The sequence below is a fragment of the Somniosus microcephalus genome, chromosome 11, assembly GCF_052327205.1.
Source record: "Somniosus microcephalus isolate GS21.2 chromosome 11, FLI_Smic_1.0, whole genome shotgun sequence".
Lineage (NCBI taxonomy): Eukaryota > Metazoa > Chordata > Chondrichthyes > Squaliformes > Somniosidae > Somniosus > Somniosus microcephalus.
Genome location: NC_140997.1, coordinates 25,909,276 through 25,981,364, shown reverse-complemented (window position 1 = coordinate 25,981,364; position 72,089 = coordinate 25,909,276). Strand labels below are relative to the sequence as shown.

The 72,089-nt window shown below is 46.6% G+C and overlaps 1 pseudogene; it reads right to left on the bottom strand.

Moving 5' to 3' along the window:
• Positions 1 to 26,865: 26,865 nt before the first annotated feature.
• Positions 26,866 to 69,437, bottom strand: LOC147110409 (ATP synthase F(0) complex subunit C3, mitochondrial-like; annotated as a pseudogene).
• Between the last annotated feature and the right edge of the window lie 2,652 nt (positions 69,438 to 72,089).

The following is a 72,089-nucleotide window of genomic DNA, read 5'->3' as shown; positions in this document are numbered from 1 at the left end:
TCGTCTCTGTAATGGCTATTAGATCAAATCTATTAATTTCTAATTGCGTTATTAATTCATCTATTTTGTTGCGATCGCTTCGCGCATTCAGATATAATGCCTTTAGCTTTGACTTTTTTCTATTTTTACATGATGTCCCCTTAGTCACTGATGCCCTACCTTTGTTACTCTCTCTGTCCCTTCCTGACCCACACTGCTTATGTTTGCTCAAAACTCTGCTCTGCTCTAGAGCCTTGACATTGCTCTCGCTGCTTTTAAATTTGCTCTTTCCTGAATCCTCCCACCACCCCCCCTTCATTAGTATAAAGCCCTGTCTACTGCCCTAGTTATTCGATTCGCCAGGACACTGGTGGAGCCCGTCCCAACGGAACAGCTCCCTCTTTCACCAGTACTGGCGCCAGTGCCCCATGAAGCGAAACCCCTTCCTCCCACACCACTCTTTCAGTCATGCATTTAACCTTCTAATCTGTTTGTCCCTATGCTAATTGGCGCGTGGCTCAGGTAACAATCCAGAGATTATTACCTTTGAGGTACTGCTTTTTAATTTGGACCCCAACTCCTCGAACTCTCTCAGCAGAACCTCATTCCTAGCTCTACCTATGTCGTTGGTTCATATGTGGACCATGACAATTGGATCCTCCCCCCTCCCACTCCAAGTTCTTCTCCAGTCGCAAGGAGATGTCTTTGACCCTGGCACCAGGCAGGCAACACAACCTTCAGAAATCCCGGTCGCGGCTACAGAGAACAGTATCTATCCCTCTGACTATACTGTCCCCTACCACAACTACATTCCCTTTCACTCCCCCCACTTGAATGGCCTCCTGCACCATGGTGCCATGGTCAGCTCGCTAATCCATCCTGCAGGCTTTTCCCTCATCCACACAGGCAGCAAGAACCTCATACCTGTTGGACAAGGGCAAAGGCCGAGGCTCCTCCAGCACTGCACCTGGGGTCCCCTTACCTACCTGTCCCTGACCACTAACCAGACCTGTACCATGACCTAACCTAAGGGGTGTTACTGCCTCCTGGATCAAAGTGTCCAGGTAACTCTCCCCCTCCCTGGTGCCCCGCAATGTCTGCATCACAGACTCCAGCTCAACAACTCTGAGCTGAAGTTCCTCAAGATGCAGGCACTTACTGCAAACGTGCTTGTTTGGGATCACAATGCTCTCCACAAACTCTCACATGCTGCAGTTGCAGCACACCACCTGCACTGCCATCCCAATATGGCCTTGCTTATTTAATTAAATTTGCATTTAAGTAACTTACTTTACAGTTTTGTTTCTTGACTTCTTATTTGATCTAGATTAAGTTATGGGTAAATGAAATTAAATATCTCGCTGTAACACAAAGCACTACAAGTAGTGGAGGCAAAAAGCAGCAACTCCTCCCACTCTTCTCCGAATTCCCACTCTCTTCAAATTCCCAAATAAAACACTCTGTTTAAGTGCACTCCATTTAATGCCACTCAGTATCAGAACATTGAGGGATTGGCCCTCTGATCTCCACTTTACCTGCCATCTACTACATCAGCATGAGTGCTGCTTATACTGTCTCACCTTGGTCCTCAGAATCGGACCAAGATGAGCCCCACCAGCAGCAGGAGCAACCACAACAGCAGTCTTCTCCTCAATAACCTGATGCTCCACAGGAGAGAGGGGGGCACCACAGGGCTGCAGCGTACCCCAAACACAGGGTATACAGGCAGAGGATGAGCTTCCTGGACATGACTGAATGACAGTGCTTTAGGAGACTCAGGCTATCGCGCCAGGTCGTTGCAGACATTTGTAACTTGCTGGAAGATGACCTGCTGCCCAGAGGGCCTGGTAGACATGCCTTACCAGTGGCTGTCCAAGTCACCACCACCCTCAACTTCTTCGCCTCAGGCTCCTTCCAGGGATCTGCAGCAGACATTTGCAGGATCCCGCAGTCGGCCGCCCACAGAAGCATCACCCAGGTGACCGATGCCATGTTCTGTTTTTTTAAATTATTTAAAAATTCGTTTTATGTGATGTGGGCGTCGCTGACAAGGCCAGCATTTATTGTCCATTCCTAATTGCCCTTGAGAAGGTGGTGGTGAGCCGCCTTCTTGAACCGCTGCAGTCCATGTAGTGAAAGTACTCCCACATTGCTGTTAGGGAGGGAGTTCCAGGATTTTGACCCAGCGACGATGAAGGATCGGCGATATATTTCTAAGTCAGGATGGTGTGTGACTTGGAGGGGAACTTGGAGGTGTTGGTGTTCCCATGCACCTGCTGCCCTTGTCCTTCTAGGTGGAAGAGGTCGCAGGTTTGGGAGGTGCTGCCGAAGAAGCCTTGGCGAGTTGCTGTTGTGTATCTTGTAGATGGTACATACTGCAGCCACGGTACGCCAGTGGTGGAGGGAGTGAATGTTTAAGGTAGTGGATGGGGTGCCAATCAAGCAGGTTGCTTTGTCCTGGATGGTGTCAAGCTTCTTGAGTGTTGTTGGAGCTGCACTCATCCAGGCAAGTGGAGACTATTCCATCACACTCCTGACTTGTGCCTTGTAGATGGTGGAAAGGCTTTGGGGAGTCGGAAGGTGAGACACTCGCCGTTTCACAAGTCAGACAATTATGTCAACTTTGTCACTGATGAAGCCCGTGTTACTGAACAGGCGCTTGGTTTTGTGGTTCTGGCTGGCTTCCCACAGGTGCAAGGCATCATTGACTGCACACATGTGGCCCTGAAGGCACCCCCACATCACCCAGGAGTGTTTGTGAACTGCAAGGGCTTCCACTCCCTCAATGTGCAGCTCGTCTGCAACTATAAAAGATGATCATGCATGTGTGTGGCAGATTCCCTGGCAGCTGTCATAACTCTTTCGTGCTGCGCCAGTCCACCCTCCCTTAGCTCTTTGCTCCTCCAGACAGTCTTACCGGCTAGCTGCTTGGAGACAAGGGCTATCCACTGAAGATGTGGCTCATGACACCCTTGAGGATGTCAAGTACTGAGGCCGAGGAACGTTATAATGAGAGCCACATGTCCACCAGATGTGTCATAGAGCAAGCAATAGGCATGCTGAAGATGCGCTTCAGATGCCTTGACAGAGCTGGAGGAGCCCTTCAGTACGCACCAGCCAGGGTCTCCAGAATCATCGTCGTTTGCTGCGCGCTGCACTACATAGTGCATCAGCGAGGATTGGAGCTGCAGGAGGAGCAAGGTTCAGAGCGCACAGCCTTTTCAGAGGAGGAGCAGTCAGAAGACAAGGAAGAGGAGGAGGAGGCACCTGAGGTGGAGATGACACCAGCAGCGGTGCACATTGCTGCTTGGGAGGCCTGGGATGGCCTCATCATGGCCAGATTTACTTAACTTGGTCCAATGCACCCATATGGCTGCCACATGCTGTACTAACTCCCCCACCCCACACAGCCCAACAACACCATAAAGCATCCCTACAATGACCAAGCCATTCCTTTCACCCAAACACCCATTGCTCGAGGTTAAGTAACGCCTCACCGTTCACTTCAAGTGACAAAGCAACTTCCAAGGTAGCAAGGAAAAATGGACAAGATGGGAAAGTGGTGCAAAGACACACATTTATCTGTGTCATCTAAAATAACAAACTTAATACTAACTTTTTTTCAAACGCCCATGTGCATACCAGTGTGCATCTACTTTTGTGTCTTTTTCTTTTCCGAGAGCTTCTACGAGGTGCAAACCCTGTGGTTTCAGCAGAGGTGGAGGCAGGCTGCTCACTTCCCTGCTGCGACTTGTTAGACACTTTTGGCGGACGTCCTCTGGGTTTTGGAGCCTGTGATGGTCCCGCCAAAGACTGCTCCTCCTGCAATTGTGCAGGGGCAGACTCAGCCATCAGGATCCGAAGCAGCATGTGAGGCTCTGACTGAGGGGGAGTCAACGGGGGAGAAGTGGGAGCGCTTTGAGAAGAGCCCCCACTTCCATATCCCCTCTCACCATCATCCCTCTCATGGGCCACACACACTTCCATGCTGACAAGGAGCTGGAGAGCACCTTGCTGCACATCAGTGGGGTGATGAAGGCCCAAGTCTATGTTGGTATCCCTCCTAGAGATGAAGTCTATGAGCGTCTGCAACCTGTTGTCCACAGCATGTATGTGCCCATGTGACTGGTGCATTTGCTGCTCCATGCAGGTGGCCATCCTTTCCATGGAACAGCACATCGTCACCATCACCTATGAGATGGTGGTGCTCATGTTGGAGATGGACTCCTCCACATCACGGCTGCAAAAGCTGCCAGGGCCTCGTGCAATTGTTGCTGTCCCTCCAGGATCACCCTCTTTCTCGATGGCCCCCGAGGCTCAGCATCTGCAGGCAGCTCATTAGAGCTTGGAGCGCCCTGCACCCTCCGACGTGGAGTCTCCACTGCTGTCCCTGTCAACACCATCTGCTCTTGCTCACTTGTGATGTGAGACACCAGGTGACAACACCACTCTATCTCTCATAGGACCCCACGAGGTGTGCATATCTGCGCTGGTGCTGGGTGTGCTTGGGTCTGCTGACAGTGCACCCTCAGAGACTGGAGATTCCTCTGAGGAGTCGTCTTCCTCCTTTGGCTGGACACTGTGTGGGGTGCTTGATGGACCTGTGGGAGAGTAAAGAGATGAATTTACTGGCTGATGACATCAGTCTCCATATGAGTGACTGCCGTATGCCATATCGCTGTATGAGATGTAATTCTGTCACCAGGTTGCTGGGATGTCCCCCTCTCTCTGCCTCCCACCTCCAGCAGCTCTGCAACTCCCGATATCTCCAGGGCCCCCTTCACTGCTGGAGTAAGTTGCGTGAATACCGAAGGGTCATCTCTGGTTCTCTGCCTCTCCCGCATGTTCTGGGCTTTTTTCTCCTGCAAGGTGTATTGATTTCTTTGTGGGTTCAATGATGAGACATTTATGAAAGAGAATGAGTTTTAATCTAAAGTCTGTTCAACTCTTTATACAGCATTCAGGAGACACCATTATGCTAGTGATGCATCTAGAACGAAACTGAAACTAAAACTAACTGCCTTGCTTCTCTCGGTCACATGCCCTCTGCTGGTCAGGCACAAGCAATCAATACATACAAACATGCTATTAAGGCATCATAATCGAACAGGCAAATACCATCTCTATTTGCTGATATCATTACATCTCCTTTTCTTAAAACAAAAGTATTTTACTTTTAACTAACAACATGTTTTCTTTGTATTAATCTGCATTTTAACTGTAACACTTAATGAACTTACATTATCATTATCATGATCAAGGTTTTTTAACCTTGCTTTGTGTGTTCACATGAAATATGTCAATACACTAGAATTTGAAGAAAGAATAAGATAACATTACTTCCTTCTATAACAATAGTCCTTAAATTTGCTCAATGAGTCTCTCAGGAGGCTTCATGTGTCTTGAGGATTTTCTGATTGATTGTCCTTGAATCTGAGTTGTTGCCTCAGATGATGGTTTCTCAGCTGTGTGATCAGGTTGTTCAACAGTATCAGTCTCTTGACCTGCTGTGGCTGGTCCCATGAGAAGATCTCGATGATTTCTTCTCAGAACAGCACCCTCATCTGTCTGAATGGTGTATGATCTTGGTTGAACTTCACTCAGGACAGTTCCCTTCTGAGTCCATGTGTTTGTTTTGTCTTTGAACCTTACTTGATCACCAGTGTGGAGTTCAGGTAGGTTTTGTGTTCCTCTGTCATAGTAGTACTTTTGCTTTTCTTTCTGTTGTTCTTTGAACTTCCTCACTTTCTCCCCCTCTTTTGTTTTCAGGAGGTTCTCTGGGATGGGTAGGTTTGACCTTAGCCGACGTCCCATAAGGAGTTGGGCTGGTGACTTACCACACTCGAGCGGCGTTGTGCGGTATACAAGCATGCTTTGGTAGAAACCAGTTCCACTGTCTTTTGCCTTGTACTTCAGTCTTTTCACTGTGTTTGCGGGCTCTCCTGGGTCAACAGCTCTGGACAACGTGTCTGCTGTATACATCAGCTTACCCGGTGTGTACGCAACATTCAGTTCATCATAGACTGTCTCTCCTTCGCTTTCCACAACGAGGACTCTCTTTACCAGGTTCAGTCTCTCACAGGCTTTTAAACCTAGTATGGCTTGCACATCCTTTGGCACCACGATTAATGCTAACGTGTGCTCTCTGTCCTTGTGTGTTACTTTGACAATGCATCTTCCTTTCACTGGTATTTCAGTACCTGAGTATCCTGTCACTTTCACTTTGATTCCATGTATCTTTGGTCTGGGTCTAATTTTCTTAAAATCAGTCTCTGATATCACATTAACTTGTGCTCCAGTATCCAATTTAAATGGAATGTGTATGTCATTCACTTTTAGTGTCAACATCCAGTCTCTTTCTTCTTTTTTGTTTTCAGACACAACATCTACATTGAACTCCTCTATCTCGCTTTCATCTACTGTATGGACCTTGCTTTGTTGCGCTTGGTTCTTACAGCAACGGGCATAATGATTGTTCTTGTTGCAACTATTGCATGTTTTACCATATGCTGGACACTTTCTTGGTGGATGCTGTGTACCGCATCGACTACATGACTTTCGATTGTCCCTTTCATTTTCGTTCGCTGGCCATGCCACTTTATTCACATTGGCGCTCTTTTTGTTAAACGGTTTGTATCCGTTCTTACTCACTGCATCCACGTTGCAGCTACTGTCACTGAACAGCTCCTTTGCCTGCAACTTCACAGTCTCTGTAGCCCTACACAGTGCTATGGCTTTTCCCAGGTCTAGATCTTGCTCTCTTAGCAGTCTTTTCCTTAGACCATTATCTGGAATACCACACACCAGTCTGTCTTTTATCAGCGAGTCTGTCAGTCCCCCAAATTCACATGATTTGCTTCTGTTTCTCAGTTCAGTCACATACTGATCAATAGTCTCACCCATTTTCTGTACACATGTGAAAAATCTGTGCCTCTCAAACGTCACGTTATGTTTAGGTATGCAGTAGGCCTCAAACTGTTCCATTATTTTATCTAGCTTCATTTTGTCTCCATTAGCAGCGAATGTGAAGTTATTATACACCTCCAGCGCTTCATTGCCCATGACATGTAAGAACAGTGACGATTTCCTTTCATTACTTTTCTCGTCAGCTCCGATTGCTGATAAATACAACCCCACACATTGTTTGAACCTTCTCCAATTTTCAGCCACATTACCTGTCAACTGAAGCGTTGCCGGTGGGTGTAAACCTTCCATTTTTTCACTTCGTTAGCTATTCTCTAATGGTAAGCAACGATGTTCTCTTTTGGCTTGCTAATCTGTGGGGAGCTGATTTAACTTCGGATTTTTTCTCTTCATCTCTTTCAGCCACTTCTGACACCATGTATTGATTTCTTTGTGGGTTCAATGATGAGACATTTATGAAAGAGAATGAGTTTTAATCTAAAGTCTGTTCAACTCTTTATACAGCATTCAGGAGACACCATTATGCTTGTGATGCATCTAGAACGAAACTGAAACTAAAACTAACTGCCTTGCTTCTCTCAGTCACATGCCCTCTGCTGGTCAGGCACAAGCAATCAATACATACAAACATGCTATTAAGGCATCATAATCGAACAGGCAAATACCATCTCTATTTGCTGATATCATTACACAAGGAGGGAAAGAAGAGGACTTTGAGTGAGAGTGATGGAATGAGTGTAAGGAACGGATGGGTGAAATCTGTAGAGGGGGACTGTGTGGGGTAACAATGCCAAATGGCCTCCTTCTGTGGTGTTACTTGCTATGATTGCATTAGGATGAGGGTGAGTGTCAGGGATGGCTAGTCAGATGGGGATATGAGTAGGTGCATAGAGAGAGGGATGGGTGGACGTGCAAGGTATGTTGGTGTGAGGAATGATGTGCAGGAGTAGGCTTGGGAAGGCAGAGCGATGGGGATGTGGTGACAGTCACATCAGGATGAAGGTGAGTGTGGCATTGCACTCACCTTTCCTGATCTCATCAGATCATTGAACCGTTTCCTGCACTGGATCCAGGTCCTCCTGACCACATCCCTGCTGCTGATCTCCTCAGCTATCTCCAGCCAGGCGCCTTTTGCTGTCTTTGGGAGGTCTCTTGTTCCTATCTGCAGAGAACAGGACCTCCCTGCCGGCTCTCACTGTCTCCACCAGCACATGCAGAGATGCTTCACTAAATCCGGGTGCAGCCCTCTGCCCTTGTGTATCCATCATTTAACGTTTGGGACAGTACTCAGACGTTTGTATCTGACCTTGATCTCTCCTACAGCAACCTTCAAATGAGTTGTGTGCAAGGCTGTTTTAAATATCGGCGCTGGAAATGCGTTGACATGAATCAGTCATTCATGAAAGAAAGACTTATGAAATAATACAGAGCAGCCTGCGGGTGGCGCTGCCCAGGGAGAGTATAAATACTCGGGCACGGGCCCAGCTTGCGCAGGACACTCTTAACAGGAATTAGTGAAGAACACAACTAGACCTCCATGTTGTAAAACAGTTGATTAAAGCTTTGTTTAACGCTTAGACCAAGTGCCTAGTAGTTTTCTTATGTCACGCATCATCAATGATGTCATCAGACCCGCTCCATTTAATTGGGCCGAGAAATGCTCATGACTGCTTTAAGTGGGGCCATTAAGTTAAAGAGGCGCTGAGCAAAACATCGCGTTCCAGACCCGTTACACGGCCTGCACGCACCCGACCCGACCCGACTCTAAGGTAAAAATTCCGGCCATTAACTTTGTTTCTTTCTCTACAGTTGCTGCCTGACCTGCTGAGTATTTCCAGCATTTTCTGTTTTCATTGCACCAAAAGCTGTATGCATTGGATGAGGTACAGGAGGGCCAACCGTGTCCATGGAACTGGCACCGAAACAAAACTGCGCAAAAAAAAAATGTTTTTCTAAAAATCAATTATGCATGTCACATCGATAGAACAACCAGCTCCAGATTTGTTGTTCAGCATGAATTTATTTTGCAAGGTCAGGTCCCTTTCTGCCCAAGATTCTAGGCATAGATGCCTTGATGAATGTCCTGGCAGTGCAGGTCATAATACTGTTTTAAAGTTACTGTCCATACTTTTGGACAAATAGAAAGTACGGGGTATCATCACAAGGCACTGCAGTAGGATACTGGTGTAGATATGTCCTTCACCCCAATATGCTGCACCTGGAGTTGCTGCAATCTGAACTTGCCCACTGCCTGTGTGATGGGTTCATCAGTTCTTACCTGGCTTTGGAAGAATGGCTCTGCATGATGAATGGGAAATGTGACACTTTGGGGCTAATATTAACTGTTGCCGACTGCGTAAAATGGATGATATGCAATTAGCCGCCCATTATACGTCATGCCCGATATTCCCTTCCTTTGACTTCCCTGGGAAAGAAAACCAGCCATGACCTATAATGGGCGTCAATTCGATAGCATCCATCTTACGTCAGCGCCCAAAGTTAAAATTACCCCCATCGCATTTGCTTAGAGCTGAGCTCCCCATTCATTTCAGAACTTTTGACGGATTCTGTTATACTCCCTCCGCTGCCTTCCTGAGAGAACTGGTGTTTGTGGAAGCAAGGGATTTTAGAAAGAAACGGCGTTACAGGTTGTCACTTGCCTATTATTTACAAACTGAAGGCAATTTTATTAATTAAACTTTTGGTCGGAAAGGAACTTGTGCAATGATTATAAATTCTGCAGGGAGATGCTTAGACCAAAATAACCCCCTTTCACTACATTTTAATAGGGAAAACAATCTGTTGTATTTTCACACTTCTTTGCTTTCAAACATTAGTTTTGCTTTCCTCAATGGTCTCCTGATCAAAGTTGCTCGCTGACTGGCACTGCCTATGAATAACTCTCTTCTCAGACTAAATGGGGCCTGCAAAAGAGGAGAGTCCTGGCCGAACAACAGGTTTCCCAGCGTGATCCTTGAAGGTCTGTCAGCTTAAATGATATGGTTGGCTCCGTAATCATTGCTCTTGTGTGCCGTTCTTTTATTCTTCGGGAAACGAGAAGAACGACCAAAGTGAAGTTTTAATACTGTAACTTCCCAGAAGAAAGAGGGAAAAAAAAACGTTTTGAAACAAGAGCTACCAGATGGGGCAGAGAACAAGTGATCACAAGGATGCCATCATGGTTGAAAGAATTTTGTATGTGAGTTTTTGTAAACTCAGGGATTTTAAAGCCATTTTTCAACTGTCTACGGCAATGGAACGTTAACCTTTTAATTCCTGAATTAGTGGGAATGTGGTTATGTTTGGAATGTATCTGTTTTTAAAGCTGTACTATTGCTTGATTTCAAACTCCACTTCAGAAATGCAAAAATCAACTATCGTTGACCTTGGTTTGATTTTGATGGTGGACCATTAGTGCTCAGAGAACAGCAGCTCCCTCCTAGTCCTATTGTTTACATAATGCTGACCAGATACTAAGCAAGCAGTTTTATAAAGTGAGCTTTATGAAATTAAGCACAGAAAAAAAGACCCAGAAGAGATTAAAGGGTTAGCTGTAGTCAGTATGATCCACAGCTAATGATACATGTGGCTAATGACAGGCTCCACATTCAGGCCAGATGTGGAACCTTTCAGCTCAGTTACACTCTGCTCAGTTGCGGTTAGCTGAGGTACTTTAACCCAGAACACTCTTAACATTAAAAGGGTTCTATTGCAAGAAAAAACAAACGGTAAATGACATAAAAGTCAATATTTAATGTTTGTTTCTTTGCTAAGCAGAATATCATTTCAAACGATGGGATATTAAACAGGTTTCACTGCACTACAATGATTCTTTTTTTTTAACAAAGTAAAATCATTAGGAAAGGACCTGGAAGTGTAGTAGTTAAGCCAGTCGTAAACGATTCTATAATAGGTGATCTAAATCCCCAGGCTCCCTGAAACTCATAACTCGCAGTCACAGTATGAATGAATTTTATCAATTCTTAGCTGTGCTGCCATGTAAAACAAATACCCATGTGGCCAAACCCTTTATTTGGGAGACGGGAAGAACTAACAATAGTTCATTTTGCCACGGAGCAGACACTCCTGCTGCCAACTAAGTATGGCATGGCACCAGCACTGCGCTGGAACAAGACTGGGTGGTGGTAACAGAGCGTGTTGAGGGTGTGGTTGGGGGGCAGGGGCGGAGAGATGAAATTCAGTAGAATAAATAAAGAGATATAATTTGAGAACATACAATGGGTACGAGACAAAAGGGACATTTTTTTATGATTCTACAGATGGAAGTAAAAAACCTACAGTACCCTGATGAAACAAAAATACATTGAATTACAAAATCTTACATAGAACTTACAGCACAGAAACAGGCCATTTGGTCCAACTGGTCTATGCCGGTGTTTATGCTCCACAAGAGCTTCCTCCCAACCTACATCATCTAATGCTATCAGCCGAATTGAATAAGAAACCTCTTTTTACCTCTGCTTTAGGTTCAGTGTACGGAGCTTTGAAAGCAATCAACAACAACAAACAGCATTTATATAGCGCCTTTAATGTAGTAAAACATCCCAACCACAGAAAACAGAGAGTCGGAGTAAAGGGTAGCTATTCACAGTGCCAGAAGGTGGGTAGTGGTGTTCCACAAGGATCAGTGCTGGGACCACTGCTGTTCACAATTTACATTAACGATTTAGACTTTGGAATCAAAAACACTATTTCTAAATTTGCAGATGACACCAAATTGAGGGGGATAGTCAATGCTGAGGAGGACTGCAACAAGTTACAGGAGGACATTAAAGCAGCGTCAGGGGGGAAAGGATAAAGAGCGGCCCGAGAGCGGACCTGAATTAAAGCAGTGGCAGCGGCGAGAGGATAAAGAACGGCCCGAGAGCGGACCTGAATTAAAGCAGCGGCAGTGGCGAGAGGATAAAGAGCGACCCGAGAGCAGACCTGAATTAAAGCAGCGTCAGCGGCGAGAGGATCAACAGCGGCCCGAGAGCGGACCTGATTAAAGCAGCAGCAGCGACGAGAGGATAAAGAGCGGCCCGAGAGCGGCCCTGATTAAAGCAGCGGCAGTGGCGAGAGGATAAAGAGTGGCCCGAGAGCGGACCTGAATTAAAGCAGCGGCAGCGGCGAGAGGATAAAGAACGGCCCAAGAGCAGACCTGAATTAAAGCAGCGGCAGTGGCGAGAGGATAAAGAGCGGCCCGAGAGCGGACCTGAATTAAAGCAGCGGGAGCGGCGAGAGGATAAAGAGCGGCCCGAGAGCGGACCTGAATTAAAGCAGCGACAGTGGTGAGAGGATAAAGAGCGGCCCGAAAGAGGACCTGAATTAAAGCAGCGGCAGCGGCGAGAGGATAACGACTGGCCTGAGAGCGGACCTGAATTAAAACAGCGGCAGTGGCGAGAGGATAAAGAGCGGCCCGAGAGCAGACCTGAATTAAAGCAGCGACAGCGGCGAGAGGATAAAGAGCAGCCCGAGAGCGGACCTGAATTAAAGCAGCGACAGCGGTGAGAGGATAAAGAGCGGCCCGAGACCAGACCTGAATTAAAGCAGCGGCAGCGGCGAGAGGATAAAGAGCGACCCGAGAGCGGACCTGAATTAAAGCAGCGGCAGCGGCGAGAGGATAAAGAGCGGCCCGAGAGTGGAGCTGAATTAAAACAGCGGCAGTGGCGAGAGGATAAAGAGCGGCCCGAGAGCAGACCTGAATTAAAGCAGCGGCAGTGGCGAGAGGATAAAGAACGGCCAGAGAGCGGACCTGAATTAAAGCAGCGGCAGTAGCGAGAGGATAAAGAGCGGCCCGAGAGCAGACCTGAATTAAAGCAGCGGGAGTGGCGAGAGGATAAAGAGCGGCCCGAGAGCGGGGCTGAATTAAAGCAGCGGCAGTGGCGAGAGGATAAAGAGCGGCCCAAGAGAGGACCTGAATTAAAGTAGCAGCAGCGGCGAGAGGATAACGAGCGGCCCGAGAGTGGATGTGAATTAAAGCAGCGGCAGCGGCGAGACGATAAAGAGCGGCCCGAGAGCGGACCTGAATTAAAACAGCGGCAGTGGCGAGAGGATAAAGAGCGGCCCGAGAGTGGACCTGAATTAAAACAGCGGCAGTGGCGAGAGGATAAAGAGCGGCCCGAGAGCAGACCTGAATTAAAGCAGCGGCGAGAGGATAAAGAGCGGCCCGAGAGTGGACCTGAATTAAAGCAGCGGCAGCGGCGAGAGGATAAAGAGCGGCCCGAGAGCGGACCTGAATTAAAGCAGCGACAGCGGCGAGAGGATAAAGAACGCCCCGAGAGCGGACCTGAGTTAAAGCAGCGGCAGTAGCGAGAGGATAAAGAATGGCCCGAGAGCAGACCTGAATTAAAGCAGCGGCAGCGGCGAGAGGATAAAGAGCGGCCAGAGAGTGGACCTGAATTAAAGCAGCGGCAGCGGCGAGAGGATAAAGAGCGGCCCGAGAGTGGACCTGAATTAAAGCAGCAGCAGCGGCGAGAGGATAAAGAGCGACCCGAGAGCGGACCTGAATTAAAGCAGCGGCAGTGGTGAGAGGATAAAGAACGGCCCGAGAGTGGACCTGAATTAAAGCAGCAGCAGCGGCGAGAGGATAAAGAGCGGCCCGAGAGCGGATCTGAATTAAAGCAGCGGCAGTGGTGAGAGGATAAAGAGCGGCCAGAGAGCGGACCTGAATTAAAGCAGCGGCAGCGGAGAGAGGATAAAGAGCGGCCCAAGAGCGGACCTGAATTAAAGCAGCGGCAGCGGCGAGAGGATAAAGAGCGGCCCGAGAGCGGATCTGAATTAAAGCAGCGGCAGTGGCGAGAGGATAACGAGCGGCCCGAGAGCGGACCTGAATTAAAGCAGCGGCAGCGGCGAGAGGATAACGAGCGGCCCGAGAGCGGACCTGAATTAAAGCAGCGGCAGCGGCGAGAGGATAAAGAGCGGCCCGAGAGCGGACCTGAATTAAAGCAGCGGCAGCGGCGAGAGGATAAAGAGCGGCCCCGAGAGCGGACCTGAATTAAAGCAGTGGCAGCGGCGAGAGGATAAAGAGCGGCCCCGAGAGCGGACCTGAATTAAAGCAGCGGCAGCGGCGAGAGGATAAAGAGCGGCCCGAGAGCGGATCTGAATTAAAGCAGCGGCAGCGCGAGGCTCCGATTCAAAAACAACATCAAAGAGTGACATCACAGGAGAGCGGGTAGGTGATTGGTTGGTGAGTATTACAGCTCTTTTTGCTCTCTAATTTAGGGAGGGGGTTAAATTAAGAGCTGAGAAACTGTAACTTGCTAGTACTTACTAAATTAATAACTTAAACTAAATAAAATAATCAAACAATAAACCTAAAATATTGATTGAATAAAATCTTTAACTAATTAATTACTAAATGAAACAAGGTTAGAGATGGCAGGGCAGGTGGTGTGTCGTAACTGCAGCACGTGGGAGTCTGTGGAGAGCATCACGATCCAGAGTAACCACATCTGCAGCAAGTGTCTGCAACACGAGGAACTTCGGCTCAGAATTGTTGAGCTGGAGTACAAGCTGCAGACATTGCGATGCGTCAGGGAGGGGGAGAGTTACCTGGACACTTTGTTCCAGGAGGCAGTCACACCCTTTAGGTTAAGTAGTACTTTAGAGTTCGTGAGGGACAGGAGGGTGTGACTGCAAGTCAGTAAAGTATGGGGACCCCCGATGTAGTGATGGAGGAGTCTCAGCCCTGGACCTTGTCCAACATGTACGAGGTACTTTCCACCTGTATGGATGAGGAAAAGGACTGCAGGGAGGATGGGCAAACTGACCATGGCACTGTGAACAGGGGGCCATCCAAGTGGGGGGAGAAGGAAGGAATGTGGCAGTAGTAGGGGACAGTATAGTCAGGGGGATAGATACTGTTCTCTGCAGCCGTGAAAGAGAGTCCCGAAGGCTGTGTTGCCTGCCCAGTGCCAGGGTTAACGATGTCTCCTCGCAGCTGGAGAAGAACTTGGCGTGGGAGGAGGAGGATCCAGTTGTGGTGGTCCATGTAGGAACCAACGACATAAGTAGAACTACGAATGAGGTTCTGCTGAGGGAGTTTGAGGAACTAGGGTCTAAATTAAAAAGCAGAACCACAAGGGTAATAATCTCTGGATTACTACCTGAGCCATGCGCAAATTGGCACAGGGTCAAGCAGATCAGAGATTTAAATGCGTGGCTCAAAGAGTGGTGTGGGAAAATGGGGGTTCAATTCATGGGGCACTGGCACCAGTACTGGAGAAAGAGGGAGCTGTTCCGTCAGAATGGGCTCCATTTAAACCGGGCTGGGACCAGCATCTTAGCGAATTGAATAACTAGGGCTATAGATAGGGCTTTTAATTACAAAAGGGGGAGAGGGGTCAGGTGAGGGAAAATTTAGAAATCTAAAGAGAAAGGTCAAGGCAATAGAGCAGTGCAGCGATTTGGGTAAAAATAAGCAGAGTGTGACAGGAAGGGACAGAGTTTAATGGTAGCAGTGCAGCAGAGAATAAAGTCAAAGCAGGGAATAATGATAAAAATTTAAATTAAAGGCTCTTTATCTGAATGCACGAAGCATTCGTAACAAGATAGATGAACTAATGGCAGAAATAGAGATAAATGGGTTTGATCTAATAGCCATTACAGAGACATGGTTGCAAGGTGGCCATGGTTGGGAACTAAATGTTCGAGGGTACTTGATGTTTCAAAAATACAGGCAGAATGGAAAAGGAGGGGGAGTAGCCCTGATAATAAAGGATGTCATAAGGACAGTAGCGAGAAAGGATCTCGGCTCAGAAGATCAGGAAGTAGAATCAGTATGGGTGGAGATAAGGAATAACAAGTGGCAGAAAACACTGGTAGGAGTAGTATATAGACCCCCTAACAGTAGCTATACTGTTGGGCAGAAAATTAATCAAGAAATAGTAGGAGCTTGCAACAAAGGTAATGCAATAATCTTGGGGGACTTTAATCTTCATATAGATTGGACAAATCAAATTGGCAAAGGTAGTCTGGAGGACGAGTTAATGGAATGCATTCGGGACAGTTTCCTAGAACAATATATCATGGAACCAACCAGGGAACAGGCTGTTTTAGATCTTGTACTGTGTAATGAGACAGGGTTAATTAGCAATCTCATAGTAAAGGATCCTCTGGGGCAGAGTGATCATAATATGATAGAATTTCATGTAAATTTAGAGAGTGACTTGCCTAAGTCCAAAACTAGAGTCTTAAACTTAAATAAAGCCAATTACATAGGTCTTGATTAATATTGGCAGATTGGAAAAATAGATTAAAAGGTATGGTGGTAGATAAGCAGTGGCTAGCATTTAAAGAAATATTTCATAATTCTCAACAAAAATACATTCCATTGGGAAACAAAAACTCCATGGGAAAAGTGATCCAACCGTGGCTAACTAAAGAAGTTAAGGATAGCATTAGATTGAAAGAAGAAGCTTATAATGTTGCAAAGAATAATAGTAAGCCTAAGGATTTGGAGAGTTTCAGAAACCAGCAACGGTTGACCAAAAATAGAATATGAGAGAAAACTAGCAAGAAATATAAAAGCAGATTGTAAGAGTTTCTACAAGTATGTAAAAAGGAAAAGAATAGCAAAAGTAAATATTGGTCCCTTAGAGGCTGAGGCAGGGGAAATTATTTTGGGGAATAAGGAAATGGCAGAAACGTTAAGCAAATATTTTGTATCTGTCTTCACAGTAGGACGCACAAAAAGTATACCAAAAATGGTAGGGAACCAAGGGTCTAATGAGGGTGAGGAACTTAACGTAATTAATATAAATAGAGAAAAAGTACTAGAGAAACTAATGGGACTAAAAGCTGACAAATCCCCTGGACCTGACAGCCTACATCCTAGGGTTCTAAAAGAGGTGGCTAAAGAGATAGTGGATGCATTGGTTTTGATCTTCCAAAATTCCCTAGATTCTGGAATGGTCCCAGCAGATTGGAAGGACGCAAATGAAAGGAGGGAGAGAAAAAACAGGGAACTACAGGCCAGCTAGCCTGACCTCAGTCATCGGGAAAATGCTGGAATCCATTGTTAAGGAAGTGGTATCAGGGCACTTAGAAAATCATAACATGATTAGGCAGTGTCAACATGGTTTTATGAAAGGGAAATCATGTTTGACAAATTTATTAGAGTTTTTTGAGGATGTAACTAGCAGGGTAGATAGAAGGGAACCAGTGGATGTAGTATATTTGGATTGCCAAAAGGCATTCGATAAGGTGCCACATAAAAGGTTATTACACAAGATTAGGGCTCATGGGATTGGGGGTAATATAGTAGCATGGATAGAGGGTTGGTTAACGGACAGAAAATGAGAGTAGGGATAAATGGATCTTTTTCAGTTTGGTGGGGTGCCGCAAGGACCAGTGTTGGGGCCTCAGCTATTTACAATCTATATTAATGACCTAGATGAAGGGACCGAGTGCAATGTATCCAAGTTTGCTGATGATACAAAGCTAGGTGGGACAGTAAGCTGTGAGGAGAACACACAGAGTCTGCAAAGGGATATAGATAGACTAAGTGAGTGGGCAGTAAGGTGGCAGATGGAGTATAATGTAGGGAAATGTGAGGTTATTCAGTTTGGTAGGAAGAATAGAAAAACAATATTTTTTAAATGGTGAGAAACTTTCAAATGTTGGTGTTTAGAGAGATTTGGGTGTCCTCATGCAAGAAACACAGAAAGCTAGCATGCAGGTACAGCAAGCAATAAGAAAGGCAAATGGCATGTTGGCCTTTGTTGCAAGGGGGTTGAACTATAAGAGTAAGGAAGTCTTGCTACAATTGTACCGGGCCTTGGTGAGACCACACCTGGAGTACTGTGCACAGTTTTGGTCTCCTTATTTAAGCAAGGATATACTTGCCTTGGAGGCAGTGCAATGAAGGTTCACTAGATTGATTCCTGGGATAAGAGGGCTGTCCTATGATGAGAGATTGTGTAGAATGGGCCGATACTCTCTGGAGTTTAGAAGAATGAGAGGTGACCTCATTGAAACATACAAGATTCTGAAGGGGATTGACAGGGTAGATGCTGAGAGGTTGTTTCCCCTGGCTGGAGTGTCTAGAACTAGGGGGCATAGTCTCAGGATAAAGGGTAGGCCATTTAAGACTGAGATGAGGAGGAATTTCTTCACTCAGAGGGTTGTGAATCTTTGGAATTCTCTGCCCCAGAGGGCTGTGAATGCTGAGTCTTTGAGTATATTCAAGGCTGAGATCGATAGATTTTTGGACTCCAGGGGAATCAAGGGATATGGAGATATATGGGGATATGGAGATTGGGCGGGAAAGTGGAGTTGAGGTCGATGATCAGCCACGATCTTATTGAATGGCGGAGCAGGCTCAAGAGGCCATATGGCCTACTCCTGCTCTTATTACTTATGTTCTTAATAAACTTGCAGAATGGGCAGATAATTGGCAAATGAAGTTCAACACAGAAAAATATGAGGTATTACATTTTGGTAGGAAGAATAGGGAGGTCACTTATTACTTGGAGGGTGCGAGTCTGGGTGGGGTAGAGGAACAAAGGGATCTCGGAGTACAAATACACAAATCACTAAAAGTAGCGACACAGGTTAGCAAGTCCATAAAAAAAGCAAACCAGGCACTAGGGTTTATTTCTAGAGGGATAGAATTGAAAAGTAGTGAAGTTATGCTAAACCTGTATCGAACCTTGGTTAGACCACACTTGGAGTACTGCATACAGTTCTGGTTGCCATATTATAAAAAGGATATAGAGGCACTGGAGAGGGTACAGAGAAGATTTATAAGGATGATACCAGAAATGTGAGGGTATACATATCAGGAAAGGATGAACAGGCTGGGTCTTTTTTCTCTTGAAAAAAGAAGGCTGAGGGGTGACCTAATAGAGGTCTTTAAAATTATGAAAGGATTTGATAGAGTGGATACAGAGAGAGTGTTTCTACTTGTGGGGAAGAGCATAACTAGAGGCCATCAATATAAGATAGTCACCAAGAAATCCAATAGGGAATTCAGAAGAAACTTCTTTACCCAGAGAGTGGTGAGAATGTGGAACTCGCTACCACAGGGAGTGGTTGAAGCGAATAGTATAGATGCATTTAAGGGGAGGCTAGACAAGCATATGAGGGAGAAGGGAATAGAGGGTTACGCTGCTAGATTTAGATGAGGAAAGACGGGAGGAGGCTCGAGTGGAGCATAAACGCCGGCATGGACTGGTTGGGCCGAATGGCCTGTTTTTGTGCCGTATATCCTATGTAATCCTATGTAATGTGCTTCACAGGAGCCCAATCAGAAAAAAATCATGTTATGTCCTCAATACATACTTCCCAAACGCTAAAGTGCAACATTCAAGCTTAATGTACGGCACAACTCTGGTAACTACAGCTGAATGCTGATAAATATATGCCAAGAAATTTTATGCTTGAATCACGATTTTTATAAACTGCAGATAAATATGGCCAATTTGCAAATCTTTGTATTGTAATAGCTTTTTAATTCAATCTAAACAAAAAACAACAGGAATCATTTAACAAGAAACAAGTATTTGGCACAGAACTGATTTGGATTTCTGGAGTGTGCTGCATGTCTCGAGCAGAAAACTGGCAAGGGACTGGGAGACTGGGAGGATGTGGATAGTGAGCATCGAGAAACAGAGGATCTGGGATGTATTACACGAGGGTTAATATTACTATTTAAATGACGTGGCTGGATCAGGAATGCTACAAAATAAGAATGAGTGGAAAACAAGTTGGTAAATTGGATTAAAATTATTCATATGTTTATCTAGAGTCACTGGACCAAAACATGAAAATCCTATTTGGCACTGTTACCTGAAGTTTGGGTGTCTAGCATTGGAGAGACTGACAGAAGACGTTAACGCTACCCAGAAATCTGTATAAAACTCATGGGGGGAGAAATTCGGTATCGCCCTGTTTGGGGCGCCATTAGCGGCCGTGCGCAAAGTTTAGCGCCTGGCGCTAATTATCGCCTCCGACGGCAAACTTGGCTTTTATCGCCCCTGGAGGTGATTGGAGCGCTAAATCAGGCGCTACACACCTCTCTTAAGGCGCTAAGGCCGAGGTGCGAGGCACTACCTCAGAGGGCGGGCGCAGCGCAGCACAGGTGCTGCCAGTTAGCAATTGAACACAGACACACTGGCGCCGGTCAGTTCTTAAAGGGGAGGGTCGATCTTGCTCTGCAGCCACACCCTGCTCATTGGAGCCTTGAATCTCGGCCTGGGCAGACCTGTGGCTAAATCTTGCAGCCAAACACTATGGAGAGGGCCAGGGAGCAAGCACAGCGCTTCTGCGAGCGAGCCTTGGAGCTCTGGTTGGCGCGGTGGAGCGCAGAAAATCCATTCTGTACCCAGAGAGTGGCAGGAGGCCTTTGCCACGTGAGTACAGAAGAGTGTGGAGGGAGGTGGCTCAGAGAGTGCCTAGGACCCATCTCCAATGTAGGAAAAAGTTCAACGACCTCACTCGGGTCGTCAGGGTGAGTGCCTTTTTTTCAAAACCTCTCCATCCCTCCATCTCAACCTCACTTTATGGCCAGAGGGTCTTAAAAGCCCCAATGCCCAACACTCATCCAACACCTATGGCCCTTTCATCAAACACACACGCACACTCCACACTTTGCATACAGTAAGGGCTATTCAACTATGGGAGGCACATCAGGCAAGACCATGGCTGCATACAGTAAGGGATATTCAACTATGGGAGGCATTTCAGGCAAGACCATGGCTGCACACAGTAAGGGCTATTCATCAATGGGAGGCATTTCAGGCAAGACAATGGCTGCATACAGAAAGGGCTATTCAACTATGGGAGGCACATCAGGCAAGACCATGGCTGCATATTTACTCAGACACCATCCTTTTTCTTGCAGGCCAAGCTGTCTCATAATAGGAGACAGCAGCAACGGACCGGTGGAGGGCGGCCTCAGCTGCAACCCCTCAGCGATCTTGAGGTGCGCGTCCACAGGATTGTGGCAAGCCGGATGATTGGTCCCGTCGCCACTGAAGATGCTGACCCCGTTCTGGACAGCAATGGTAAGGTCATCACCTTTTTGTCCTCTCTCCTTCCACTTGTTCCTCACAACACCAGCCTTTGACACTTTCAATCCAAATCACTAAATCGCTGCACTCATGCCTCCCTTGCTGCCACCCTGTCCTCACGCTAAAGCCACTCTTGTACCTCCCTGCTTTCAGATGGTGATTCACCAGGTGAGGAGACGGGCCCTCAAGCTGCCAGTGGGAGTGAAGCTGAAGGTGAGGAGGAAAAGGAAACCGGAGCATCAGCGCCACCCTCTCCCGAGGAAGCCCATGCCCACACTGGGAACACGCCTTCCCTGGAGGGGAGCAGGGGGGAATGGTCTGATGAGGGTGAAGCTCCAGGACCCAGCGGGCTGCAGCAACGCGATGGGGGTAGGGAAGCTCGGGGGCCTTCTCCCCAGAGGGAGAGTATGCCATCGAGTCCTGCTGCACTGGACGCAGAGGAGGAGCGGGTCCTCGCTGAAATGAGCACCCAGGCGGAACACAGGCACACTGAGCTCATGGCTGCAGTGGCAAGGGTGCCCGAATCCATTGAATCACTGGCAAGGAGTGTGGAGCACTTCGCTGTAGCACAGGCGGCTGCCACACAAATGCTTAGTGCTGCAATGCAGTCACTGGCTGCTCTCATGCAGACGCAGATTGAGGCCACGCGAGCACTGACTGCTGCCATCCTCGCTGGTTCAGACACATTTCCCCGGGGCTCTCACCGCGCCGCAGCAGGCCAGCAATCTGTGCTCCAGCAGATTGCTCCGGATGCTGAAGTGCTGCCCCGTGGGAGTACCAGTGTGTCAGTCGAGCAGGGAGGTGCTGTCCTCTCTCATTCCTGCTGCCACCACTGTCACTTCTCCACTGCACTTGCCACCGCCTGTAGGACAGACTGCTGCTGCCCATGCAGAGTTGATGCAGTCTGCAGCCGGGCCCTCCAGGCCCAGAGCTGGTCGAGGCCGTCCTTCAAGGGCATCTGCAGTCTCAGGTTGTGACAATCAGCAGCCTTCCACCAGCCTTGCTCCAGCCACTGGGGTCCCATTATGGAGGAGCTGCAAGGTGGGAAGGGGGGAATTTCGCAAGGGAAGCAGATCATCCTCGATGGGAAAAAAGTAGGAGGTGTGACAAAACGTCGTTCATTGTTTTATTAAAGGCCGAGGTTTGTGGTCAAATTTTTTAAACTGTTTTGGACATTGTCTCCAGGTTGTGAGAGCCAGTTATGTTAATGACTGTTTTTTTTTGTGTTTCTTTCTATTAGTTTGTCATGCGGAAATGAGACACACAGAGTTTGTAAAATAAATACGTTTCTGTATTCAAAATGTACATGTTTGGTCTTTGCAATCATTGTTGCCTTGACTGGCTTAGGGGTTGCGGGATGGTTTCATTCAGGTTGTTTGAATGGCAGAAGCCATTTCCTCAGAAGGGGCCTAGAAGCGACTTGCTATGAGCCTTTGACGGATGGCCCTTCCACTTTGTACATTGTGTGCTTCCCTCCCGCCTTGGTGCTGCTGATGATCATCCTCCTCATCTTCCTCCTCCTCCTCTGGTGGTGCTCCAATGCCTGGTGGCATTGGCTGGGTCCTGAGGATTGCAAGGTTATGCAGCATGCAGCACACAACAACGAAGTGGGAGACTCGCTCAGGCGAGTACTGAAGGGCTCCTCCAGAATGGTCCAGACAGCGGAACCGTTGCTTGAGCACGCCGATTGTGTGCTCAACGATGTTCCTGGTAGCTGGATGGCTCTCGTTGTATTGCAGCTCAGCAGGGGTGTTGGGCGTACGGAGCGGTGTCATCAGCCAGGTGCACAGAGGATATCCCTTGTCCCCGAGAAACCAACCAACTGGGTGATGCAGTGCCTGGAAAAGGTCTGCCACAGAAGTCTGGCGCAGGATGAAGGCATCGTGGCTGCTGCCAGGAAAGTGGGCATTGACAGCGAGTATCAGCTGTCTGTGGTCACAGACCAACTGAACGTTTAAGGAATGGAAGCCCTTTCGGTTGCGGAAATCCTCGGCATTCTCTTGCGGCGCACGCAAAGCCGCATGCGTGCAGTCAATGGCGCCCTGCACCATGGGGAAGCCCGCTATCATCGCAAAGCCCATTGTGCGTTCATGCTGCTTGTCCGGGGTCATGGGGAAAGAGATGTACTCTCGTATCCTTTTAAAGAGGGCATTTGTGACCTGATGGATGCAGCAATGCACCGCGAACTGGGAGATATTGGCGATGTCCTCAGTAGCTGATTGAAATGAGCCGGTGGCATAAAAGTTGAGAGCCACTGTTATTTTCACTGCCACCGACAGAGACGTCCTGCTCCTCAGTTGAGGCTGCAGATCTGGCTGAAGCAGATGGCAGAGCTCAGTGACCACCTCCTTGCTGAATCGCAGCCTTCGCAAACACTGCTCCTCAGACATATTAATGTAGGAGAACTGTTGGCGAAAAACCCTGGGAGGGTAAGGTCTCCTGTACAGAGGCCTGTTGGCCCTGCTCCATCTGGCCATGATTGCCACTCTCTCTCTGCATCTCTGTGTCCTCCGAATGTGATGGAGAAGGACAACGTCCCCATCCATTGCAGCCCCCATAGTATCTAGGCAATCAAAGTTATGAAGGTCAAAAACCAAAGTACAGGTAGACTACCCTTTATCCGGACTTCCGAAAACCGAAACCCTCTAAAAACCGAAGGTTTTTTCGTTCAGCGTAAGTCGTGCGTACGACTTACGCTGAACGAAAAAACCTTCGGTTTTTAGAGGGTTCCGGTTTCGGAAGTTCGGATAAAGGGTAAGTCGTGCGCACGACCCCCCGCGGACCCCGCCGACCCCCCTGCCGGCCCCGACCCCCGCCGACTCCGACCGACTTACGCTGAGCGTCAGCGTAAGTCATGCGCACGACCCCCCGCCGACCCCCCCGTGGACCCCGCCGGCCCCGACAACCGCTGACCCCCCCGCCGACCCCCCCGCGGACCCCGCTGGCCCCGACAACCGCCGACCCCCCCCCGCCGACCCCCCCGCCGGCCCCGACCCCCGCCGACCCCCCCCGCGGACCCCGCGAACCGCCGACCCCCCCGCGGACCCCCGCCGACCCCCCCGCGGACCCCCGCCGGCCCTGACCCCCGCCGACCCCCCCGCGGACCCCCGCCGACCCACCTTCCGAAATCCGAAATTCTCCGAAAACCGAAACTCGGCTGGTCCCGAGGTTTTCGGATAAAGGATAGTCTACCTGTACCTGCAAAGTTATGGTCAGAAGCCAAAACTACCTCAGACAGCGTTGACTCAATGCAGAAGTCTCTTTTTCTCTCGTGGCTCTCTCAAAATCTCTCTCTTTCTCAGAACGAGTGGTGCAAAAATGGCTACCACACAAAAGCCAGGAAGAGGCCCCCTTTAAATAGCGCCACCCCAGCCTCCACAGCGACTGGGAAGCGTTCCAGTCTACCTGTCGCTGGTTGCGCCGGGCGGAAAGGAGGGGGGCGGCACTCAATTTCCGTCCCGGGGCGTCACAAGGGCGTTGCACTCTCGAATGACGTCAAGATCTGCGTGCGCAGGAGATCAGGCGGTATTGTTTAGCACCGCCGCAAAATGTCCGGTCAATTTCGCGAGAGGCGCAGATATCGCTGCGCCCGGGCGCTAGTTGCTTTGCGCCCCATTAGCGCCCTCTTAAGGCGCTAACGGGAGGCCCAAACCAGCTGAATTTTTCCCCCATGGAGTTACATTTCTCCCTCTTGCTGCAGAGTGAATACAGACAAATTCAAACAGTAATAACAGAAAAGGTTGGAAACACTCAGCAGGCCAGGCAGCATCCGTGGAAAGAGAAACAGAGTTAACGTTTCAGATCTGGGACTCTTCGTCAGAACTGGAAAAAGTTAGAGATGTAACAGATTTTAAGCAGGAGCAGAGAGGGGGAGAGGGGGAGAGGGGAGGAAAGAACAAAAGGGAGGGTCTGTGATAGGGTGGATGACAGGAGTGGTGAAATGTTGCAAATGAGGTGGCACAATCATCAACAGCTGCCGTCTGGAAAATATAGGGGTTATAGTCTGAAATTGTTGAACTCCATGTTGAGTCCAGAAGGCTGTAAAGTGCCTAATAGAAAGATGAGGTGCTGTTCCTCGAGCTTACGTTGAGCTTCATTGGAACAGTGTAAGAGGCCGAGGGTAGAGAGATCAGAGTGGAGTGGAGCGGAGAATTAAAGCGACAAGCGACCGGAAGCTCGGAGTCACCCTTACGAACTGAACGGAGGTGTTCCGCAAATAGTGTTTGCACTCAGAGCTAGTAACATTGATTTAATATTTGAATTCATCTCCCCCCCCCCCCACTGCCCCCAACCCCCCATACAACCTAGTACTGCAGCTGTGAAGGAGAGGCCAGCCAGCTGACCTAGTGGCAGATGAACCTCTGGCGATCATGGGCAATGTAGACATAAAGCGTAGACAGATTTCAAATACTGTAAAATGATTGCTGGAAACACAAGGCAGGTCATCCGAAGAAGAAAAATGAATTTCAGGTTAAAGAAAAACGTAACTGTGTACGGTAAGGAAATCATACAGCAAATAAATACCTTTTGGGGGCTTCTGCCTTCAGCAGGCCTGCCACAGATGGGTTTTTTTTTGAGAAAAGAGTGTTCAGGAGCATTGAGTATGCACTTATTCCGAGTTGCCAATCCAATCCTTCCAAACACGATTGGAGGAACAAGTGTCAAAGTGCAATTCTTAAATGCACAGCCTACACATTCAAATACAGCTTAAACACACCGTTGCTGCACGGACAAAAAGCAATACACTTTTGTCCTGAGGTAAAGCTCAGGCCTATTAGCTCCTATATTTAATTGGCCTCTGCTTGAACTTGGCGACTATTTCATCCTGACCGTGAGAATTTAACCTGCAATAATCTAAGAATGCTATTCCAATAACTGTACTTCAACCTGGCCGAGATTCCATGTGTGATCTGGCTCCTAAATGAATGCAATGCAAGCTCCAGCCACTTCTATTCTGGAAAAGAGCATCTCCGGCTAATTCAAAAGGAAAGCCCTGTGGTTTGGTGAGCTCTGTATTTTTCCTGGCATGGATGGGCCTTGCAGCAGACGACACAGTAATTAAATTCTAACACGCATTGTACCTTTTACTGAACCTCAGTGTCAATGTAGCTCATCAGCAAGCATAGGCTCCCTGCCGCAGGTTCCCCCCGTTAGTTTCTCTACTGTGCACTTTCTTCTATCCTGTAAATGTTAGGGGTGCACCTTATATACTGGTCTGAATTTGACTGAAGTCGCAAGTTTAAAACACAAGAGGAACTTATACAATGAATTTGATAGGCAGCTCTAGGCCAGTGGTTCTCAAACATTTTTAGTTGAAGGACCCCTTTGCAAATGGATTAGTAATCACAGACCCCACCATTGAAATTATTATTGCCCCCTTGTATTGATACTGTACCAGGATCTTCTGACAATGAATTGCAATATAGTTATGATGACTTATATATTATGGGAATCCCTCAAGTATATGTACATATAAAATGATAGAGATTTTAAAGCATTGATTTTTTTTTTAAATTACAAATGCATTGATTATTCAGTGTATTCAAGTGCTGCCCCGATTATTATGTCAGATTTGCCCCTTGACGTGGACCGACAGAGCTAATGTAACGTGTGTCCGACTTACGGGGCCTGTTCTTTTCAGACGTATGCCGGTGCTGCTGCAGCCGCTGGTAGTCGGGACGGGATCTTTGTTGACAGCCGGTCGGTTCCTCTCCGAACGGTCGGCCCTGCGTTTTTCGGCCTCTGCCTCCTGTTGCTGGCGGTGGCATTGCGGCCGCTGCTGGCCCGCAGTCTTATTTTTTTCTTCTTGCATTAGGATTTATTGGAACATTTGACAACAGCCTTGGGAAATGCAGACTTCCATGACACCAACATAAATATTTGTGGGAGCCAGTGAAATACTAAGTACATTTGTGCTTGATTTGGCTATTCTGTTCATCAGCAAATTTTACATAGCAAACAAAATCAGAAAAGCGACCGTTAAACAGAAGAGTCCCATAGGGGTACGGTAGTGGTAAGGTTACTGGGCTAGTAATCCAGCAGGCCTGGACTAATGATCCGGGAGACATGAGTTCAAATCCCACCATGGCAGCTTGGGAATTTAAATTCAGTTAATTAAATAAATCTGGAATTAAAAGCTAGTATCAGTAATGGTGACCATGAAACTAGTGGATTGTCAGTAATGGTGACCATGAGTGTCGTAAAAACCCATCTGTTAACCAATGTCCTTTAGGGAAGGAAATCTGCCATCCTTACCTGGTCTGGCTCGAGACTCCAGACCTACAGCAATGTGGTTGACTCTTAACTGCCCTCTGAAATGGCAGCTCACCACCACCCTCTGAAGGGCAATTAGGGTTGGGCAATAAATGCTGGCCTTGCCAGTGACACCCACAGCCTGTGAATGAATAACAAAATAGCTTCAGATACAGCAAATCCAAGGATTGCACATAACAACTGCTGCTTCAGAGCAGGGTTTCTGGCAAAAACTGTTCCAATACCAGCACCGGAACCAGCCACTCCTACTGTGGCAGCTCCAGCACCAATAAACTGAGCAGTGGTGTCAGTTGTAGCACTCATCTGGAACTTCTTGAGTAAAGGAGTTCTTGCCTGGGGTCCTTCCCAGAAGTGCTGTGTTTCCCCCTCATCGTATTTGTGAACCTCACAGCAGCAACAGTGAGGACTGATAGTCGGTCACCCACTTGCAGATGGTGCAAGGCTCAGTGGAACTGGAGGATAGTTTTGCAGACCGAGCTTCTGGTGTGAACACGACTGACACAGAAAGTGGACTCCAAAGAGCTCCAGCTCCATTGCGAACCGCTGCTGCAAGTGGACATCGCAAGTGGTCAAACGGTCAAAATCCGGACAGTCACCAGCTGAGACCCGGCTACAATCCACAGCAACAGCTGCGGTCTTTTTCCCCTCCCTCCTTCTCCTCTTCTTCCTGCAGCGCACAGCCACCGCCGCTGCCCCCATGGTAGCCAGACAGACACCACCGCGTTCAGCAGCACCCAGCAGCTCTGCACCGGCTCTCTCCCCATCACCGATTAAGGTCTTTTCCCCCGGACCCCCTGGAAAGTCTCGACGAACCTCCCAGGGGTCCGCGGACCCCAATTTGAGAACCACTGCACTACGGGTACGGTAGCATAGTGGTTATGTTACTGGTAATCCAGAGGCCTGGATTAGTGATCCGGAGACTGTAAATTCAAATCCCATCACAGGCAGCCGGGGAATTTAAATTCAGCTAATTAAATAAATCTGGAATTAAAAAGTAGTATCAGTAATGGTGACCATGAAACTAGCGGATAGTCGTAAAAACCCATCTGGTTCATTAATGTGCTTTAGGGAAGGAAATCTGCAGTCCTTACCCGGTCTGGCCTATATGTGACTCCAGACCCACAGCAATGCGGCTGACTCTTAACTGCCCTTTGCGGTTCAAGAAGGCGACCTTCTCGAGGGCAATTAGGAATGGGCAATAAATGCCGGCCTTGCCAGTGATGCCCACATCCCACGAACAAATTTTTTTAAATGGCACCCTAAGGAAGGTTTATCAAGGTTCGCAATACCTATAATGCGGATTGTAATGTCCTGTGTTGACATCTTCCATAAGGGATTGACAGTCACATTTCTAAATAAATAGAACACTTGGCCAATTGCTTTTCTAATTTATGAAAATGGAGTGAAGCTCAGAATCCGTTTATTAAGTAAGACAATTTTAGAAGGAATTCTATGCTTGTGACTTCATGTTTAATATACAGTCAATTCAGCAATCCCCATTCATTTAGCTTTTCATGTATTTCTCTATTATTTCGGCTCTCCTTAATATTTTGTGTGTTATCTCCTCTGGTTCATTTCCTGAAACAAATGTGTGTGTCAGTGTCTGTGTATGTGGGGAGAGCGGGGGGTGGGGGGGAACGGGGGGGGTGGGGGGGGGGGACGGGGGGGAGGGGGACTATTTGACGAAATGAAATGATCCTGTGTTGCTTTTTTTTTAAAATAAAGCGAATTATTTCAGATTTTGTGTTTAAGATACATAGGGCTAAAAATTCGGTATCGCCGCGCCAGGTCTTTAGCGCACGAAATTTAGCGCTCGCCCGGATTCCCGTAACGCCCGCCTGAAATTCAGTTGCGGCGGCCCAAGACGGAGGCGGGCGCTATTGCAGGGTTTGGCCGCCTCGCTTGGGGCGATGAAAGTCAGTTTCAGGCGTCCAGCTGCCGCTGCGGCACCCGATGCGGTGCGACAGGCTGGGGTACTGCAGGCCTCCTCCTTCTCTTAAGGAGGAGCTGCCTGCAGCCGTGAGATCGCCGCTGGATTCCCCCGGCAAATGAGCCCGGCACCACGGAGAAGTGCCGGGCTCGCGGGAGTCAGACACCAATGCCGCGGGGGGGTGGTGCAGGAGTCCAGGGGGGGAGGTGCGGCCAGGCGGCCACCGGGAAAGCGGCCGGCCGCCCCTCCACCTTTATGCGCCGGCCTCTTGGAGCTGCAAGGCACCGTTTTTCAAACGCTGTTTGCGGCCGGCGCGGGCGAGCCGGCCGCAACTGAATTTGGCGGTCGGCACGGAATCGCATTGGAACCGGGGCGCTGCGCACACCGATGACGTCATCGGTGCCGGCGCAGCGCTACCGGCTAACGCCGATGTTAGGGACCAACTGAATTTCGGGCGCTAAAAAACTTCCGGCGCAAACCACTCTATAGCCAATAAGTGGGCGCAAACGCGACTGAATTTCTAGGCCATATTATATCAATCTCTTAGTATCATATTGTGGCACTTGATATCATTCTGTGAAATTCAAGCACGTATAGTCATGATTCAGTGATCGTGCAGTCACATTATGCTGGAAAAATCAATAAATCAGCACCGAAATGGACGCAAATGTGAAAAAATGTGTCAGATTACCCACAGTGATAGATTAACAGAGCTTGCACTGAGATCCCTTTGCTGATTTCTGTGTGAACAAAATAAGCAGCAAGTCTTGTGAAATACATGGAGAATTCTATTTCTTCCCCACATAAATTATAGCTCAAAAACTGTCAAAGTATATTCTAACTCTGCCATTCACTGACTTTGTTTTCAATATGGATGCCCTGGTTCCCAGAATACCAGGACCACCAGGTAAATATAAAGGTGTCCAAAATACTTACTTCCAATTACATTGAAAAAATTTGCATATTGCAATGATATTAAGTTGACATTCTTACATAATGGTTATAAAATCAGAAACTAAAATCAGTGTGGCTACTGGAAGACTATCTGCTGCCATTTGTGACAATAGTGCCATGTTGACTTAAGCTGCTGTAAGTGGGGAAAGTAAGGGTTAACTGATCTGTCATTTACAGAGATGGGGGGAGAAATTCGGTATAGCCCCGTTTGGGGCGCGATTATCGGCCGGGCGCAAAGTTTAGCACCTGGCGCTAATTATCACCTCCGACTGCAAACTTGGCTTCTATCGCCCCTGGAGGTGATTGGAGCGCTAAATCAAGCGCTACACACCTCCCTTTAGGCGCTAACGCTGAGGAGCGAGGCGCTACCTCAGAGAGCTAGCGAAGCTCATGTGTTGTCAGTTAGCAATGGAACACAGACACACTGGCGCTGGCTAGTTCTTAAAGGGGAGGGTCGATCTTGCTCTCCAGCCACACCCTGTTCATTGCAGCGTTGAATCTCGGCCTGGAGAGACCTGTACATCAAATTTGCTGGCAAGAACAATGGAGAGGCCCAGGGAAAGAGCTGAGAGTGCAGCCCCCATAGTCTCTTCTAAATCGATGCAAGGAAGGTCAAATCAAAATGAACCTGCAAAGTGCTGCTCAGTACCCAAAACTCCTTCACACAGCGTTGAATCTCTCAGAAGTCTCTCTCTCTCAGAATGCGTGGTGCAAAAATGTCGCTGACAAAAAAAGGCAGGAAGCGGCCACCTTTAAATAGCGCTCCCCAGTCCCTTCCCGACTGCAAAACGTTCCCCTCTACCTGTGTGGTGATTATTCTCTATGTTTAGTAAGAAGTATTGTGATTGGTTGTTTGTTTCCTGCCTTGGGATATATGCTGTAATCTCATTGGTAGTTGATGTCATGTGATTTGTGGTGGCCATCTTAAATTCAGTTCTTTCCAGCCTTTAGTTGGGACTGGGTGTTGAAGATGTGCTACAGGATTTTTAAGTTAATAAAGCCTAGATTAGAAAGGCAAATCTATTCTTTATTTCAATTTATTAACTTTATGTCAGAATGGAGCGATATCTTCAACCAGAACGATTCAATGCTGACCCTAATTCTGCAGGAGTGGATGATAAATGGAAACATTGGTATTGTACATTTAAAAACTTTTTGGGCGTGTTGGATCAAGAGTCTCTAAATAAGCTGAATATGCTGATCAACTACATTGCTCCGGATGTGTATAAGTATATTTTGGACTGTAAAACTTACGAAGTAGCTATTTCTACATTGGAAAAGATTTTTGTTAAACCAAAGAATGAGGTATTTGCACGTCACCTTCTATCTGCCCGTAGGCAGCAGGTGGGAGAATCTTTGGATACTTATTTACAAGCACTTCGGTGCCTTAGTGTTAACTGTAATTATAAGGCTGTGACGGCTGAAGAATATAAGGAAGAATCGGTACGGGATGCTTTTATTAATGGATTACTGTCTAGATCAATTCGTCAGCGGTTGTTAGAAAATAAGACTTTGGATCTTAAGAGTGCTTTTGAGCAAGCTTCTACATTGGATGTGGCTCAGAGAAGTTCGGATTCTTATGCTCTTTTTAATCGGCCTGTGACTGTGGTTTCGGCAGTTCCGGATGAAAAGGAATTATGTGGACTTAATAGGAGTGGTTTACTAGATTCTGAAACAGTTTCTACTTCAGCGGCTGTTGCCTCTAGGATTCAGAAGTGTTATTTTTGTGGGAACGTCCGGCACCCTCGTCTGAAGTGTCCTGCTCGGGAGGCTGTGTGTAGTAAATGCGGCAAGAGAGGTCATTACGCACGTGTGTGTAAATCATCAGGTTCAATTACCTCCTCTGTGACTATTCAGCCTTTAGATAGGGCGTTTATTGCATCAATTTCTGCTGCATTTGCTCATGGCCTAAACAAAGCTATAGTTACGGCCCAAGTTAATGGGTTGGAAGTGAAGGCCCTTATAGATACGGGCAGTACCGAGAGTTTTATAAGTCTTCAGTTTGCAAAGGAGAAGCATTTGAAAATTTCGCCTGTTTCCTATCAGGTGTGTATGGCTCAGACGACTCTCACTTCACAAGTAGCTGGTTGTTGCCTTGTGAAATTGATTCTTCTAGGTAATACGTATACTGATATACGCCTATCTGTTTTGCCTAATCTCTGTGCGGATATTTTGATTGGTCATGATGTGCTTCAGTTACATGAGTCTCTCAGTCTTTCATTTGGAGGGACTAAGCCACCTTTATCTATTTGTGGATTAACCTCTTTATCCATTTCTCCATTATCACTTTTTTCCAATTTGATGCCGGATTGTAAGCCAATTGCTACCAAGTCAAGAAGGTATAGCAGTCAGGATAGAGAATTTATTAATTCTGAAGTTCAACGCCTCTTATTGGAAGGAATCATTGAACCTAGTTGTTCGCCTTGGCGGGCACAGGTAGTTGTCACGACTAACGAGAGACATAAGAAACGAATGGTGATAGACTATTCCCAAACTATTAATAGGTATACTCAATTAGATGCGTACCCTTTGCCTAAGATTGATGAGCTTATCAATAAAGTATCTCAGTATAAGGTTTTTAGCACTATTGACCTAAAAAGTGCTTATCATCAGATTCCTATTGTTAAGAAGGATCAACCATATATGGCCTTTGAGGCTGGTGGAAAGCTGTATCAGTTTTGCCGAATACCATTTGGTGTTACTAATGGTGTTGCTTGTTTTCAACGGGCAATGGATGCTTTTATAAGTGATAACTCTCTCTCTGACACCTTTTCATACTTAGATGACATCACGGTGTGTGGCAAATCAAGGGTGGAGCATGATTCTAATTTAGAAAGATTCCTTCAAGCTGCGGAAAAAGTTGGTTTAACATTCAATAAAGAGAAGTGTACCTTTTCGACCACTGAGGTAAATCTACTGGAGTACATTATCTTGGGAAACAAGATTAAACCAGACCCAGAATGTCTGCGACCATTGATTGATTTACCTTGTCCTACTAATTCTAAGGCTTTGCAACGAGTTGTTGGACTGTTTTCTTACTATTCTAATTGGATTGCAAATTTTTCACAGAAGATCCGGCCTCTTATTCGGGTTACGACATATCCTCTATCATGGGAGGCCAGGACGTGTTTTGATAATTTTAAAAAGGATATTCTTGGAGCAGTTGTGCATTCTATTGATGAGCAGGTTCCTTTTGTGATTGAGACGGATGCTTCTGATTTTGCAATTGGGGCTACTCTGAACCAAAATGGAAGACCTGTGGCCTTTTTCTCACGTACCTTGAACAATAGTGAAAAAAGGCATTCTTCAATAGAGAAAGAGGCGTATGCAATAGTAGAAGCACTGCGTAAATGGAGACATTATTTATCGGGGCGACATTTTACGTTGGTAACTGATCAAAAGTCTGTGTCCTTTATGTTTGATGTCAAACATTTTGGAAAGATTAAGAATGATAAAATAATGAGGTGGAGGATTGAGTTGGCATGTTACCATTTTGATATAGTTTATCGTCCGGGGAAGGATAACGTTGCTGCTGATGCGCTGTCGAGGGCTTATTGTTCTGTGATTCACGGAGATACGCTTATTAATCTTCACAATGCCTTATGCCATCCTGGGGTTACGAGGATGATACACTTCGTACGCAGTAAGAATTTGCCCTTTTCAGTTGAAGACGTCAAGCGGATGACTTCATCATGTTCTATCTGTGCTCGGTGTAAACCGAATTTCTTTAAGCCTCAACGAGCTCATCTTATAAAGGCTACTTCTCCTTTTGAACGTTTGAGTGTCAATTTCAAGGGGCCTCTTCCTTCAACTACTCAAAACCGATATATATTTACTGTTGTGGATGAGTTTTCAAGGTTCCCTTTTGCTTTTCCTTGCGCAGATGTATCAGCTGCTACAGTTATCAAATGTCTGACTCAACTTTTTGTCATCTTTGGGATGCCTGCGTATATCCATTCGGATCAGGGAAGTTCTTTTATGTCTTCCCAGTTGAAGGAATACCTCCAGAGTCGGGGAATTTCTACTAGCAGAACTACCCCGTATAATCCCCAGGGTAATGGACAGTGCGAACGATACAATGGGGTGATCTGGAAGGCAGTTATGTTGGCTTTGACATCCCGGAACCTTAAGAATACACAGTGGGAAATGGTACTGCCTGATGCCCTGCATTCCATTAGATCATTGCTTTCAACGGTTACTAATGTGACCCCCCATGAAAGGCTCTTTAACTATCCGCGGAGATCTACTACGGGATATTCGGTACCTTCATGGCTTACTATGCAGCGACCTGTGCTGCTTCGACGCCATGTTAGATTGTCAAAATATGATCCTTTAGTGGAGGAGGTGGAGCTGTTGGAGGCAAATTCCCAATATGCTCATATTCGATTCCAAGATGGGAAAGAAAGTACCATTTCAATTAAAGACTTGGCTCCTTGTGGTGGCCAGCCCTCTTCTGAGGATATTAACAATAGTCATGATTCAGATAATGTGGATGCTGTTACAGATACTACGAATATTTCCAATCCGACTGCAGATAATTATACTTCTATTAGTCAGCCCTTGATGGATGTTCATGACCGTTCCAGTTTACCTCCTGATGGGATTTCTAATCCGGAAACCGTTGAAAATCGGGATATGGATAGCCTTCCTGCAGAAGATACTTCTGTGTCTCCTGGTGTGGGAGGGCAAGGAATTTCACCAAGGTTAAGAAGGTCGACACGAACAAGATATCCGGTCGACCGATTGAAAATGGACTTTTAAATTGATGGTAATGTTTTAAAATTGTTGAAATATTATATTATATTGTTTTAGTTGAGAGATACTTAATACTTATGTGCAATGTTACTATTTGTTGTTGCTCACTTAGTATTGTGTCATGTTGAATAGTTTTATTTTGTCTGTGCATAGTTTTAGTTGTAAATAATTAATTATAAATTGTAAAGGTTATTTAGGTTGGAGTATATTTTAAAAGGAGGGGTGAATGTGGTGATTATTCTCTATGTTTAGTAAGAAGTATTGTGATTGGTTGTTTGTTTCCTGCCTTGGGATATATGCTGTAATCTCATTGGTAGTTGATGTCATGTGATTTGTGGTGGCCATCTTAAATTCAGTTCTTTCCAGCCTTTAGTTGGGACTGGGTGTTGAAGATGTGCTACAGGATTTTTAAGTTAATAAAGCCTAGATTAGAAAGGCAAATCTATTCTTTATTTCAACCTGTCATTGCTAGCGGCAGGCGGAAAGGCAGGGGATGCCACTCAATATCCGGTCTGGGGCATTACACACTCGACTGACGTCACGATTTGCGGGCGCAGGAGATCGTGGTGGTAGTGTTTAGCGCCGCTGCAAAATGTCTGGTCAATTTTGCAAGTGGCGCAAACATCGCCGCGCCCAGGCGCTAGTTGCTTTGCCCCAGGCGCTAATGATTCCCAGCTTCTACAAAATTGGGTTTTAGCACTCCAGGAAGGAAGTGGATCGCTAAATCAAGCACTCCACTTCCTTCCTGGAGCGCTAAAGGACGCAGGCGGGGGCGTTGGTTATGCAGCGCTGCCGTGTTCCGAGGCTCCTTCCCTCCCTTAAAGGGAAGGGCCATCGCTGTAGGCTTTGGTTTGGGACCGGTCAGCTGGTCCCCGACGACGGCCGCGATCCGGCCCGATCAGCCCCACGCACTCCAGCAGAGCGCTGGGCTGATCGATCGCAGCTCAGGAGAAGTAAAAAAAATTGAACAAAAACATTTCAGAAATTTAGGTACTTACCTCGGCAACCTCCCCTTTAACTTTCACCCCCGAAGCACCCGGCCTCCTGATCAACGCCTCCTGCAGCTGTCGGCGTCATCGCCCCGGCAATGCTGCAGAATGCAGAACCGAAGTTCAGGTCCGGGGCGCTACCAGGGCGATGCGCACGGCAATGACATCACGATCTCCAGGCGAAGGAGATCGTGGTGCAAAGTCTTACCGTCACCGCAAACCTCTCACCTGGGGGCATTAACTGGAGGCGCTAACCCACTGAATTTCTCCCCCATTTTGTTGAAAACAAAAACTAATTTTGAGTAGCCAATTTTGCCAGTCCTGTTGACCCTCATGGTCAGGGTGCACTGATAGACATAAGAGTCAGCCTATCACATCTGGCACTGTATCAAGCACTGCCATGGAAATAGACCAAGGTGCTTGAGGGTGGCAATGCACAAGTGCAGCTTTCCAGGTCGTGGGTTCAAGTCCCACTCCAGAGAATTGAGCACATAATCTAGGCTGGCACTCCCAGTGCAATGCTGAGGGAGTGCTGCACTGTTGGAGGTGCCATCTAATGGATGTAAAGGATTCCATGGCACAATTTCGAAGAAGAGCAGGGGAGTCCTGGCCAATATTTATCCCTCAACCAACATCATGAAAGAAAAACAGACTAACTGGTCATTATCTCATTGCTGTTTGTGGGACCTTGCTGTGCGCAAACTGGCTGCCGCGTTTCCTACATTACAACAGTGACTACATTTCAAAAGTACTTCATTGACTGTGAAGTGCTTTGGGACGTCCTGGAGGTTTTGAAAGGTGCTATAGAAATTCAAGTTCTTTCTTTTTCATGTTTGCACCTATAAAATGGTGGTCATAGCTAAGAATTTCTCAGGACTGTTTCTTCTGTAGTTTCAGAACAACCATAGAAGTTTAGGGCAGAAAAGGAAGCCATTCGACCCATCATGTCTATGCTGGCTCTTATCTAGAGAAATCCAAAACTAACCCCATTGCCTTATGTCCTCCCATAGCCCTGTATCTGCCTCAGCTTCAAATATTTAGCCATTTCTCACGTAAAGGGCTGAATTTCCAGACCTTCTGCAAAGTGGAAACAGGGCAGTAGTGACCTGAAATCCTCTGAGCGGGCGCCTGCAGAGGTCACCCACCCGATTGAAATATTTAAATTGGGGTCCCAGGATGTCAACAGGATCCTGATGCCATTTTTTGGACTGAGCGGGATGGAGCTTGCATCTTGCACGTTCTGACCAGCATCAGGTGATGGTCCCGCCGAAGAGGATCCTGAGAGATAAGTCCCTCTTCATTTTTGAGGGACCGGAAGGAGCAGGAGTGGTGACTATCCACAGGTCAGGGAAAGTGAGGAGAGACAGGGTAGAGCAGGAAGATCCAGAACAAACTACCCTCTCCAACAAGATTGAAGCACTAGCTTCCTGTGGGGAGGATGATGACTCTGGGCAGGACCATCAAATGGATTGCAACACCAACACCTTGTATTTATATAGCGCCTTAAACATAGTAAAACATCCCAAGGCGCTGCACAGGAGTATTATAAGACAAAAAGTTTGACTCCGAGCCACATAAGGAGAAATTAGGGCAGGTGACCAAAAGCTTGGTCAAAGAGGTAGGTTTTCAGGAGCGTCTTAAAGGGGGAAAGAGAGGTAGCGAGGCGGATAGGTTTAGGCAGGGAATTCCAGAGCTTAGGGCCTAGGCAACAGAAGGCACGGCCACCAATGGTTGAGCGATTATAATCAGGGATGCTCAAGAAGTCAGAATTAGAGGAGCACAGATATCTTGAGGGGTTGTGGGGCCGGAGGAGATTACAGAGATAGGGAGGGGCGAGGCCATGGAGGGATTTGAAAACAAGGATGAGAATTTTGAAATCAAGGCGTTGCTTAACCGAGAGTCAATGTAGGTCAGTGAGCACAGGGGTGATGGGTGAACGGGTTAGGACACGGGCAGCCAAATTTTGGATGATCTCAAGTTTACGTAGGGTAGAATGTGGGAGGCCAGCCAGGAGTGCGTTGGAATGGTCAAGTCTAGGGGTAACAAAGGCATGGATGAGGGTTTCAGCAGCAGATGAGCTGAGGCAGGGGCGGAGACGGGCGATGTTACGGAGGTGGAAATAGGCGGTCTTAGTTATGCTGCGGATATGTGGCGGAAGCTCATTTCAGGGTCAAATATGACACCAAGGTTGCAAACAGTATGGTTCAGCCTCTGACAGATGTTAGGGAGAGGGATGGAGTCAATGGCTAGGGAACGGAGTTTGTGGTGGGGAACGAATACAATGACTTCAGTTTTCCCAATATTTAATTGGAGAAATGGCACTAAGAAACATGAGAGGACTCAATTAGCAGTTCAGTTAGGAATGAAGTAGTAACAGAAGTCTCAATTGTTAGTGGGAAAGACTATTTTGCAGAACAAAAGCCCCAGGTGCTTTGTTGCTTTCCAGGTGCTAGGGCAAGGGGCACTTCTAAAAGACTGGAAAGTATTATAGGAACATTCAGCCTCTTGCACCTGTTTCGCCATTCAATTAGATCATGGTTGATCTGTACCTCAACTCCATTTACCTGCCTTCGCTCCAAGATTTAAAAGATTGGCGGAGGTGGGGGGCGGGGTGTGGATTTTGGCCAAATTCTTTAGGCGCTAAAGACGTGGCCAAGATGGGGTCTTAAGCTGCAGTTTAGCCTGCGTTTAGCGCAAGACACCCATCTTGGTAAAGTTGGCAAAGGAGTTGAAGCCAGTGCTTCCCAGAGGCTGCCCAGAGGATCGATAAGGGGCTGATTGACAATTAAATTGCCTGCTAGCGCTCATTAAAGACGCTGCACACCATTTTGGTGGATAACGCTTCATTTAATGACCTCTCTGAACAGCGACTAGCTGAACAGGAGTAAACAAGTTGTTGCTGAAAATTTCAAGCGCTAAGTAAAGGTATATCAGCTTTTACTGTTCACTTGCTGCTGGAGGTTTGAAGAGGACCTTTTGAAACACATCGGGAGACTTTCTGGGACACTTTGTCAAGACTTCACCAAAACTCTATCAACATTTATTCTGGAAATTCTTTGAGGACTTCACCTAAAAAGAGTGAGTGTTGTGCTACTCCACCTTATTGGACACATTATAGGAGTTACCAGGAGAAAGGGAGTGCTTGGCCATGGGCATCTTGCTAGAGGTCCCCCTTGGTCTGCAGGAGCAATGGGAGGAGGAGGAGGAGGAAATGAGGCCAGGCAGAGCAGCACCAGTTGCTGCAGGCGAGAGGGACAAGAGGGACAGGAGGGCGAGGTGGACTCCTTACCCCCCTGCAGTTACAGGACATCCCTCCTCCTCCACCAGGACCTCCAGTGCCGCATCCGAGAACGTGCGAGCTCTCTCACTTGGTCACTAAGACATCCTGAAACCTGCCGCTGTGTGTCAGCCAGCCCACTCCAAACCTTCAGTGGAAGTAGGTGCGAGGAGCCCACATATACTGCTCCACGAAAATTGCATCTAATCAGCACTAGAGTGCTAAACCTGCAGGTATCTCTGTTTTAGCACATCCAGGCAAGTTCAAATTATGGTAATCAGCAATTAGGATCAAAATTGTGTACTAAAACCAGACTTTCAAACAGCCATGTCTTATTGGCACTGCACCCATTTAGCGCCAGTTTTCACCCTTTCATCAAAATAACCCCCTGGAGCTCTTTTGGTTAGAACAACACAGATTATGAAGGGGATATGATAGAAGTATTTAACATTACAAAAGGATGAGACAGGGTAGGTAGAAACATATTGTTTCCTGTAATTATGGGGTTTAGAATGAGGAATAGATATGAAATTAAATGTAAGGGATTTAGGACAGGCAAAAGTATTTCACACAGAGGGTTGTGAGGCCGGGGAATGATCTACCAGAGTTACAGAGAGAAAGACATGCATTTCTATAGCGCTTTTCACAACCATCGGACGTCATCCAAAGAACTTTACAGCCAATGGAGTACTTTTTAAGTGTAGTCACTATTGTAATGTAGGAAACACAGCAGCCAATTTGTAAATTTGTAAAGGTTAGAAAATGTTATATTAGTTAGAAAAAAGTGGAGAGAGAATGAGGAAGTAGAGAGAATGGAGGAAAACGGAAGACTGAAAGACTTGCATTAATACAGCACCTTTCATAACCTCAGATGTTCCAAAGTGCTTTACAGCCAATGAAGTACTTTTTGAAGTGCAGTCACTGTTGTAATGTAGGAAATGTGGCAGCTAATTTGCGCACAGCAAGCTCCCACAAACAGCAATGTGATAATGACCAGATAATCTGTATATTTTAGTGATGTTGATTGAGGGATTAATATTGGCCAGGACACCGGGGATAACTCCCCTGATCATCTTCGAATTAGTGCCATGGGATCTTTTATGTCCACCTGAGAGAGCAGAGGGGACCTTCGGTTTAACATCTCAGCCGAAAGACGGCATCTACTGACACTGCAGCCCTCCCTCGGCACTGCAGCATCAGCCTAGATTTTTGTGTTCAAGTCTCTGGAGTGAGGATGTGAACCCACAAACTTCTTGACTCAGAGGCTAGAGTGCTATCAACTGAGCCATGCAGAGACCATGTCAACATCTAAGAATAGGTTAGATAGGTGTCTGAGGGAAAGGGAGATAATGGGAAAAAGGGTGGGCACATGGGATTAGGATTACAGTTCATGTGGAGGATAAACACCAACACAGCCTGGTTGGGCCAAATGGCTTGTTTCCGTGTTGTAATTTCTATGCCATTCTATGTAACATTGTCACTAAGCAAATAAAGAAAAAGATTAGGATAAATTTCTTTCTCCAGAGGATTGTTGGACCATGGGATGATGTGCCACAGGGAGTGATGGAGGCAGAGACCAATGCACCTTTTAAGGAAAAATTAGATAAATATTTGAAGCGGAGGAAGATGCAGGGCTGTGGCAGGAGCATGGGTCAGCGGGGTTCCATTTTGTATTGCTCTAGGAAAGAGCCAGCACAGATAGGATGGGCCAAATGGTTTCCTTCTGTGCTGTAAACATATAGGGCTAGAAATTCATTATAGCCAAGAAATGGGCAGAGTTTAGACTAAAAATGGTTAAGTAGCACCAGTTGAAAATCGCCTAGGCTGCACGCAAAATTCGTCCTCATTCCTCATTAAAATGATTGCAGTCATGATTCTCATCTAAAAACCCAAGCTCATTGGTGTTACACTGAAAAGCTGGACCAATATCGGGGGCAGCCTAATTGCAAGTCAGTATTGCCACAGGCTTTTTTCACTACTTAAAAGGGAGGTTCATTGATGCTGCAGCACCTCATTCTCAGCATTGTTGGGTGTGTAGCTGCCCCAACAATCCTAAGAAGGACAAGGTGAAGGATCAGTTGCTAACAAATCCTGATGGCAGCTCGCTGCCCCAGGGCGAGAGCCCGGAGGTTTTCCGGTGAAGCTTTGGAGGCATTGGTTTTAGTGCTGGAGAGAAGGCAGGTGGTCCTGCATCCACCAACTGGCAGGAGGCCCTCGCCACAAGTCTGCCAGACTATGTGGAGGGAGGTGGCATCACCACGTCATGGGCAACACTGGTGGAAGTTTTAGCGGGGACTTGAGGGGAAATTTCTTCACCCAGAGGGTTGTGGGGGTCTGGAACTCACTGCCTCAAAGGGTGGTAGAGGCAGGAACCCTAACCACATTTAAAAAATACTTGGATGTGCACTTGGGATGCTCTAACCTGCAGGGCTATGGACCATGAGCTGGGAAGTGGGATTAGGCTGGATAGCTTTGTTGGCCGGTGTGAACACGATGGGCCAAAATGGCCTCATTCCGTGCTGTAACTTTCTATAATTCTATGAACACTGTGGTCCCCAGGACCCACACCCAGTGCAGGAAGAAGTTTAACAAGCTCAAACGGCTGGTCAGGTTGAGTGAAGGCTTCAATAAATGCTACATACCACCACTGCTCAATGCATCACACCCCCAGCACTCACCCACCAACAATCTCTACCTAGCAACACTCACACCCACATCTCACACCTTGCACACAATGACCGCTATTCAACGATAGAAGGCACAAGGGTCATTAGTTATTAGAATTCAAGTGATATGTTTATAGAAAAATGTATTAATTGTGTTTGGAATATTTTGTGGTCTCTATCATTTCACCTTTGCGCCCAGGAGGACGCAGTGATATGACGTGAGACAGGGATGGTATGATGGGGATGTGGTGAGCTATGGGGATCTGGGGTTTCATTCATGCAAATTGGAGTCTGATGAGCCGGTCATGGACAGCCCGTCCGAAAGGCCAATTGTCTCGCTGCCTCCTCCCTCTGCTGTAGATCCTGGAGGGCCAGGTCCACTGCCAGTACAGTCCCCATGACTTTTAGCAAGTGTTGTAGGTTGGAGCTTTTCAGAAATAATTATAGAGTTTTGTACTTGCTGCAACACTCCCTGATACCAAAGAACCTTGAAATGATTAAAGAAAACTCTTCCAGTAGCAGGAAGTAGCACACAGCCACACAAACTTCAAAAACCTGTCAGGTCCGAGTGATTGGTGAGGATCCCTTTAAATAGTGTTGCTGGAGCCGGCTTCCTCATACTGCACGCCACCTCAACCTGTCGTTACTTTCTCCTGCCAGTAAGTTCAATGGCCAAAATGAGGCTGGGAGATTGGGCATTAAGTGAGCGTTGCACACTCACTGACGTCATGATCTCCATGTCCACGGTGTCCCTGGCGATCGAGTTTACCGGCAGCGCTATCGGCAAGATGGATATGGCATGCGTTGCTGGAACTACCATCAGCTGGCGGTAGAGCTCTGAATGGCCTTTTAGTGCCATCTCATGGCGCTAACGTGTGACGCTAAACACACGAATTTCTAGCCCAAGTTCTAAGAAGGCTCGCAGCCCTCTTTACTAGGAAAGATGTGAAAATTCAGAAAGTTATCAGCAGGAAAATGGAGCAAATAAAATAAATTATAAAAGAAAATGAACCGGTGTATACCACGTTTTACCATGTGGCAATTCAAATAGACTATTACAACCACAGTAATAAAACTCAGGTCTTCACATGATAATAATGGGCTGAGCTTGAGCATCTACTGTCTATGTGAATATAATTACTAAGTGTAGCAAGGAATGTAGATGAACTGAAGAGCTTTGAATCACATATTGTTGAGGGAGACTGAATCTGATAAGTATATAGCTTGTCTAGAAACAAAAATGTAATTGTGCCAAAAAATTATAATATAGTCACAACTTGTAATTTTATTTACATGCCAGGTACATACACATAAATAAATATATACAGGATAAGACTGTTTTTCGTGCACCTTGTATTATACATGCATAATCGGATTTTGGCTTATTCCTATCTGTGTCTCTGTATGGAAACTCTGCCAGGATGTTCTAATTTACTGCCTCAAAACTTTCTCACCTTCTGAAAGCAAATTCAATAAAATGCTTGTTTCTGGTGAACTCCATTTAAAAGTCTCCCACTACAACACTAGCATTCCTGACTGATGAAGTGTTTCATACTTTTGGCAGCTGGTTTCATTGTATATGTGTCGCTGGTTACTGTCCCGGATTGGGTAATAGTTATTTGTACGAGTTCTCTTTTGAGATTGATTCCTGTGGTTGCAGGTTCTGAGCTGAATGCCGAATTAAGTGTTTATTATTCTTCCATCCAGAATCTTTCTAGACAAATGTGGTTAGTCCTTGGGACATTGTGGGTGTTCCACATGTAAATCTGTTGCTCTTCAGTTTTTATTTCTTATCATCACTATTGCCCAGGAATTCCCATCCTTTGCGTGGGATGACCTTTAATGGGCCAAAGATATACATGAGAAATTAATTAACATCATTCAGGAATTGTAATGTATAAGGGAAGACCATGATCTCATCCAGTTTTATCAATCCGCAGTCAAAAGCTGAGGAAGGTTTAAGGCAGGTAATCAAAAAGTCTGGGATGAATTTCCACATGGTACTGAGTTGAGAACCCAATTCGTCACCGTGTGCCTACTTTAACACCTGATTTGAGAAAATTATTACTTAACTAAGCTGGCTACTCTGCATGGAACATTGCTTGGCCTTTGACACACTAGCTAGCCAATATCAGATCACCTAATGCAGCCTATTCCATTACCCCTGGGACTCCTCCAATCCAAGTTTATCCCCTGGAGCTATGGCCCTCACCCTAGAGATATCCCTCCCCCAACCGAGTGGATATATCTGCATCATGTTCTCTTCCATGTCATCAGAAAATGCAAAATGGAAGGGAGGTATGGGTGAGGGCCTAGACACTCCCCTTACAACAGAAGAACAGGGAAAAGATGTGTAAGCTCTTATAAATGAACTTCTTGAAGCGTAAAATCAGTATACGTAATAAATACTAAAGTTCTTCTACAGAGCATATAAGTGATACTTGATGTAATAAAGACTCACTACGCACTTGGTTGTACATAAAGCAAGGCTTTAATCGACTTGTAACAAAACATGGAGGTCTAGTTAGTAGTCACTAGCTTCCTGTTTCCAGATTGTCTCTGGTCAAGGTGGGCCCACGCCCGAGTATTTATACTCCTCGGATGGCGCCCTCAGCTGGCCGTTCAGTAGTACTTCGAGTTACTGCTTGTACAAGTTGCAATTTATGACAATACCTACACAAACGTGCAAAGATATCTCCCGATACCATTCACAGGTTCCGTTCCAGCAGTCTGCTTCTCTAGCCATTGTCCATTGTTTTGTACCAAGTACTCAGGTATAGCCAGGTTAGATGCATGATAAGGTTATCTCAACACTACTCTCACAATTTCAGAAGTGCATTCTTTACCAGTATAATGCAATTTACTCCTCTTAATTCAACGTTGCTTAATTTGAATTATATAATGGCCCGAATTTTACGGTGGGTAATGATGGCGAACTGTCAGCGTTCACCGTCATTACCCCTCTGAAGCTGACTGCAATTTCAGGATGTAGCGCATGTGCATCTAAACGTGGAAATCCTGAAGTTGCGGTCAGTCATTCACTGCTCCGACATAGGCTGCGCTGCGGAACTCCCCAGAGCCGGCAATCAGTGGAACAGATGAAAACTTGAGCTTTTCTGTGCTAATATCACTGTTAAATAGCCCATTAAATGTTAAGCCTTATTGGAATAGGTGTAACTGGGGTTTTAACAGCGTATTGACTGCTAAACAACCACTCTGGCCCTGAAAAACTAATTTTTGTAATTGTGGAATGTCACTTTCTCCATTATGATAAAAATTACATTAAAAAAATATATACTTTTAAAGTTTGTTCATGCTATTTCAGCTTTTAACTTATTCCCATGTGAAAGTGCCAATCTCTATTTCACGCTCTGTAAGATTTTTTAAAAGGTGAGGATTAAAAGCTGCTTTTTATTTCCTGGTTTGCTCCCTCTGAGAATTCTTCAATGTGAGTGGCTGCTTAAACAGCTGGATGACATCATGGCTGCATCAATCTAGGAACTCCCTGTTCACAACGCTACAATCAGTTACACGTCGAGAAACCTCAAGTTTTCGCCACAGAGATCGCAAGAACGGCTTTCTTTGAGGTCAGCAGCAAACGTCTTTGCTTCACCGCTGACCGCAAATTACAGGCCTATAATTCAATTTTTAGCACTAAATTTTTACTTTGCTGCATGATTTACTTTGCTTAATTTGAATTTTTGGATAATTCGAATTTTGTTAACGCAAAAAAAACAACTTTGAATGAACAGGTGCAGACCTTATTTCCATTTCATGCAATATCTATCCTTACTGTCAGTAAGTGCTGAATTTATGGGCAATTTTGTGCCAAGTAGTCAACTTTGACCCATTCAGTTTGCTTCAACTCAAGTGTTTAGTAACAATCAAAAGGACTGGATTATGAACCGAGGCCCCATCAGTTACAGGAGTGGTCAAACACATTGTACCACCAGTGCAATGTATCAAAAAGAATTGTTTAAAAAAAAAATTATATATTTTAAAAAAACATGCTTTTTTTTTACTGCATATAGAAAAATTCATTCACTTTTCCAACCAATTGTGCCACTTGTACGACCGTTTATGTTAAATTTGGAATGAGCACTTAGCAGTAGGGCGCAATGGCTTGTGAAACATGTTTACCATTTTGCTGTCAGGGGAACAACAGTCTGTTCCATCCTTTCTTTTCATAAATAGGCATACGTATTAAAGACTTCACCCAGTCTGTGAGCCATGCGATCGCCTTACCACAGACAATGGAGAGATTCACAAGGCTCGTTCCTGTAGCGACCGTGCAACTGAGGGTAGATTACATTTCAGATTAATTGAATGGCTGAATAAATTGCAAGTCTTGAGAGGCCTAATAGTAATATTGAATTGTGAGAATGCTCTCGAGGGATAGAAACAGGGAATGGAATTATTTTGGGATTGATTTTTGACACAAATGATACCATTTTGTATGGCTGCTAATATAAAAATGGAACAAAAGTATAATTTGCCTGTGTAAACTCGTCAGTTCAAGTGTTATTGATTATCAGTTTAATATTTAATTGTTTGAGTACTTACTGGCCTCTGCAGCTTTTAAAAACCATATATTCCGTTGTGTAATTTCAACAAAAAATATTTTGTTCCAATTCCCATTCTCAAATGGGCCACCAGGAGCTCAGATACCTCCCTACTGGGAAGGAAGGGAATTACTCCCCCTGTCTCCTCAACTGCTCTTGTGCGTTTATTAATGACCACTTCTACAGCCAGGGAATAGTGACTGGTGCAGGGAAATTAAAAGAGAAAAAAAAAGAAAGACTTGCATTTATATAGCGCCTTTCACAACCACCGGACGTCCCAAAGCGCTTTACAGCCAATGAAGTACTTTTGAAGTGGAGTCACTGTTGTAATGTGGGAAACGCGGCAGCCAATTTGCGCACAGCAAGCTCCCACAAACAGCAACGTGATACTGACCAGATAATCTGTTTTTGTTATGTTGGTTGAGTGATAAATATTGGCCAGAATACCGGGGATAACTCCCCTGCTCTTCTTTGAAATAGTGCCATGGGATCTTTTACATCCACCTGAGAGAGCAGACGGGGCTTCGGTTTAACGTCTCATCCAAAAGAAAGCACCTCTGACAATGCAGCATTCCCTCAGTACTGCACTGGTGTGTCAGCCCAGATTTTTGTGCTGGAGTCTATGGAGTGGGACTTGAACCCACAACAGCCTGACTCAGAGGCGAGGGTGTTATATAATAACAGTGGGGAAATAAAAAGCGTCATTGTGTGTGGGGGGAGGGGTGACACTGAGCACTAGATCACAAAAGCTTAGACCTACAAATGGATGAGTGGAGGTACAAACTGCTCTCTGCTCAGTCCCTGATCAGAGTCGTGCTGACAGAGAGGTGCCACTCTGCAGCCTCTCCATATAGGAGGGATGGGACATCTGAGGTGAGTGGCATGTTTGGTGTGGTCTAACATCTCCAGGTAATGGTTGTGAGGGCTGTTGCAGCAGCAGACTATTCACCTACCCACATTCCAGCAGAGGTTGTGAGGTCAGAAGGATTGAAGACTACCTAAAAGGAAAGTTTAAACAAAAATCATCGCCTGTTGATGTTATAATAATCAGTCTATAGAACTGCTGCCTATTTCTCATCCTTTAGAGCACAGCAGACAAATAGTTTCAGTTGATGTTGTTGATGGGATAATTCCACCCCTAGCAGTGCTTCCGGATGTTTCAAAACAGAACAAAATTGACCTAAGAAAGGATGAAAGAAACCCTCCAAAGCACTCCACATACAATGAAATACTTTGAAGAGCAATCACTGTTATTATATAGGCAAACGCAGCAGCCATGTGTCACATAGCAGGATTCCACAAACAGCAATGAGATGAATCTGCTTTTGGCTTATATCTGAATAAATGGCATTTGCAGGCAGTTTTTACCCAATCAGAGACCAATTTGTTTTCAACATGGTTCCCACCTGCAGATAGAGTGAAATCTGGATGACTCAGGAAAAAGGTAAGAAAAGATGTTTAGAGTTATGAAAAGAGTAATGTAAATGTTAGGAAATGTTATATTAGTTAGAAAAAAGTGAAAACAATAATTGGAGAGAGAATGAGGAAGTAGAGAGAATGGAGGAAAAGGGAAGACTGAAAGACTTGCATTAATACAGCACCTTTCACGACCTCAGACATCCCAAAGTGCTTTACAGCCAATTAAGTACCTTTGAAGTGGAGTCACTGTTGTGATGTAGGAAACGTGGCAGCTATTTTGCGCACAGCAAGCTCCCACAAACAGCAATGTGATAATGACCAGATAATCTGTATTTTTTAGTGATGTTGATTGAGGGATAAATATTGGCCAGAACACCGGGATAACTCCCCTGCTCTTCTTCAAAATAGTTCCATGGGATCCAATGTTCCCGTTAAAGTGCGCGGCCATGCAATAATCTCAAAGGTCCCATGCAGGGCGCTCACCGGCTTTTACATTGTAAATACCGTGCATGCGCAGAAATTTAAAGGGACCGCACATTAAAAGAAACAGGCCACGCAGAGCAAAGCGCAGGTTACAGGGAACATCAACGGGATCTTTTACGTCCACCTTGGAGAGCAGACAGGGCCTCGATTTAATATCTCATCCGAAAGACAGCACCTCCCACAGTGCAGCACTCCCACAGTACTGCACCAGAGTGTCAGCCTAGATTTGTGAGCTCAAGTCATAAGAACATAAGAACATAAGAACATAAGAAATAGGAGCAGGAGTAGGCCAATCGGCCCCTCGAGCCTGCTCCGCCATTCAATAAGATCATGGCTGATCTGATCCTAACCGCCAATCCACTATGACAGGACTATCTCCTGAATCTAACAGAATTAGACACACGAAACAGGAGCAGGATCAGCCTACACGGCCCCTGGGCCCGCTCCGCTACCCACAGGGCCATGACCAATCCGCACCTAAACTCATGTCCAAATTCCTGCCCGCTCCCCGTAACCCTTAGTTCCCTTTTCTTCTAGGAAACTGTCTATTTCTGTTTTAAATTTATGTAATGATGTAGCTTCTACAGCTTTTTGGGGCAGCATATTCCATGGACCTACCACCCTCTGAGTGAAGTAGTTCCTCCTCATCTCAGTTTTGAAAGAGCAGCCCCTTATTCTAAGACTATGCCCCCTAGTTCTAGTTTCACCCATCATCTGGAACATCCTCCCCGCATCCACCCGATCCAACCCCTTCACAATCTTATATGTTTCAATAAGATCGCCTCTCATTCTTCTGAACTCCAATGAGTAGAGTCCCAATCTACTCAACCTCTCCTCATATGTCCATCCCCTCATCCCCGGGATTAACCGAGTGAACCTTCTTTGTACTGACTCGAGAGCAAGTATGTCTTTTCTTAAGTATGGACACCAAAACTGTATGCAGTATTCCAGGTGCGGTCTCACCAATACCTTGTACAACTGAAGCAATACCTCCCTATTTTTATATTCTATCCCCCTAGCAATGAAAGCCAACATTCCATTGGCCTTCTTAATCACTTGCTGCACCTGCATACTAACCTTTTGAGTTTCGTGCACCAGGACCCCCAGATCCCTTTGTACTTCAGTACTTTCCAGTTTCTTGCCATTAAGATAATAACTTGCTCTACGATTTTTCCTGCCAAAGTGCATAACCTCACACTTTCCAGTATTGTATTCCATCTGCCAAGTCTCTGCCCACTTACTTAGCCTGTCTATGTCCCCTTGCAGGTTTTTTATGTCCTCCTCTCTCACTACTTTCCCTCCCATCTTAGTATCATCTGCAAACTTTGATATGTTACACTCGGTCCCCTCCTCCAAATCGTTAATATAGATTGTAAAGAGTTGGGGACCCAGCACTGACCCCTGCGGAACACCACTAGTTACTGATTGCCAGTCTGAGAAAGTCTCTGGATTTGAACCCACAACCTTCTGACTCAGAGGCAAGAGTGCTGTGAACTGAGCCATGGCTGACACCTGTGAGCAAAAGTGTTTGTTACTTAAACATTTTTATTTAAAATTGTTTGTAAATGTTTACTCTGGTTACATAGGGTAAATATTGCATTTATACACTAATATATTGGAGTAGTTTATTACTGCAATGTTACTATTTATTTCATTATCAAGGATTGGGGTCTGGCATCTTGTTTTGTTAGAAGAGTTTGATAGTATCCCACAGCATAATTTCAGGGCAAATGTATCTTACTTCTATTGATTCTGAAAGCTGTGATATTCAAAGGGTTAGTCTTCAGTTTTACACCACATTAAGCTTACCAATATCAAGAAATCGGAAATGGCAGCATTTTAATCATACAGATAGCAAACTTAAATTGAATATGAATAGTCTATCACTTATGATCAAAAAATTGCATTTTAATTAAATCTTCTTGCGGTTCTAACAAAAGAAAACACAATGATGGGAGGAGGGGGAAGGAAAATTCTGATTCCATGATAACTGTGTCTCATTTGTCATATCTTTAAACATTTATTGATCTGAATGATCCTAAAACTGGTGGGCTGCCACAGTGTGTTAGAACAGTGCCCTTTCACCCCTGAAATATGGCATCACATCCACTCTAGACAGATGGGGTGTAGGTTTCATGGTTATTAGTGGGACCTGAGTGAAATGAATTTTGACAGTCTGAAATCTAAATCCAGTCTCCAATAGATAAGGGTTTGCAACACAACATTTGCCCATCAATTCAGCAAGGACCTAAAAGTGCGCTGAAGCAAAATGTCATACTGGGATTCTGACTAAAAAGGAGATGTCAAGGCATTGAAGGGGAGTCTGGTATTTCAACTTGTGTCAGTCCCGTACCTGATTTAGAAGCACTCAGTGCTACCATAGGTCATTATTCAATTACCTTCATCAGTTCACATAATGAACAAAGAAACTAAAAGGTTTTAAATATCCTTTCCAACTCCGTATTTTCTTTCTCCTTCCTTCATATGCATGGCCACTTAAACCTAATGGGATCCTCCAGCCAGAAGATTGAATGAGAAACCTGCGGGTGCCTTCAGGGCTTCTAGGACCTCTCTTGTTCTGTGGGTTAACCAGTGGAATTGTGCGGCCCAGAGGAAAGCCCTCAATCTGATCTGGATAGCGGCGAATGTGCCAAGAGACCAGGGCCTAGAAATTCAGTGGATAGCGCCAGCCGTTAACGCCATAAGAGGGGTCTACTTCCAGCGCTAGGCACTTTGCGCCCGGGCGCAGCGCGATCCGCGCCGACGCCCAAATTCAGTTGACATTTAGCGCCGGCGCAAAGTGTTTGCGCCCGCTCAGGTGCGCGCGCAGCTTATGACGTCATATCGTCGCGCAACACTGTTTGTGCGCCCCAAACCGGAAATTCAGTGGCGCCCGCCCAATGTGGGCGTGGCGCTGCTAAGAACTGTGAAGTGGAACGCAACAGAGGCCCTGTGGGCCTTGGGGAGCGCTAATTAAAGGGCACTTACACTGACCTATAAAGCCCAGCCATTTTGCTGCAATGACTTTACTGCTTTGGATTTCTGGACAGAGACCAAGAGACAGAGCTAACTGATTTGGGACAACATAGGAGAGGTATTTTTGGCTTCTGGCCAGTGCTTTGACATTTGACTCATTGTGATTTCACTGTTTTCAACTTCATTATGGGGGCTGTATGGGGGTGCAACCCTGAGTTGCAGCATTATGTGCAAAGGGCTCGCAGACGCTGTGAGAGAGGGCCAGCCATGCCTAGACGCAGAGGGGCCATCAGGCGTCGGCAACGTAGGCCTTACACACTCAGGCAATACCGGCAGCAGGTGTCCTATCTCACCATGACTGCGGCGCATTGTGTTAAGAGGCTGCGCTTCAGAAGGGAGGTGGTTGCAGAGATCTGCCAGCTGCTTCACAGAGATCTGCGTCCACAGCTGATGTGCAGGACGTCTCTCTCGGTGGAAGTGAAGGTCACGGTGGCTCTGAGCTTTTATGCAAGCGGCTCCTTCCAAGCCGCTGCTGGGGACATAGCGAACATCTCCCAGTTTGCCGCGCATCGCTGCATCCGGCAGGTCACCGATGCACTTTTCGCGAGGAGACACCAATTCATCTCCTTCCCCATGACCCGACAGAGGCAGGAGCAGCGTGCAGTCGGATTTGGCAGGTTCGCGGGCTTCCCCATGGTGCAGGGCGCCATTGACTGCACGCATGTGGCTATGCGGGCACCTATCCACAATGCCGAGGATTACCGCAACCGGAAGGGCTACCATTCCCTCAATGTACAGCTGGTGTGTGACCACAGGCAGCGCATCCTAGCTGTCAATGCCCGCTTCCCAGGAAGCAGCCACGATGCATTCATCCTGCGCCAGACTACTGTGGCTGACATGTTCGAGGCACAGCCTCCACCAAGGGGATGGCTTATTGGGGACAAGGGCTACCCTTTGTGTACATGGCTCATGACCCCGCTCCGCGCGCCCAGGACCCCAGCGGAGGAGGCATACAACGAAAGCCATCAAGCCACAAGGAACATCATAGAGCAAACGATAGGCGTCCTCAAGCAACGGTTCCGCTGCCTGGATCGTTCCGGCGGCTCTCTACAGTACTCGCCGGATAGAGTCTCCCAGTTCGTCGTCGTGTGCTGCATGCTGCACAACCTGGCTATCCGCAGGACTCAGGCACTGCCACCTGACATTGCACCACCACCTCAGGAGGACGAGCAGGAGGACCATGAGGAGGAGGAGGAGGAGGAGGAGTACCAGCCCAGGAGGGAGCCACAAGGTCCAAGGGCCGTCCGCCGGGGGCTTATTGCTCGACACTTCTAGGCCCCCTGTCAGGGAATGGGCTGTGGAAATGTACGCACCTGAAGGCAGCCGCTCCGCAAGCCCTCAGCCGGTTAACGCAACAACCACTTGAAACATGACACCTGGACATGCTGAATAAATAAAACGCTTTATTTCACAAACTCAGGGCCCTTCCCACATGAAACAGAAAAACAGACAAGAGCCCCAAAAAACAGTCAAAAACATCTGTTGCTCCCAAAACCTGGGGAGGACTTACAAAACTTGGCCATCCAAATGGCCTTCAACATCGGCCTTACAAAAATAAGGGCCCCCCTCCACAACACAAACACCCCCATAAAAACAAACAAGGCCTTGATCTTCGGCCTTCCCAAAATAATCCCCCCCAAAACACAAGCCGCCCCATATATAAAAAACCGCTCTCACCACACTCTAGTGGGTGTGCCGAGAGGGCGAGTCCTTAGACAGCCTTCCTCGGCCCCTGCCCGACCTGCTGCTCCGCCTCAACCTGGGCCCTGTGGCTGGGACAAGGCTGGGGGAAGGCTCATGAGGGCCCCGAGGCGTGTCGGCAGATGCCCTTGGGGGTCGGCCTAGACGACGCACGTCCCGGGAGGGGCCGGCTGCTGACTGCTGCAGCTGTCGCTGGCCAGCATCAGTGCCAGCAGCAGCTCATCGCACCTTGGCTGGGGGAGTGGCAGTGTCGGCTGCACCAAGGGGGGCAAGCTGGCTGATGGCAGGCGCGCGATGTTCGCCAGAGACACTGGCACTCGGCCGGCCTGGCAGTGCAGCAGGCGCAGCTATCTGGTGGAGGCCAGACCGCTGTGCTGCAGCAGGGTGGCGGGTGCCGTGGCGAAGCCTCTGCGCCACAGCGAGTGTGGCAGAAGTGAGTGCCTGAACTGCCCTGGTATGTGGCCGCATCAGCTGTGCCAGTGTCTGGACGGCACCACTCATCTCGCGAGTCGCGTCCTGCACTGCCGCGAGATGCTGGACACCCGTCATGGGCTGCCACGAGTTGTTCCACCCCCCTGGCCTGTGATTCCCCGAATGCGACCACACTCTGAGCCAGGGACTGAATGGCCTGAGGCATCTGGTCCACAACCCCCATGAACTCCTGGTGGCGCCGCTCAGAGGCCGCCGAGATCTCTTCGAGGAGGCGCACCTCCTGGGCGAGGACCCTCTCCGGACTGGAGGGAGGACTCTCCCTCTGGGGAAAAGGCGGCCGAGCTGGCCGAACCCTCCCGCGTGCCTCAACCCCACTGGGCCCAGGATCTGCCCTCCCCTGCAACACCTCCCCCCTCTGGGGAGCAGGCCGGCGTGCTGCCGGACCCTTCCCGCGTGCCTCAACCCCACTGCGCCCAGGATCTGCCCTCCCCTGCAACACCTCCCCCCTCTGGGGAGCAGGCCGGCGTGCTGCCGGACCCTTCCCGCGTGCCTCAACCCCACTGGCCACAGGATCTGCCCTCCCCTGCAACACTTCCCCCTGGCTCTCCTGCAGGCCAGACGTCCCCCCTCCATTGCCATCCCCGGCGCGGCTGAGGGTTCCCCCGATGTGTCGCCTTCCTCCTGGTCCTCGTCGTCCTCCTCCTCCAAGGGCCTGGCACTCGGAGCTTCAGGGACCACCTCCTCCTCAGCAGCTGAAAGCAGGAAGGCATAAGAGTAGCTTTAGAGTGAGGACACGGCGTCAGCGAGGGAGGCCTGAGTGGTGGCATTATGCGCATTTGTCGGTCAGTGGGAAAGGATCTAGATCTGAAGCGCTAGGGCAACGAGAGAGGTCCAACCGGTCATGTCCTTACCAGTGGGTTCTAGTACAGGGTCCGCATCTCCGATCGCAACAGGGCCAGTCACCCGGGAACGCATGAGTCCAGCCACGCTCTCCTCCAGATCAGTGAGCGCCTGGTACTGGGGACGGCCTCCACCGGTGACAGTCTGGCTCCTCAAATTCCTTGCCAGCTTGGCCTGCAAGAGAAAGGACGGACTCTAAGTACAGTGTGGTGCCCTGTTGCTGTGTGCACTGCCTCCCATGGTGGAATAGCTTGGCCAGTGTGGTGCCCTGTTGCTGTGTGCACTGCCTCCCATGGTGGAATAGCTTGGCCAGTGTGGTAAGTGCAGAAAGTGCTATTGATGATCATGCCAGTGCCATTGCTGCGGGAGGAGGGCTGCCCATTAGGCCTTTGAGGTCCCTTTGCCCATAATGTGAGGTTCACATGCAAGGATGAGGAGGACACTGGAAAGGGTACTCACCTTCACCAACCGAGTGAGGTCGTTGAACTTCTTGCGGCATTGGTCCGCACTCCTGGGGACATCGCAGGTGGATGACACCCTGCGGGCGATTCTCCTCCAGGCTTTCCTGTACTCGCTCCTGGGAGCCTTGTTGCCACTGTCCGGGCACAAGATCTGTCTTTTGTCCTCCACACCATTAATGAGCACCCTCAGAGCATGCTCGGAGAAGCGCTGCGCTCGTTCACGGGCCCTCTCCATGTCTCCTGGCGCTATTTTGGCCCACCAGCAGTGTTGAGGCCTAGCTGCAGGGCTCCAGTATGCAGGGCGTGGCAGCAGTCAAAGTCGACCCTTCCCCCTTTAAGAGCAGGCCGGCGTCAGGGTGTCTGCTGTCAATCAAAACATGACCGCACCTGCGCTGCGCCCGGCCTCGGCGTTATCAGGCCGCATCGCCGGATTAGCGCCTGAACAGAGCATTGCAACGCCAGTTTCAGTGCTCGGCCAAACTCTTGGCCAACTCTACTGAATTTCGGCGAGGTGGCCTGCACTTTCCGGCGGGCGCTAACTTTAGCGAGCGCCCGACTTTAGCGCCCCAAAAGTGTCCAGACTGAACTTCTAGGCCCAGGTCTTGTCCATCTAATTAGGATCAGCTGTTCTTTTGTATTTGCCTACAGATCTGATATAGAGCCTGTACAGCACCATGGGTTACAGTGCACACCATGAAAATCCTGACCTTTGCGCATGCTGTAAGCCATTTGTATAGGAGCGGTACACCATCTGTATGGGAGATGTACATTATTTATACACCTGCGCTGCTTTTTGAGATGCTAATAGATAAATGCCAGCTGTTCACACAGCAACGCAGCTTATTCTGTTCTTAAATAACACTTGGCTCCTCTGCTATTGAGAGCACACAACAGATCTCGTTTATAACACACAGGAGTTTGACACCGGTACCTGCATTACTTGTTTGTTAGTCTAACCCTCTCTGATGGCAAAGCGGAGTACAATGCAAGAACTACTAATATGCATTCACAGACCTCCACTCACCATTGACCAATTGCTGATGATGTTTTTAAGGTGAAGAGCCAACAGAATGGTTGGTTGTTAGCTAACTTAAAACTTTTAGATGTAAAGGTTCAACAAGTTGCCTAACCCAGTCCTTTTTCAGGTGCACCTTGCAGTTGTGCTGTGGTGACTGCCGAGCTGCAGCGGTTTTAAGACTACTTTCTTGTTGCAGGCGGGTGCTGCTTCGTTTAACTGAATTGGGTTCAGATCGCCACGGTTATACTGAAGATTGTAGGGTCAATCTTGCGATGCCCCATGCCACTGGCAGGACCTCACACGCAGACAACAGACGTCATGAAAACACACACTCAATTTAATGAGGTGTGAGTTGAGGGAGTTCCAGGAAGGCCTCATCTTAATATTTACCTGAAGCTTTCCAGTACCCTCACCGAATTTCTTTCAAAGCTAGGTAGATGAGTGCTTCAGCCGGCAAGGCTTGTTTAATGGGCTTTATTAAGTTGAGTTGTCGCTTTTTTGCTTGCATTTTGAAGCCAGATTTCTTTTGCGCTTCTTTTCATTTCAATGCTTGTGCATTCATCCTTGTTCATATATTTTCAGGGGTCCCTGGTGCTGGTCTTTTGCACAAGCTTCACTTTTGCTCCATCTAGTTGAAGTGCCAAACAGCTGCAACGCCAGTACTGTCTGTGAAAGTTGGGAGGATGACCCTGGCTATGTCAACTCCCATTCTGATCTAGATTTTAAAAAATCACTTTGTGATAGGACATCACCTGCAGTACAAAACAACAACAACAACTTGTATTTATATAGCGCCTTTAATGTAGTAAAACGTCACAAGGCGCTTCACAGGAGCATTATAAAACAAAATTTGACACCGAGCCACATAGGAGAAATTAGGGCAGATGAAGAGGTAGGTTTTAAGGAGCATCTTAAAAGAAGAAAGAGAGGTAGAGAGACAGAGAGGTTTAGGGAGGGCATTCGAGAGCTTAGAGCCCAGGCAGCTGAAGGCACGGCCACCAATGGTGGAGCGATTATAATCAGGGATGCTCAAGAGGGCAGAATTAGAGGAGCACAGATATCTCAGGGGGTTGTAGGGCTGGAGGAGATTACAGAGGTAGGGAGGGACGAGGCCACGGAGGGATTTGAAAACAAGGATGAGAATTTTAAAATTGAGGCGTTGATTAACCGGGAGCCAATGTAGGTCAGCGAGCACAGGGGAGATGGGTGAATGGGACTTGGTGCGAGTTAGGACACGGGCAGCCGAGCTTTGGATGATCTTAAGTTTACGTAGGGTAGAATGTGGGAGGCCAGCCAGGAGTGCATTGGAATAGTCAAGTCTAAAGGTAACAAAGGCATGGATGAGGGTTTCAGCAGCGGATGAGCTGAGGCAGGGGTGGAAATAAACACAGAACATAAGAACATAAGAAATAGGAGCAGGAGTAGGCCAATCGGCCCCTCGAGCCTGCTCCGCCATTCAATAAGATTATGGCTGATCTGATCCTAACCGCCAATCTACTATCACAGAACCATCTCCTGAATCTAACAGAATTAGACACACAAAATAGGAGCAGGATCAGGCTACACGGCCCCTGGGCCCACTCCGCTACCCACAGGGCCATGACCGATCCGAACCTAAACTCATGTCCAAATTCCTGCCTGCTCCCCGTAACCCTTAATTCCCTTTACTTCTAGGAAACTGTCTATCTCTGTTTTAAATTTATGTAATGATATAGCTTCTACAGCTTTTTGGGGCAGCATATTCCATGGACCTACCACCCTCTGAGTGAAGTAGTTCCTCCTCATCTCAGTTTTGAAAGAGCAGCCCCTTATTCTAAGACTATGCCCCCTAGTTCTAGTTTCACCCATCATCGGGAACATCCTCCCCGCATCCACCCGATCCAACCCCTTCACAATCTTATATGTTTCAATAAGATCGCCTCTCATTCTTCTGAACTCCAATGAGTAGAGTCCCAATCTACTCAACCTCTCCTCATATGTCCATCCCCTCATCCCTGGGATTAACCGAGTGAACGTCCTTTGTACTGACTCGAGAGCAAGTATGTCTTTTCTTAAGTATGGACACCAAAACTGTATGCAGTATTCCAGGTGCGGTCTCACCAATACCTTGTACAACTGAAGCAATACCTCCCTATTTTTATATTCTATCCCCCTAGCAATGAAAGCCAACATTCCATTGGCCTTCTTAATCACTTGCTGCACCTGCATACTAACCTTTTGAGTTTCGTGCACCAGGACCCCCAGATCCCTTTGTACTTCAGTACTTTCCAGTTTCTTGCCATTAAGATAATAACTTGCTCTACGATTTTTCCTGCCAAAGTGCATAACCTCACACTTTCCAGTATTGCATTCCATCTGCCAAATCTCTGCCCACTTACTTAGCCTGTCTGTGTCCCCTTGCAGGTTTTTTATGTCCTCCTCACTCACTACTTTCCCTCCCATCTTAGTATCATCTGCAAACTTTGATATGTTACACTCGGTCCCCTCCTCCAAATCGTTAATATAGATTGTAAAGAGTTGGGGACCCAGCACTGACCCCTGCGGCACACCACGAGTTACTGATTGCCAGTCTGAGAATGAACCATTTATCCCAACTCTCTGCCTTCTGTTAGATAGCCAATCCTCTATCCATGCCAGAATATTACCCCCAATCCCGTGATTTTTTATCTTAAGCAATAATCTTTTGTGTGGCACCTTGTCAAATGCCTTTTGGAAGTCTAAATACACTACATCCACTGGTTCCCCTTTATCCACCCTATATGTTACTTCCTCAAAGAACTCCAGCAAATTTGTCAAACATGACTTCCCCTTCATAAAACCATGCTGACTTTGTCCTATTAAATTATGATTATCCAAATGTCCTGTTACTGTCTCCTTAATAATGGACTCCAAAATTTTACCTACCACAGATGTTAGGCTAACCGGTCTATAGTTTCCAGCCTTCTGTCTACTGCCCTTTTTAAATAAGGGTGTTACATTAGCAGTTTTCCAGTCTGCCAGGACCTTTGCTGAGTCCAGGGAGATTTGGAAAATTATTACCAATGCATCCACAATCCCTACCGCCACTTCCCTCAAGACCCTAGGATGTAAGCCATCAGGTCCAGGTGATGGGTGATGTTACGGTGGTCAAAATAAGGCGGTCTTAGTTATGGTGTGGATATGTGGTCGGAAGCTCATTTCAGGGTCAAATATGACACCAAATTTGCAAACAGTCTGGTTCAGCCTCAGACAGATATTCGGGAGAGGGATGGAGTCGGTGGCTAGGGAACAGAGTTTGTGGCAGGGACCGAAGACAATGCTACAAGATCCTTCCTGACCATCACAGGGGACATCTGTCAGATAAGCCAGTGTGGAGGTCATTCTGCATCAAGCAAATAACCAAGGTAATACTTGCCCAAGGAAACAACTTCATCACTTTATAACTGTAGAGGACACAGACCTTTCACCAACTGACAGGATATCATAGTTGCAACCCACATGGTCATAAAGACTCCTCATCACAACCCCGATGCATGAACAGGAAGGATTTCCACTCCATTAATGAGCAGGTGGTTTCTGACCACAACAATGCTATCCCTCATGTTAATATCTGATACAGAGTCAGCTGTGGCTCAGTGGTAACACTCTTGCCTCTGAGTCAGCAGGTTGTGGATTCAAGCCCCACTCCAGAGACTTGAGCACCTAATCTAGGCTGGCACTTCAATGCAATACTGAACGAGTGCTGCACTGTCAGAAATGACGTCTTTCAGATAAGATATTAAACCAAAGCCCTGACTGCCCCCTCAGGTGGGCATAAAAGATCCCACGGCACTATTTCAAAGAAAAGCAGGGAAGTTCTCCCTGGTGTCCTGGCCAATATTTATCCCTCATCAAACAGATTATCTGGTCATGATCACATTGCTGTTTGCGGGAGCTTGCTGTGCGCAAACTGGCTGACACGTTTCCTACATTACAACAGTGACCACACGTCAAAAGTGCTTCATTGGCTGTAAAGCGTTTTGGGATGTCCTGGAGTCGTGAAAGGTGCTATATAAATGCAAGTCCTTCTTTTCTTTTGTATATCCAGGGAGCATCCACAATGCTATCATCCTTCAGCAGTCCAGAGTGCCTGCCGTGTTTGAAGGTGGCAACAGAATGTTTGGGTGGCCGCGCATTTATAGCCTTCTCGCACTTCTCCCTTCCCAAACAGAACTGAAACACTTTGGGAAAGAGAAAATAAAGTTTCAACATTTTATTTGAAAACTACACAAACCTGACCTTATCCATTGTCTATACATGTAATTCCTGTTGGTGGTTGTGTAAGTTGTGCTAGATCGACTGATTAACTTTGAACTGTGAGGAAGTGTTCCTCAAATGGGAGAAGCAACTGTGGTGGCAGAAAGAGGTGGGGTACTTCGAGCCTCTTGGAATGGTTGTGACCATGAAAATCTGGCTGTGGTGGATCCAACTGTCCCTACCTTGGCGTTCACTCCTTGGTGGCATTGCAAATATAGAATAACTTCCACCCCTTTCTATTCCAGCACCTGGAGATAAAGGCTAACATTCCATTAGCCCTTTCAATTATTTTTTGTACCCGTTCACTAGTTTTTAGTGTACATGGACCCCTAAATCTCTCTGCTCCTCCACAATTCCCAACTTCTCACCATTTAGAAAATACACCAATTTATTTTTCTTAGGTCCAAAGTAGATAATCTCACATTTCCCCACGTTGAACTCCATCTGCTGCAGTTTTGTGCATTCACTTAATCTATCAATGTCCCTGTTATAAATCTCATCATTCATCAAGAAACTACTCATGAAATAACGCTGGACGGCCAGCTGGTGGCGCCGTCCAAGGAGTATAAATACTCGGGCGTGGGCCCAACTTGCCAGGGACATTTTGTAAGACAAGGAACTAGTGAAGTACAACTAGACCTCCATGTTCTGAAACAAGTTGATTAAAGCCTTGCTTTATGCTCAAACCAAGTGTGTAGTGAGTTTTATTACGTCAGTCCCTTTGCACCTTTCTGCTCCCTGCAACACTACTTACTGTGCCACTTAGTGTCATCAGCAAACTTGGATATACGGGTCTCGATTCCTTCATCTAGGAGACAAGAAGATCTGCTTATGGGGACTGCTAATGAATTATTGAGAGAACAATTGGTTTAGTATTAAAAAAGTCATTTTGAATATAATAGAATTCACATATGAATATCCATGTTCCAAGAAATCTAACCTGATTTGACGAGATATGGTTTTCAGAGCTTGCAGTTAAGGAAACCATGATGTAGTGTTCCCTTCCCAACATTGTAATCAATTGTCTAAGTATGTGGCATTCTGAAGCAGAGCCTCTGCACCCATTTGATGGCCAGGGCTCTGAATTGGTTACGATCTTAGACCAAGGTCCGAGATTGATCTAGGCTAATTTGGAGTGCTGGCAGAGTTTAGCGAAGCTCAGAATATTTAGTATTCGAAACAGATGTTGGCTTTGCACAATTAACATTTGAATCCAATGTCCATTTGGAATACCAAATGAGGCATCTCCCAGAGAGAGGAATGTATATCAAAGGAAACCAAGCTCTCACTGCTTTGGCTTGTACCTTTTAGTGATGCCTGGGAGGAATTGCTTCTAATGTGCTGATGTCTGTCTGTGTGCATCACTGAATCTCTAATAGCCTTAAATAATTGGTTTCAAAACTTGTTTCAGTGTACATAATGCAAAATATAAAAATCTGATATTTATTCGGCCAGCTTATATTTGAAAGTGTGAATGACTTCAAGTTCTAACATGTGAATTTGTACTTGAGTAGTGTTGTGGCAGTAACAGGCAGCTGCTATAAATGGGATGCCACAATAGAAGAGTTAATGTGCATGTTTCTGCAGTGGGGGAGTGTGTAAAGTGTATAGTTGTTTATACACCTAAGGGAGAATGGTGAAGAGATGCAATGGGTGTTAGACACATAATGAGCATAGAGTATAGCAGTCATATACAAGTGAAGAGAGAAAGAATGGTAAGAATGGAAAGAATGCCATTCTTACAGATGGTAAGAATGATAAATTAAAAGTCCTCATGAATGGGATTTGCAAAGACGAACCTGGCAATGGATGGACAATATTCCACCCTGTTTAGTGCGACAGCAAAACTCCTGTCAATGAATCTACATTAAACAGCTGTAGTAACAGGGCAGGAAATCATAGGCCACAAGGTTGTGAGATCTAATTCTCAGCTTCATTTGCAAACTAGCAAACTTGTTGCATGAGTTTGGTCATTTTGATTCAGAAGTAAAAAAAAATTGGTCTGACTAGTGCCACAGCACAAATCCCATCAGCTGGTCCAGAAGTAGCATCCACGATGGGTGTGGGCAACTTTCTAACAGGGACTGTACCATGTTCTCAACTAAAAGAACTGCAAGAGCAATAACATTCCAAGGAACATAAAACGCCGAGCATTATTTTTCATTTTGCCTTAAGTTAAATCCTAAGTATGTATTTGCTCCTCTTGAAGGTTATTCCAAGTGTTAATAATGTTCTGCTATCACTGCACAGTTCTAAACATGTATTTGTTCTGCAATGAACAGCGTCACTCTCCTGAGTCTGTCTGTCTGCAGCTCACACGAGAATGATTAATTAGGCTTTGTAGCGCTGACACGCTGAGATCTTCAGCAGGTTTCTTGCGATGATAATTTAGTTTCTATTAGTGCCACAATTTTCTGGTGGCAGTTTCCCTCCATATCTGCAGATTCTCATGGTGTGAGGAAGAGGAAGGTTCCTTGCAACGATGGTGTCATTATAACCCGAGTGTCTCAAGCACCGGCCAGGAAGGGTTTTTGAAACTTAAGTAATGAACTCCAAGGCTGAAACTGAGAAAGAACAAATTTATTTTACAGTCCGTGAGGGAGCGGGCCTTTTTCCTGCAGCACAATCTGATTGTCTGGCTGTGCAGGACAAAGCAAGCGGATCTCACCTTGTTTATTTGCCCTAAGGTATAATTTCAACTTTCACCGACAGATACATCTTTCATTAATTATTTCAAATAATAATTCTTAGAAATAATAAGTATTAACAAGTCAGTGGTAATTTTATTACACAGGATTACACAGGATATACTTACAGAAACAGGCCATTCGGCCCAACCAGTCCATGCGGCGTTTATGCTCTACTCGAGCCTCCTCCCATCTTTCCTCATCTAAATCTATCAGCATAACCCGCTATTCCTTTCTCCCTCATAGGCTTGTCTAGCCTCCCCTTAAATGCACTTATTACTTGGAGGGTGCGAATCTGGGTGGGGTAGAGGAGCAAAGGGATCTCGGAGTACAAATGCTCAAATCACTAAAAGTAGCGACACAGGTTAACAAGTCGCTTAAAAAAAGCAAACCAGGCACTAGGGTTTATTTCTAGAGGGATAGAATTGAAAAGTAGTGAAAGTTATGCTAAACTTGTATCGAACCTTGGTTAGACCACACTTGGAGCACTGCATACAGTTCTGGTCGCCATATTATAAAAAGGATATTGAGGCACTGGAGAGGGTCCAGAGAAGATTTACAAGGATGATACCAGAAATGCGAGGGTATACATATCAGGAAAGGATGAACAGGCTGGGTCTCTTTTCGCTTGAAAAAAGAAGGCTGGGGGGTGATCTAATAGAGGTCTTTAAAATTATGAAAGGTTTTGATAGAGTGGATACAGAGAGAATGTTTCCACTTGTGGGGAAGAGCATAACTAGAGGCCATCAATATAAGATAGTCACCAAGAAATCCAATAGGGAATTCAGAAGAAACTTCTTTACCCAGAGAGTGGTGAGAATGTGGAACTCGCTACCACAGGGAGTGGTTGAAGCGAATAGTTTAGATGCATTTAAGGGGAGGCTAGACAAGCATATGAGGGAGAAGGGAATAAAGGGTTACGCTGATAGATTTGATGAGGAAAGACGGGAGGAGGCTCGAGTGGAGCATAAACGCCGGCATGGACTGGTTGGGCCGAATGGCCTGTTTCTGTGCCGTATATCCTATGTTATCCGATTTTTCCTTCGTTTACATCTGAGCTATTTTAACTTTGAAAGGAGAGAGGTTTATTTTCCATATGTCTTTGCCTGTAGATTTTAGTGACAGGCAATGAAGCCACTCTTCAGTTGCTTTGCTTCTGTAATACAGTATCAGCTTGGGCAGATGGACAGCATCACTGCTGTGCCACTTTTCTCACAAGGGAGATGGTTAATAAATTCTTTTAAATGAAAGGCATTGTCAATCGTTGTGCTTTGAATTTTGGTATTGGTTTTAATTGATGTACAAAATGAGAAAAAGAGTTAACTGAACAATATACAACTTCTAACCAGCATATTTTTTGCCTTACAGCGAATGCCAATTATCATGTAGTTGTACCTTTCTCCTGTCTGCCAGGCGATTTTCAAGTCAAAAACGACGCAGCAGTCATGTTTTACAACAAAATAGCCGGTGTAAAGACTGAATGGTTAATCACAGATTTCAGAGATTAGAAAAGATATTGGAGGTTGTGCTGTTCTAAAAGGTTCAAGTTGACTCCGTGAACAATGCGACCATTTCCCTCACTGGGCTGTGCTTAAATGAGTTCCAGACAAAACACTGTGCAGATAATGCTTGCTCAATTATGGGATTTCAGAGATCAAACCAAGAAGAAAAAAAAAAGGTCTCTTCAAATAAGAGACAAAACTGACTCTATGCCCTGCTCGCACAGAGCTCTTCCTTTCTGGGCCCACAGGCCGCTGGCTTTGAGGAAGGAGAACGGGCACACCCAAAGCACATTTCTATAGGAGATTGCTTTTGTTTACAAGGAGTGATCCGGGAGGCTGGTTAATGTAACAGTCTCCATCTGGTTAATTACTGATGTAATCATACATCGAAGGGTTAGTCATGTAAAGCTTTTAATACTTAGACTGTAGTTAAAGGATTTTCCATATCACTGTCAGATGATTAATATCAGACTTCCCTTAAAAGAAATGCAGCCATTTAGTTTGTGTTTTTAGAGACGAGTTTTGACAGGGGCTGCCAGCAGAATGCACCTGATGATTTTCTGTAGGTCAGATGTTATCTATTTCTCTCTCGCTCTTTTCTTCAAAGTGTAGAATTTTTTTTGATTGGAAAATTATGCCTGAAGCAAGTCTATGAGTTAATATGTATCATGTTGCCCTGAGGACTGGAAAACTGCATGAGTCATGACCCACTCTATGCCAGAGTCCCTTTGACTAGTGTTAGCGCAGTTTGCGATGCATCACTGGCAGTGACATTTTTATTTTATTTTTCCCATTGTGACCATGCAACTGATTGTCATGTGCCCTAATGTTTCTTCTACATGTTTTGCCTGAAAGATCTGTCACCCAAGTACTTTTCTGGCTCATCTTGGTGTGTATCAATTTCGAATATTCAGAAAGAATGAAAATTTTAACTTATTCCATTCTCCCATTCCCCAAATACTCAGATGCCACTTCTCTCCTCGGCCCCAGCAATTTAACCTAGTGGTTAAAATACTTTGAGACCAACAAAATGGCACATTGTCGGGAAATTAGGTTCCATTTCTGCTCCTCCAGGCCCCCAAGGAATCTTAAAGAAAGACTATGGGGAAGAAATTTGTTATCGCCGCGTTTGGGGCACGATTATCGGCCGGGCGCAAAGTTTAGCGCCTGGCACTAATTATTGCCTCCGACTGCAAACTTGGCTTCTAGAGGTGATTGGAGCGCTAAATCAGGGGCTACGCACCTCTCTTAAGGCGCTAACGCCGAGGAGCGAGGCGCTACCTTAGAGTGCTAGCGAAACTCATGTGATGTCAGTCAGCAATGGAACACAGACACACTGGCACTAGTCAGTTCCTAAAGGGGAGGGTCGATCTTGCTTTCCATCCACATCCTACTCATTGCAGCCTTGAATCTCGGCCTGGAGAGACCTGTACATCAAATCTGCTGGAAAGAACAATGGAGAGGCCCAGGGAAAGAGCTCAGAGTGCAGCCCCCATAGTCTCTTCTAAATCGATGCAAGGAAGGTCAAATCAAAATGAACCTGCAAAGTGCTGCTTAGTACCCAAAACTCCTTCACACAGCATTGAATCTCTCCAGAAGTCTCTCTCTCTCTCAGAATGCGTGGTGCAAAAATGTCGCGGAAAAAAAAAGGCAGGAAGCGGTCGCCTTTAAATAGCGCTCCCCCAGTCCCATCCCAACTGCAAAACGTTCCCCTCAACCTGTCATTGCTAGCGGCAGACGGAAAGGCAGGGGGCGCCACTCAATATCTGGTCCGGGGCGCTACCGGGGCGTTGTATACTCAACTGATGTCACGATCTGCGGGCGCAGCAGATCGTGGTGGTGGTGTTTAGCACCACTGTAAAATGTCTGGTCAATTTCGCGAGCGGCGCAAACATTGCCGCACCTGGGCGCTAGTTGCTTTACATCCCATTAGCGCCCTCTTAGCGCGCTAACGGGAGGCGCAAAGCAACCAAATTTTTCCCCCTTTGATTCTATAGCGCCTTTCACGACCTCAGGACGTCCCAAAGGTCTTTACAGCCAATTAAGTACTTTTCTGAAGTGTAGTCACTGTTTTAATGTAGGAAAAGCGGCAGCCAATTTGCGCACAGCAAGGTCCCACAAACAGCAGTGTGGCAATAACCAATCTGTATTAATTTTTAATTTTTTTTATTCGTTCATGGGAGGTGGGCGTCGCTGGCAAGGCCAGCATGTATTGCCCATCCCTAGTTGCCCTTGAGAAGGTGGTGGTGAGCCGCCTCCTTAAACCGCCGCAGTCCGTGTGGTGAAGGTACTCCCACACTGCTGTTAGGGACGGAGTTGACCTAGCGACGATGAAGGATCGGCGATATATTTCCAAGTCAGGATGGTGTGTGACTTGGAGGGGAACTTGGAGGTGGTAGTGTTCCCATGCGCCTGCTGCCCTTGTCCTTCTAGGTGGTAGAGGTTGCAGGTTTGGGAGGTGCTGCCGAAGAAGCCTCGGTGAGTTGCTGCAGTGCATCTTGTAGATGGTACACACTGCAGCCACAGTACGCCGGTGGTGGAGGGAGTGAATGTTTAAGGTGGTGGATGGGGTGCCAATCAAGCGGGCTGCTTTGTCTTGGATGGTGTTGAGCTTCTTGAGTGTTGTTGGAGCTGCACTCATCCAGGCAAGTGGAGCGTATTCCATCACACTCCTGACTTGTGCCTTGTAGATGGTGGAAAGGCTTTGGGGAGTCAGGAGGTGAGACACTTGCCGCAGAATACCCAGCGTCTGACCTGCTCTTGTTGCCACATTATTTATGAGGCTGGTGCAGTTAAGTTTCTGGTCAATGGTGACCCCCAGGATATTGATGGTGGGGGATTTGGCGATGATGGCCATTGAATGCCAAGGGGCAGTGGTTAGACGCTCGCTTGTTGGGAATAGTCATTGCCTGGCACTTGTGTGGCGTGAATGTTACCTGCCACTTATCAGCCCAAGCCTGAATGTCGTCCAGGTCTTGTTGCATGCGGACATGGACTGCTTCATCATCTGAGGAGTTGTGAATGGCACTGAACACTGTGCTGTCATCAGCGAACATCCCCACTTTTGACCTTATGATGGAGGGAAGGTCATTGATGAAGCAGCTGAAGATGGTTGGGCAAGGACACTGCTCTGAGGAGCTCCTGCAGCGATGTCCTGAGGCTGTGATGATTGACCTCCAACCACCACAACCATCTTCCTTTGTGCTAGGTATGACTCCAGCCAGCAGAGAGCTTTCCCCCCCGATTCCCATTGATTTCAGTTTTACTAGGGCTCCTTGATGTCACACTCGGTCAAATGCTGCCTTGATGTCAAGGGCTGTCACTCTTACCTCACCTGGAATTCAGCTCTTTTGTCCATGTTTCTACCAAGGCTGTAATGAGGTCTGGAGCCGAGTGATTCTGGCAGAACCCAAACTGGGCATCAGTGAGCAGGTTATTGGTGAGTAAGTGCTGTTTGATAGCACTGTTGACGACACCTTCCATCACTTTGCTGATGATTGTGAATAGACTGATGGGGCGGTAATTGGCCAGATTGAATTTGCTCGCTTTTTGTGGACAGGACATACCTGGGCAGTTTTCCACATTGTCGGATAGATGCCAGTGTTATAACTGTACTGGAACAGCTTGGCTAGAGGCGTGGCTAGTTCTGGATGATGTTGGTTGAGGGATATATATTGGCTTGGACACCAGGGAGAACTCCGCTGCTCTTCTTCGAAATAGTGGCGGGGATTTTTTATGTCTACCTGAGAGGGCAGACGAGGCCTTGGTTTAATGTCTCATCTGAAAGACGGGACCTCCGACAGTACAGCACTCCCTCAGTATTGCACTGGAGTGTCAGCCTAGATTTTGTGCTCAATTCTCTGGAGTGGGGCTTGAACCCATAACCTTCCGACTTAGAGGCAAGAGTGCTACCAACTGAGCTACAGCTGACACTTAAGATGTCCTCCCGAAGATTAAAAAATAAAAATTACATGGCCTCTTCTGCTCACTCTGCTGCCTTCTGCCAGGATTCTCTGGCGGGTTTGCCACCGCCTGGGCCTCCTCCCGAGTTATAGCTAAAATAGCGTTGAGGCGTCAATGACATCTTCAAGCTGTGATTTTTACATTTAAATTAGGCCCCCAACTGGGATGTAGGGAGAGGGAGAGAGCAGGGCAGGGGAATAGGAGAGGTGAGGGGATAGAGATGAAAAGGGGAGGAGGAAGAGGAAGATGGGGGGATAGGGAGAGGAAGAAGAAATGGAGAGAGAAAAGGTGGATTGGGCAGATGGGGCAAGGGGGAGGGGAGGGGAAGATGAGGGGGCGGTGATAATGGGGAATGTGTGGAGGGAAGGGGTGGGTGGGTGGCACTGGGCTAGAGCTGATTCTTTTCAGGGGGAGGGTGCAAACTTCCAGGGTCTATTTTCTTTATAGAGGGGCGGTGTGGGAAAGGCAGAAAGGGGGTGGGGCACAGGGAGAGGGTGAGAGGAGGTAGGAGGGAGACAGATGCTTGGATGTCCCCAAATTTATGAATGAAACAGAGATAATAAAACACGCAGTAAAGACAATAGAATAAAAAGTAGTTTCCGAATTTCCATAAACTTTATTTTAAGGCTTTCAATTTACACTGGTGCTTTTATTTACTCATTATAGAATCATACTGCATAGAGCTTGCCTTTTTCTCAGCAAATGAATCAATAATGTTATTGAAATCTACAGATTTTGTTAGATCACATTCAATGGCAAGAGTTGCATGCCATTAAATCTTGACTGACCCATAGTTGGGCGGAGGGAGATCTTCACACATTTGAGCACACTGAATGATCTTTCTGCGCTGGCCACAGACCCTGGCATGCAGCAAAATATGCAAAGTGCGGGAAATTTCAACACGACTTGCAATAAACAGTGTGCTGCGTCACTGCTGTCCAGTCATGTTCAATTTTCTTTCCATTAGGAAGAGGGTAGGAGAGAAGTGCATGGGGAAACAGCTTTCCTTTGATTTCCCTTTTAGTTTTCCAGTTATGAAGCACAAGTCTGTCTTTGTCACTCTATTTTAGGGCTCTTGCACCTGAAAGTATTTTCTCCATAAAACATGAGGTTGGTCATGTTCATCTTTTCCCTCTTTGGGATCTTGTCCTCCTCCTGCGCTTCATCTAGACTAGGAGTAGGATTACTATCTTCTTCATTATCTTCCGCTTCAGACTCAAACTGGGCCCATTTCATTGTGTTGCCATCGACACCTGAATGAGCTGTGTTAGATATTTCACCACTCTGTGTCTCGGAACTCTCTACTGTTATGTATTGTGTGTTCTAGTGTGTGTTCTCCTCCCACCTGTGGTGGCGCTGTCACAGGAGATAAATGGTTGGGTGTTCTCTGTTAAGTTTAGCTCTCTTTGTTCAGAACTTTCCAGAACTTCCTTTCCTTCCAATAAAGCACTTCATGTTTGAATCTCTGAGTCCTAAATTGTGTCTAGGTAGAAAGGTACCGACACAACATCTGCCTTTTCTGAAGATTTCCCGCTGCACTGAATTGGTTTCTAGCCAAATGATTCATAGAATCATAGAATGGTTACAGCACAGAAGGAGGCCATTCGGCCTGTTCCCGGTGCCGGCTCTCTGTAAGAGCACTTCAGCTCGTCCCACTCCCCCACCCTTTCCCCGTAGCCCTGCAAACATTTTCCTTCAGGTACTTATCCAATTCCCTTTTGAAAGCCACAATTGAATCTGCCTCCATCACCCTTTCAGGCAGTGCATTCCAGATCCTAACCACTCGCTGCGTATAAAAGTTTTTCCTCATGTCGCCTTCAGTTCTTCTGCCAATCACCTTGAATCTGTGTCCTCTGGTTCTTGGACCTTCCGCCAATGGAAACAGTTTCTCTCTATCTACTCTGTCCAGACCCCTCATGATTTTGAACACCTCTATCAAATCTCCTCTCAACCTTCTCTGCTCTAAGGAAAATAGCACCAGCTTCTCCAGTCTATCCACATAACTGAAGTCCCTCATTCCTGGAACCATTCTTGTAAATCTTTTCTGCACCCTCTCTAAGGCCTTCACATCCTTCCTAAAGTGTGGTGCCCAGAATTGGACACAATACTCCAGTTGAGGCCGAACCAGTGTTTTATAAAGGTTCATCATAACTTCCTTGCTTTTGTACTCTATGCCTCTATTTATGAAGCCCAGGATCCCGTATGCTTAACCGCTTTCTCAACCTGCCCTGCCACCTTCAATGATTTGTGCACCTATACCCCCAGGTCTCTCTGTTCATGCACCCCCTTTAGGATTATACCCTTTAGTTTATATTGCCAGAATTGTACCCTTTAGTTTAATATTGCCTTTCTAAGCTTTTTGCTCTGCTTCTTGCTCTGCAATTTTTTTCTCATCTTCCTTTTCTTGTGCACCTGACTTGTATACATGCTTCATTTTTAACGGTTTCATTTATTTACAGAGAACGGCCTGAGACCCTCCAGAATTCCATTTTTCTGCTTATAGGTAAAAGAATCAGTGTTCGAGAAACAACAAAGGCCTAGAATGTTCCAAAAATACTGATCGACTATCTTGGTTATCTTGGGTGGGCAGGACTTACGCCCTGGCAGCATGGGCGGGACTTACGCCCTGGCAGCATGGGCGGGACTTACGCCCTGGCAGCATGGGCGGGACTTACGCCCTGGCAGCATGGGCGGGACTTACGCCCTGGCAGCATGGGCGGGACTTACGCCCTGGCAGCATCGACGGGTGAGTGCAAATCAGGCATTACAAAGACTTGTTTTAATTCATTTATTGCTTCTTTTTTAAATAGAAAAGAAATAAGTTCAAATTTATGGAAATCATAGGTGTGTATGTTTTATGTAAGCTACTCCGTGATTCTACAACAGTAATATAGCACGCAAAATTTTTATATTTTCAGTCACTATGCAGGCTGTTGTACATAGTGTCAGCCGTGGCTCAGTGGGTAGCACCCTCTTCTCTGAGTCAGAAGGTTGTGGGTTCAAATCCCACTCCAGAGACTTCAGCACAAAAATCTAGGCCGACACTCCAGTGCAGTGCTAAGGGAGTGCTGCACTGTTGGAGGTGCAGTCTTTTGGATGAGACGTTAAACCAGTCCGCCCTCTCAGGTGGATGTAAAAGTTCCATGGCACTACTTCGAAGAAGAGCAGGGGAGTTATCCCTGGTGTCCTGGCCAATATTTATCCCTCAATCAACATCACTAAAACAGATTATCTGACTGCTGTTTGTGGGAGCTTGCTGTGCGCAAATTGGCTGCCACGTTTCCCACATTACAACAGTGACTACACTTCAAAAAGTACTTCAGTGGCTATAAAGTGCTTTGGCTCGTCCGGTGGTTGTGAAAGGCGCTATATAAATACAAGACTTTCTTTTTTTTTAATCCATGTACTTTTCTGTTGTCTGTTAAATAAACTTTAAAAAATCTTCTAATATCAACTGATCGAATGATTAAAATTACAAAGACTTGTTTCCTAAATTCCATTCGATTATAATCTACAGCAGATTTTGAAATTGAACTCATCGGCAAAAAAGCTCAGCATATGGGGTTGGGCCTCCAACGAAGGCGATATACCAGGCCCCCAGATTCCTCTCGGCATGCCTGGTGATGACGCACTATAGCTAATAGTAGGATATAAAATTTAGGCTGGGGCTGTATGGCCCCTTTCTCAGGGATGAATTGCATTTTGTATGTGATTTTTAATCATTCCACGTTCCCATATCTCACTTTTTGAACTGAGTAGCGATGGATTTCATTGTCTGATGTAGAAACCAATACCTAGATTGGGGAAATAACAACAGGAAACGCTGGAAAAACTCAGCAGGCCAGGGCAGCATCTGTGAAGAGAGAAACAGAGTTAATGTTTCAGGTC